The following is a 72,089-nucleotide window of genomic DNA, read 5'->3' as shown; positions in this document are numbered from 1 at the left end:
AAATCCTGCGGTTGAGCCGCTGGACCTCGAGGCGGTCGCAGTAATTGGATGGCAGGGGCCTGAAGGTAAGGGTGGGGATTGATGGACGATTGGTTTTGCCCGCTTGGTTGATTACACTCGAGTTAAGGCGTTCGACCTTTCCTCCTATCCAGCCCCGCGTGTCCCGGCGTCCACGTGATTTGATGGTATTCTTGCAGCCTCGAGCATAGGATCTGAGCCGCCAGCAACGCTATTCATCCGTCGGTAAAGTTACGAGAAGCAGTCCCAAATACTAAGGAAGCAAAAGCAAGTCATTAACAAAGAAATGTGCGATATAGTATTGTACATCAGAGTATGTGCTGAGTTCGAGGGACAATACTTGTGGGAGGGGAGAGCCTGGTTTTCTTAGACCAGCATTTGCGGCCTTTCAGCATTTTCAGCATTGCCACCGGTGGCAATCGTGGCCCAGGTTGATTGCCTCGACGAAGGGGGCAAATTTCACGGCTCAGTTGTGTGCTTGGAACTATTGTCATTCGCTGTACAGCGAAGAAGATACTCAAGCTCTCAAGGCAGGAGTGTGGACATCTCTACTCCGCTTACAAATCTTGCCGCGAAGTGGTGGTGTAGAAACCAGACATGATAAGCAAGATAAGTTGATGTGACTTAAGAATTAGGAGATTACCTCGTTTATATATAACCTCCGAACACCCACAGTCGCGCTAAACACGCGAAAAGTGAAAGCTTCCTTCGTGGTATTGGCGCCACGGCTGTTGAAATTCACTATCATCGCTCACTTCGGGTTTGCGTTTGTGCTTTGTTTTGTTTTACTCGAAACGAGGAAACACTTGCCAAGCACGTTCTGAGAAAGGCGGTTTACGTGTGTCTTAAGCAGCGGCCGGATTTTTCTGCTGCCCATATCACTGTATTGAGTTGGTTTCGTACGCAAACTTAGACAACTGAGGCCGAATTCACAAAGCTCTTAATTTGCAAGTGCTCTTTGCCGTTGGCTGGCGGCCTTCGATAATAATATGTCCAGTATCAGATTGGGTGGAATTTGTCTAACAAAAATTATAGCGTAAAACTTTTTGAATACGGACCCTGCTATTTTAGTAATCTTTAAATGAAGTTAGGCAATGCGTGTCTTTCTATGCTTTATTTTATTTCGGACGTTCTTCTTGTTTTTTGTTTTTCAGCGGCATTCGTCTTTTGGATTATCCCAAGGTAGCCGAAAGGCTGTCGATAGCGGCAAAAATTAAATGGATGATGCGATTGGATTGCTCATGCAACCTCTTGACGAGGCCGTTTGATGCAGGATTGCTACGCATTGGAGCCAATGCGCAAGCAACCTGAAAATATATTGGAGGTTGGAAAGGGCAGACTCGAACTGCCTGCAGCAATGGTAGTAAATGTCGATGGAACTCCAAAACAGCTGACTCACGTAGATAGGAAAGCGTAAGTCTTCGCCGTAATGCCAGGCTTAGGTGATGCTGAAGGCCATCGGCTGTAACGGCCTACAAATGTTAGCAAGTACTTGAAACGCGGTAATGGTGGCAAAGGGTCGATAAACGTCGTGATTAACACTGTCAAAGCGGGCATCTGTAAACGGGAAACGTCAAGTGGTGGCAAGGCGTGTCGATGCACCTTGAAATGTTGCAGGCCGTGCAAATACAGAGGTAGGCGCGCACATCGGTGCCTACTCGAAAACGTAATGTTCGGTGGCAACGGCTTGCGTCACATGTACGTGTATGTATGTATGTATGTATGTATGTATGTATGATGAGTATGTATGTATGTATGTATGCATGAATATGTATGTATGTATGTATGTATGTAGTTGTATGTATGTATGTATGTGTATGTATGTATGTATGTATGTATGTATGTATGCATGATGTATGTAGTTATGTATGTATGTATGTATGTATGTATGTATGTATGTATGTATGTATGATGTATGTATGTATGTATGTGCAGTCCATTCTCGGTGAAGTCGGGGAAGGTGATTTGCACAACTTCCACTTTGGCGTCATCTCGACCATAGAGAATGGACTACATGATCTACAAGGGAAAAGTGCCCAGCCCTTTGACACTTGTATACCTTCCTTACAAGCTTCAAGCACACTCAGAGATGTTGGACGGTAAAAGAGACGCTCCTCTCTATGTGGGAGTTCGTGGGTTGGGCAGGAGTGGACCACAGGATGTGTGTGTGTGTGTTGTGTTGGTGTGTTTTATTTTCCCTTATCCCCTTGTCAGACTAAATCAAAAGTGTAATCGCTCTAGTCAAGGGCATCAATCAAAATAATAATGAAGAATTGGAAACAAGACAGTCGTTGTATGAATTGTGTCATTTAAGCAGCGATATAAAGATGTGTTGAAAAAATCTTTCTTGGGTTCTTTCTTGGGTACAACTGATTGACTGTTTTTAAGAGGAAGTTTTAGCTCGGGCCCAAATCCGATGCTGCCTGTTCAAATATATGTAAAACGCAGAAATGTTTTTATGAGGCAGCGCCTGGGCATATTTTGAAGAAATTTGTCGCCTTTGAGAGAGCAAGTTAAATTAAAATAACCTTTGTAAGTGTAATGTTGATTTAGAGACGGAAATGTTTTACACAAATTGCCTAAAATAGCAGCACCGAGTTTACAAATACAGAGCTCTGCACCAAAACAGAAATCACACTTCTGTCACGTGCATCCGTTAGAACGTCCAAATCGGACAAATTTATACATTAATAGATCTTGCCTGAATTTGTAACAATGTTTATAAGGGCTTTACATAATTCTAGCTCACATATTAGTTCTGCACTTAAGATCCATGTATAATACGCCAATTTTGCCCGCTTTAGAAGTAATAATGGATGCAACCTACAGACTTGTGAAATTTATGTTCATTGCTCAGTTCCAGAGTTGTAAACTTGATAGCATTGTTTTCTGAAAATTTTCAATTTTCAACAGTCTTTATAAAAAAATGCACGACATAAACAACAATTTGCTTCCAGAGGTCATTAGATTTTAACTTTTTCTGTTAAATGCAACTAACCTCATCAAACTTTGGCCCAGTGGTTGCCTAGAAAAACGATGTTTCCTTTCCCATCTATTTAGATGGGAGCCCCAAGCTAAAGTTTCCTCTGAACGTATCAAACAGGAGCTACGAAGAAACGAAAATGACCACTGCCTGCAAATCACTCACGACACAGCTGCTTTATTGCAGGCCTTTGAAAAATGGTTTACCTTTGGACCTCTGTGTGCCGGTGACACGCAGTAGCAATCCTATTAGATAACCGAAGCACTGATAATACTTGAACAATGGCTTTTGAAAGATGTGAAATTCTGGCAATCGCATTTCGAATGTTTCTTATTTAGACGCTTCTTTTTTGCACGTAAATTAACAAGACAACAAATACGACAAAATTGAGTCAGCAACCTAACAAACTTTGTAAACTACACAAAATAACAGTAACTGAAATCATATAAACTGTATACAAGAATTCGAAGTGAAAAAAAATTTGCATGCTAGTATACCGCATACATGAAGTCGCGGTGTCTCTAACGTAGCGAAATAACACAGATGTCATGACGGAATGTTTAACCTTTGTAAAGCTGTGTTGCCTACAGGCAATACGCAAACGATAAAAAACTTTTTATTCTGAGCTTTTGGCAATAGTAACGAGCCAGTATTTCTGCCTAAATTATTCGGCAAACACTGACTGATAGGCCGCAAGTGTCAATTGCTGGATTAGAGCTGGAACAGTGGACGAGAAAGATAAAGCTTTCGCACGCGACTCACGTTCTTTTGAAATCACGGTCACAGGAGAAAGATCGATACAATATCTCCGGTTGTGGTTGTATCACGCAGGTAATGTATTGGAAATGCAACGTGCACCTTTGTTTTCACCATCCAACGAGAACTATCTTGACAAGTTTCAAGCGAAGCCATAGGAGACTTAATACTTATAGTGAAGCTCGCTTCCAGCGTTCTGCGATGGAAAAGACGAGAAAACATGCAACGAAACGGCCAAATGCTCTCACGTCTTGTATACCTCAAGAAGTATAAATTAACTAGTTCAGCAACAAGTAGTCATTCAGTAGGCTGCCTGATGCTGACCACAAATACCCTATTGCTGAAGACATTCCTGCAAAAATTTTTCGTTTAATATCCTTATTTTCGGTGCGTTTTGGGCATATTGCATAACGATAAACGTTTGCTTCAGGTATGTTTATGGTTTGTGATCACATTGGTGGTCGTGATTAAAGGGTTAATTTTGACTACCTGGGATTGCTTCGAGGAGATCGACCTTTTAGTTCCCCTCCAGTTTTTTTTTTCTTCTTTTTTTTTTGGGGGGGGGGGGGGGGGGCTAATAAAGTTCGGCGAGGATGAAGACAAGAGGAACGGACGCGTGTTGACCACGTGCTTAGAACAGGGAGACGAAGAAGGAGAAGAAGAGATGCCACGGAAGAGAACTGCTCTGGTTCGGGACGGCTCACCTGTGCATGAGTCCACGGTAAGCAGTCGTATTTATTTCAAGTCTTCGACAAGCGAGATCATGGTTTTTCCATCAGAACGCACGAACAGTATTTTTCCGCTTTGTCGGCCGGTGCAGCCCGAGTTAATCAGATGCGCTTGCGCGAAGTTGTTGTTGAAGACATCACACCGAATCGGAAAGTAGATCTCTAATTTATAGTTTCAACGAACGAGCAATAGAAAGTTTTATTAAAGCGTATAGCAGGAAAAACAAGGACTAGCGTTAGCGTTGCGTCATACTGTGTATGTAAAGTACATAGACGCTGCGGCACTCGCGAGCTTGCGCTTCTTTTGGTATTTCGGTACTAAGTCTAGCTGTTAGTAGCCTCCGAGATTTGGCACCGTTTCCCGATCTCAGAGGCCGTAGGCTACAACTTTTTGCTTATACTTTGCATTTCCCATAGACGGTACCACAAGCTAAATTTTATGGTTATCATTATCTGCGAAAAAGCTAAGTATGGTCGACCCCAGCGAAGTCGGTGCTTTGGAGATAAACGGATAGAGCATTCATTTAGCTTCACGTTTTGGCGTGCCTTTGCATTACATTTACTTTGAGAACCTTTACTGCTAATTGGTATCGAAGCCATAGTCGTCTGCATTAGCGTTCCGCTCGGTTCCGCAATTCTATATTAGTTTGCGCGCTAGCCCCTCTGTATCGTACACTGCAGCTGTCTTTTCGTCACTAGTCAGTACAAGCGTGGCACATCATTATATGAAATTGATATTCCTGCTGCGAGTATTTTCACCTGCATTTGAATATTCGATATTCTATTCGATTTCGGTGCTTACTATTTGTATCCAATTCGTATTCGAAAAAGTTATTATTCGCCCATCTGTACTATTTGCCATTAGCCGACCGCTATCGCTAACTACGATTGCCTAACAGGAGCTCCTCTGAACACGTCTATTATCGCAATACCCTTTTCGTGAACGCGAGACCAGAGCTGTGCCTTACACGTCCATGTATCGTGTTTCCTCATAGAACCCTTTGGCTTCGAAAGTATGAACAACTATTCTGTGCTACGAAGTCACCCATCTCCGTTTTTGTACCATCGAATTTTCCTTCATCATTACGTGCTGGCGAGTGCTATACATAGGGCTCGTCTGTGGCTTGACTTGATTAACCTTCAACGAGCGTTTCCGTTATGGTATCACATGGTCGCCTCCATCCTTCGAATCAGTATCGGACTGATCAGGCGTTCCTCGAACTCGGAGGATGAGGACAAGCACGCAAGCCAAACGTGTCACTCGCTATCAGAGGAGTAAATTGCAGATTCGAAACCACATGACTACATCAAACGTCCGATTTGGCCTAGCAAAAGCTTCCGGCGCTGAAGGGGAAAACGGCGGACGCACTGGTGGGACAGCGTTGGTTGAGACGGGGCTGGTTGTTCGACTCTGATTCGGAGGATGGAGGCGTCCATAAGCTACCATAAGAAACACGCTCGTTGAAGGTCAACCAAGCCAAACGACAGACGAGCCCTATGTGTAGCGCTCGCCAGCATGCAGTAGACTAAGTTGCCTAGATTACGGTGGACAATCGCCAACAGCGGCGACGCTGTGCTGTGATGACGTCGAGGGAAATGCTCATCTCGAGAACTGCTCCGATGACAGGGCTCGGAGCGCCTGAGAGCGATCGACGCGGCCGGAGAGCGACCGAAAAGAACCAACCGAACGCAAAGAGCTCACACTCGTTGGACGCTGGTCGCGAGAGTGGTCTAGAGAGCTCTGAAACGAGCTACCGAATTAGAGCGTTGACCACATTTGTTCTCTGCAAGCAGACAAGCGCGGTGCATCGATCGCGTGCTGAGTGTCGGCTACGTTTACACCGATGTACACTGAGAAAAAAGCTATAAATTCTTTTTAAGCTTCGCTAGTTCACAGGGGTGCAAATGCGGGATATTGAGAAAGTCTTATGCACTTACAGAAGTCATAAATGTTACCTCTTTAAGATAAACATCAGGGGTAGTCGCTAAAGGTAAAGAAATTGCAACAGTGCCATTCGAGGAGCTCCAGAGTGCTGCTAAAGCATTTCTATACAATAGTGGTTGGCGTGCGGTAACGATTAGCGGATTGTAACCTTGAGCGAAGGTGGGATTGCCTTTGTAGATTAAGTGGTGCGATGCGTGAGGCGCTGGAGCGCAACCTCTTTACTAGCGAGCGCACTGCAGATTGCTGGAGACTGCTGAGAGTAAGGGGCAGATTACGAGGAGTTGAGTAGAGTGTTATTTAACATAAGAGGATGTCCTTCGAGTGCCCTCACTAAATGTTCTATGCAGGGGCGTAGCCCGTAGGTATAGGGCACACCGGGCACGTGCACCCCCCCCCCCCCCACCCCAATTGTTGTGCACCAGCATGCCGCCTGTACAACGCCCTCTCCCCTCTCCCCCCCCCCCTTCCTCGGCCAAATGGCTGCCCCTCCCTCCTTCCCGGCAGGAAATTCCTGGCTATGTCAGTGGTTCTATAGTTCTTTTGGGTTTCTGGAGTTGCGTGGGCATCCTATGTTTTGCTCTGTAACTGCCTTAGTGAGTCGAGGGGATTGTGTATCCGTCGTCCGTCACTTTCCCCGTTTATGGTGCACCCGTTTTGTGCCGTTACAGCAGTACCACGTGGCCACCGAAATCCGGACATCGTGCGCGTGGAACGCCACCTGCGTGTTGTGTTTCCTGATGGCGGCCGTGTCGGGTTCGTGCGCCGCTTTTTACTTCGGCGAGGACGTGTCTCGATGGCTGCAAGCCAAGCGGGGCGTCTGCTTCACCTCCAGCTGCCTTCGGCTGGCTGATCAGATTGTCGCCACCGTGGACATGGGCACCGACCCGTGCGACGACTTTTACCTCTTCTCGTGCGGCGCTTATAACCTCACGGGTACCTCTCCGCCAACCGGCCACCCGCCCGACCAAGTGCTCCGCAGGGTCCACACGCTCTTGAAGCACTGGGCGCTGGAGTACAGGACACCCACTCAGCTGCAGGTCTCCGCGTCTCTCTACCAGGGCTGCGTCGCCGTCGCCAGGGACCAGATCAAGGGCGTCAGACACCTTCTTCACTTCATGCGCAAGCACCGCATCGACGTCTTCAAACACGAACCGAGCGCCGATCCCCTGGACGTCACCTTGAAGCTGGCCGTTCGCTACGACATCAAGACGCTGTTCGAACTAGCCGTGGAAAATCGCCTGCTCGTCGTACGCCGCCGGCGGGACCTCGCCGACTGGGCGGCGCGGCGTCTGGTGCTGATCAAGAACCACACGTACGACGAGTATCTCGGAAGCACGTTCGCCCTGCTGGGCATCACGACCCGCGTGGTGATCACGTTCATGGTCGGATCTATCTGGCACACGGAAGACGTCGTCCTGCGCCTCTTCTCTAGGATGAAGAAGGACGACGGCACGTTGGTGTTCTTCAATCTCACCGAGCGCGGAGTCCTCGACCGTCCCGAGTGGAGGACCAACCTCGGTCACGTCTGGAACCGGGTCGCCGTGAAGGGCGCGCCCGTGGCGGCGTTTCTGAACCGCATCTTCCGAGACATGACGTCGCTGGCCATCGCCCAGTACGTGTCCTGGGAGGTGGTCCGGCAGCTGGGTCCGTTCGCCGATTTCCGCCTGCGGATGCCCTACGAGTCGGACGCGTACACCGAAGACCGCTGCTTTCGCGCCGTGTACGAAGTCGCTGGCCTCGCGCCTCTCGCGGTCGTCATGGCCCAGGACGTCAGCACCGACACCGTCCTCTCGGCTGCCACCTTTCTGGAGAGGCTTCTGAAGGACGTGGGTGCCACTGACGTCGCCTTGCGACTGCTCGACCCGAAACATCTTCTCGGCGAGGCGCCGCCTTCCAATGTACCGACCACCCGTGGCGTGGAAGATGGCGACAGCGATTCCTTTCTGGCGTCCTACGTCCGAGCTCTCATGGCATCCAGGCAACGAGAGCTTGAGGGCTTGGACTCTTCTGATCCCGCTCTTAGCACCGAAGATGTTCTGTCCCAGCGGGCAGTGGTGGAAGGCGACCGGCTCACCGTACCGACCTCTCTGCTAACACGGCCGTGGTTTTCGCACGAATTTCCGCGAAGCTTCAACTACGCCGGCCTTGGATTCGTGGTTCTCGAGGCACTGGCTCGATCCGGGTTCAAGTTTGAGATTGATCACGGGCCCACGGTCGGCATTCCAGCGGCAAAACCAGTTTCGACGCCAACCAAGGGTTGCATCGACACGTCCGGTCCCAGTAGTCGAGCACTGGAAGCTCTCCTGCAAGTGCTGAGTCTGAAGGGTCACGAGCGGAACCCGTTGAGATTGCCAGGAGAACTTGAGGCGCTCAACGAGAACCAGCTGCTGTTCCTCGCCTTCTGCTTTCGTGGCTGCGCGAGGAACGACACCAGCAGCGGCAAGTGCAACGGCGTTCTGCGACGCATGTGGTACTTTGGCAACACCTTCCAGTGCATGCCGGGTGATTACATGCATCCCAAGGAACTGTCGGGTTGTGCAGTGACGCCCAAAATTGGCGCGCGCTCTCTGTTCACTGGAGAAATAGCAAGAAACACGGTCCGTAAGATTTCGATGATGATGTTAGTAACGATACGCTGGACCGCTTAAGACTCTTGTTTCAATATACTAAACGTCGTGGCTGATACACGAAATCAAAGCGAAATTAGTGATTAAGAAAGTGCTCTTTTCTTTAATGATAACTTAACTGTTGCTTTTTTTGTGTAATCTCCGTCGGCGGTCTAGCACCTGCATATCGCGCACTGTCGCGTTGAACTTTCGTTGCGTAGGTTGATAGTGCCTCGTCAACTGGACGGAATATCCACTTGAGTTTGAACTTATGATTCACTCTAGTCGCTAACGGTTCACAGTGTTCATTAAATAAGCGCATTCTTTTCGCGAGAACAACCTTTCCTTTTTTTATTTTTGACGTGTACTTTTGTCTCTGATTATTTAACAGCCTAGCCATCTGATTTTCCAAGGACGTTAGCTGCTTTTGTTGTTCGCAAAATTTAGCGCAAACCTTCGCCAGCCTCTCAGCTTAGCAGTTGCCACCTAACTGTACCGGAGGCTTCTGAAGGAACGCCCGTCCCAGCTCAATTACATTACTTTTACCTCATCTATATAGCAGCTCTAAATTGGTGTAACTTCCACAAGTGATGGACGGCTGACCTAATTTCGCTTAGGGAATAAAGAATTTCTTTTATAAAATGTTGCGACTTATGGAAGCCTCTGCAGCGTTGGATGATTTCTTAAGTGTGACACCCTCAAAATAATTTCTATCAGTGTGGGTATTCACATTCAATATTTATTGTGCATTTCATATCCGTTTTGTTAACTGTTGCATCCGGATAATAGAACACCCCAAATTGTTATATTGAACCGAGTACATTGCACCATCGCGCCGCAGGAGCAAAGGACGTGCCGAGCACCTGAACATTAATTTCCATCGAAGCTGCTTGCTGTCACGTTTACCGGACTTAATCTTTCAGTGCATTCACATTCGTCAGAACACTGAAAGGTAAATATTTTGCCATCAGTGACACTGTGGCTTAGAAGCACATCGCAGCTGTTCTCTCTCTCTCTCTCTCTCTCTCTATATATATATATATATATATATATATATATATATATATGGTCCATATATATATATAGTGGTCCATATAATATATATATATATATATATTATATATATATATATATGGACCACTTTATCGAGGGCGCTGCCATTTAGTGACCACAGCGCTGTCTATCGTTCGGCGCCGTGGTGGTATGTGGGAGCGCGCTGGAAGGTGCACGGCGAACGTACTGTTGACGACGAGTGGCAAGTTTTCGCGTTTTCCTGAGAGGTCTCAATAGTTTTTTTTGCAATTGAGAAACTTCTTAGCGTGTCGTTACTAAGCTTTTGAGCTTCAATACAGCCGCAATATCGAACGGCGACGAGCCTAGAGGCGCTGGCACAGCTCTCTCTGCTCGCGACCGAAGTAGAAGGCCAGTCAAGTCTAAAAATAGTCGATACTTAACACGCGTGCAACGTGTTATTATTCTATGCCTAACATTGAACTCTGTTACGGTATCACTCAGGTGACTACAATAGCACGTGTCTACGTGTACCATGCGGTGTGCCACACCAGCGTACATCTCAATCCGGGTAGCTAGCGAAGCTCCGAGAAAAGACGTTTTGCTAGATTTCGTGCTCCTAAACGTTTTGCAGTGCGATTTTTGAGCATTCTTTACCTGGTACCGGGGGTGCTATAGCGTAAAGCTATTCCAAGCTTTTCTATTCCGATTCTGCAATCAGCCCTCCACGATTTGTCAAAAAGTTTGCGGGCCAACCCCGCTTCGCCTGTCTGTCACGTGACGTCACGAAAGCCACGACAGTTCTGCATCGGATATGACGATACACACTGATTATGCATGAAGAGACCCAACAAAAGAAAAATAATTATTTCTGATTCAACGCCTTCTCGCCATTAGCCATCTGCTGTTGGTCAAAGTTTCCAGGCTAGTTTCCCTATAGTTCATATGGACTCTCCCATACTTCCGAGTCTCGCTTTGCATAAGACGTATTTTGCATTTGCCTGTTTGTCACGCGACGTCGCAAAACCGCGAAGACTCATCGCGTCAAAGCGACGTGTGCGCGTTAAAGATGCATTAATATGCCGAGCAAGACTGAATTTTTTTCTGAATAGACGGAGACTGCCCATTCCGAAAGGAATAGAAGATGGCTGCCCATCGTTCGGTCAGTCACTGCCTACTCGTACCTGCCGGAGAGCATAGATTTATTTCCGTATAACAAACCTTTTTGCGTGGCAGTATAACGTTATCGAGCCCTTTCGACACGTATACGATGTCACTCTGCCAACTGTTGTGTGCTGAGGATCCGTGTTAGCGGAGTTCTTAACCTGCCGTTGCACGCCGCCCCGATTTTCGACGAGCCACCGCAAGCTAAGGGGGAGCGGATCGACCAGTCACATACGCCGTCACCACCCTTCTCATCCCGTTATCCATTTTCACAGCGCTGGCTCGGCCCCATCGAAACAATCTCCACTTGAGCGTGCTCCTCGCCTCTTAACAGTAAATAACAGAAGAAAAACCGCTCAATGTAGGAAATGTTAGTCGTTTTCAAAGCAAACAAAAGTGACCTCCTATTAACGAGTAGAGCGTTGGTTGGGTTGTTGTGACAACACTTCGGGTCACCGCCCGATGCTTGCGTCGGTGGTTGTCTAAACTAGGCGTCAGGAGATTGAAATAAAAACAGATTAGAAAAGTCTTGCGTTAGAGGGCCCCAGGTGCATCACGCTTTACCAAATCAATATCTGTAAGATAACTCGATTGGAAGGGCCGGTAACATGCTATACTCGATAAAAACACCTGTTGACAGGTATCGAGTGGTGCCTCTTTTGCAAGGGCACCTCGGCAACTCGAGAGAGATGAAACAAAAATCACGCGCTGTTCCACGGCTGTGAAGCTGGATTACCAGCGAAGAAGTTTAGCACACGACGTAGAGGCGAGACAGAATTTAGATAAAAGGTATAAGCAAATGTTTTTCTCTTGAGCGGCGACGGCGGTCATCCCGAAGAAAGACAAGCACACACACTTTTATTTTGATCGGCGGTCTTTATCGCAGGCATACATTCGCGTGGAAGACTACCGCCACCTCGGGGAGACGGAGAAAAATAGGCACGCGCGATGGGATCGCCACTCGGTGGAAAGTAGACACGCAAGCGCTTCGAACGATGACAAAGAGAGGGTGGTGCCAGCGAACACATGGCCGACGCGGATCGCCCAGCGGCAAATCGTTGATAAACCCTTATTAGCTACCCGCTAGTATACTGATGTTGAAAATGGTGCCTATTGATAACTAATCTACTGAAAATGCATATCCAAGTGATGAGTCGTATAAGCTTTTGCATAGAATGAAGTGATTTTGCATCAAATTAGGGAGCTGAGTTTTTGCACATGCAGATCTGTTGACGGACATGAAAAATGCATAGAACCCTAGCCATAGAGAGCTTCACTGTAAAAATGTGCGAACTCATACCACGGGGGAAGTCTGTTTGGTCTTTCGGCGACCCTGAGAGCCTCGCTTTGGAAATTCTATTTTTAGCACATACCTTCGAATCGAAGAATAAGTGATCTCATGCTGTGTGATTTGTTTGTATACATATATAGTGTAATATGTTTGGCGTGTAACAGGAGTGTGACATATATGGTTAGGTAGAGCTGTGATTCTGAGGAGATGTCCATGAGTGACGTGACTGCTTGCGACTGCCTCACCACCAAGCAATCGTCCTTATCAAGCCGTGATCTCGCTCGCTCCATGCTTGCCCGATCGTGAGGGGCCAGCACTCACGTCACCCATGGATTGGCCTCTAGTTCGCGTTTCGGCTGTTAATTAGTCGGAATTCATTACACTGTAAAAATAAGCAGCGTCTAGTTTTTGCAATTTCCAAAACCCATATAAGCTACTCGAATGGCGCGCTTCAAGCCTTCCATTGAGCCCAGTCGCATGGCTCCCGTTTGATTAAAAAGCTGGTCTGATTTGCATAATTACTTGATCAGTTACTCGCCGAGTCATTTTCAAGTATATGCTTCTGTGATAAACGCAATCCGGAGGAAATCACTGAAGCATCTAACACGTTTCTTATTTTTAAGAAATTTCAAGTGAATTTTGTGGAACACCACGTATACACCGTTCTTGCATTGTCATATATCCATACTCCCGCTCTCCGTTTTGAACTGAGGACTTTAATGCAACATGAATATATACACTCTCCATACGAATCTGCATGCAGAACGAGATTTAGCCACGAGAAGTGAAGTGCAGCGCACACTTTCAGACTTCCCTGTATACCCTCTTTCTTGTGAGCGTTATATTCATTTTCTTTTGTTTTCTTTTAATCGCCGAGGTCCATCTTCACGCTGTTCCGGTAAGGACAGAGGCGGCCGTGGTGCAGCTGTCACAAGTGTAGCCCCTCTCCTTGTCCAGCCGCACGATGCTGTCGGGACTGCACAGATTCTTGAACTGCTTCGGGACGCCTGCACAAACACAAAAGGAACAACAAAACGAAGTCACGTCCACAGATTCGGCACTAGGTTTTACCCCAGTTTGACGCTACGAGTGATTTAAATCAAGCAACAAACCGTTCACTTATACTAATGACTATTTTTTTACTGCCCCTGTATTGTAATTCCTCCATTATCTTTCCTAATCCTTTCACTGAATCTTCTTTTGATACCTTAGCATTAGAATTGTCAAAGTGGATTAAGGTGTATGTGGGTGAAGGGCGCAAAACCGGTCACGTGGTAGAGAGGAGATGGGAGAGCTTAGTTAAGAGTCGCAATATATATATATATATATATATATATATATATATATATATATATATATATATAATTCGCACCTCGAAAAGGCAGGTCTGTTGAGTGAGCCCATTACCAACATTTGTAATGTGCTGAACGTGCTTTAAATCATGAATCCGGGACCTCAAAGAGGTACCACGTAATGCTAACACCTTTATCTCGCATTTACCGCTAAGTCAAGAGCGGACTTTGTTATTTCTGTCAATGTAATCGAGACTTCCTCTGGTGCTAACTATCAAACAAACTGTATTTTTGTTCGCACTTTCACATTCTGTATTTGTTCGAGTCCTTCGTTCGTTTGTTATATATGTGCGTATACAAACTCTGTTCTTGGCCCATCGCAGCGTATACCGTGATTCATGGGATCGTAATTATTGTCATCACCAGCACTAGTGTCCGTGTGAACGCCTGTCTCAGCTGCTTAGCTGTATCTTAGCTTTTTATTAGTTGGTTTGAATTAGGATTAAGGAAATCCGCAATCGCTCGCATTTTTTTTAATCTTCTGCGTTTCATTTCTCAAGGCCTTATGGTGCGCCGCCTCTGTTGTGCAAAGATGCTTTCCGCTGCACCACTGAGGTTCGAAGCTATACTTTTGGATGGTTTCCTGCATTGATGCATAGAGCACGAAACTTGCGTGAGCACTGGTGGCTTAACAGCCATGTCGGCGCGACCCAGCACCGCAATCTAACTCCTGCTGGGCAACAAAAAGTACGCCCGGGGCAACCACAGGGCGTGTTTCAAGTTAGTAGTGCTGCCGGTGGCATTGTAGGAGTCGCCCCTCGGTATTGCACGAGTTGAGATCAACGGAAAAAAACCGTCGTCGGCCTTTGTCAGCACCAAGTGAAACCATCAGATGACTCACAAAGGCTGTTCAGCAGGAAATCTGTGGGAGTGTTCTGTAAGTGTCCACCTAGTGGACATGTCCATTTCGTCTGATGTTAAAGTGCTCACTGGCTGCGGGCACCTGTCTCCTTCTGACGCGTACCCAAGCCCAGCCAATCAGAACTTCAGGAGCAAACGAAATGTACATGTCCCCTAGGTGGACACTTACAGAATACCCCCCTGGTGCCGGTGCGCAACACCCTCGGTCCGCTGCCGAGCTGATTGTGCGGAGTGCGCCCACTTCGTTTCGTCGTTTTCGCATAACTTACCCCGGTATTCATAAATACGCCTTAACATGAAGCCCATGTTAGACTTGGTCTAGATTACGCCTGGCGTGAACGTGCCCAAGACGCTCGTTGCGTTGCCTTCGGCACTTTCGCGTCTGGCGTCATCTATATATAGAACAAGTCAAGCATGAACTTCATGTTAAGGCGCATTTATGAGTACAGGCGTTATTCGACGTTTTTTGGAGATCCTCGAGTAAGCGCTCATTCACACCAGTGACTCGAAGACGTCGCGCGACCCATTTTAGTCGCAGAAATAATCGCAAGACATCGCTTTGGTGGCAAGGCGCCTCTTTTGGGTGAGTCGCTCCCCGCTTGATTCTTTAGTCGCATGACTGCAGTCGCAAACCTACTAAACCAATTCGATGCGCAAGAGTAGTGCGTCTATATACGCTGACGTTTATTTTACGGGGCGATGGCTGTGCGAGAAGACGCGAATGGCACCAATCGCCAGACATTTCATACTGGGGATGGGCAGGTAGCGCTCGCCGGTGTGAACATCGGTCACCGCTATAGTCGCCAGTCGCTGTCGGTCGCGCGACCTCTCTTAGCAGCTGGTGCGAATAATGAGCCCTAGCACAAAAAAAGAGAAAAGACTGGTACTTTAGGATGCGACTCAAGCATTGTTTGTTTGTTTGACGAAGACAACCTGAGGGCATGTAAAATGATCGTGTCTCAGTTTAGTTGTGTACGCAGTGCTGCCCCCTCTCTCTATCTTTCTCTTAATTATTTGGGAAGAAGCACTCACAGGTTGCCTGATGCGATCCATAGCAGGGGCACTGTTTGCACTTCGAGCCGATGAATCCGTAGGCGCAGTACTCGTTGATCGCACACTTGGGGCCCTGCGATTAGTGTGCCACCTTATTGCTCCACGACTTGTGCGATCGAACACTCCAAGCGGATATCACTCAACCAACCAGTCAATTAATCAATCAGTATTTACATTATCAAGCATTTTCATCGGCTAAAAAAGATGAAAACGTGTTAATGTTTGCCCACTGCATCCTTCTGTTTCACACGTTGACGAATGAGGAGGAGGAATGAATGTTTATTGCAAGAAAGAGCGAGAAAGTGTTCTTTCTTCGCCCTAGGTGGGCGGCTCCCTTAGTCCAGAAAGCCATTGGCTAATGCCACAGCACGGGCTTGGTCTACCAGACTTCGCTGATCCGCCAGACTCTGTGCCGTTAACATTGCCTCCCACGTTTCTTCGATGGCTTGTAGCGGTTCTGAGGCATCGTCTTGACTGTTTTTCTCGCGGTGTGGGCACACCAACACCATGTGTTCGAGGGTGTCTGGTACATCACAATATCGGCATAGGTACGAGAATTGAGTGCGCTGCATCCGGGTGCATGATAATTCCATGGACATATGTATTCGTTTGTAGTCTGCGGAGGGCGGTGGCTTCTTCCTTGCTTAATTTTGGATGTGGTAGAGGATATTGTCTTCTTCCCAGTCGGTAATGTTGTAATATTACGCAGTAGTTCGTGGGAATGTCTTCCAACCTCGTCGCTTTGAAGAGAAAGAAAGATACTAGCAGTCGATTTTCACAAGTCCTCCCACTTGCGAGTAACCTTATCCGTTTACGTAAACACTTTACTCGTGACGCCATAGACGCCACATTGGGTTATGGTAAATTCAGCTGGTCCTTACCGCGCTCTGACTGGGGATGAAGCGATGCGGAGCCCTCTCTTCATCGGAGACAGGGACCACCAGTGGAGGCGTAGTGGCTTTACTGTTACGCTGCTGAGGCCGAGGTCACGGGGTCAAATCCCGCGGTCACGGCGGCCGCATTTCGACGGCGGCGAAATGCAAGAATACCCGTGTACTGCCTCTCGTACAATAGTCTTTTCTGTAGATGTTCATTTTATGCAGTCTGTACGCCAGAAAAATATTTTACAGCATTCTACACTCTCGGTGCGGAAGTACTCGTAACAATAATTTACCTAGCTAAAAAAAACGTTCCTTTTTTTCTTTCACCGAGATCTACAGACTTGGTTCATCTACGAATGATATCTGTTCGGTGCTTGAAAAATCAAGACGCCCAACACGAACATCGTCATGAGACTTACGTCGAGTGCAACACAAAGGACTTTCCCAGCAATCTGTTATTCCTGTTCAGCTTCGGTCCACTTAATTACGTGCCTAAAAATTTCCTCGGATATTTGTTGCGTGCTTGGAACTGCCCAGGGTACAATACCGGCATTGCTGAATACAGCAAACTCCTGTTAATACGAACCCTGGTAAACCACATTTACGCATATGAGGAACCATATGTGAACATTCGGTTAGTCTATAATAGACCCAATGTAAACAATAAACCAAGAAAAGGGAAGCGCAGTCGAGGACGGCGAATAAAAGTTGAGCCACTTAAGTACCCTTACGTGATTTGAATGCGAATGCATGAGGACTTTTTTAAGTTACCACCTTAAATTAAAATCCCCCTTAATCCGCATTGCTGTAATTTGTACCAACCTTAATCGACTTAATCCACCTTAATCCATTTTAATCCATCTTAATCCACATGAATCCACCCTAATGTAATTTTTCTAACGGGCCAGGTTGGTTTTTTGGGTGTCGGCCATGGTTTCCGGCCGACGTCGTGGCTGTTCACCGTGGGATTTCGCAGTGAGAGCCGCAGCAGGTCCAGCTCCGGGAACGTGACGTCATCACTTGGTCACGTGAGTTTTCTTGCCATCCGATGATAACGCCAGATATTTTGCTTAATGGGGCATATAATGCTTTGGCCTTAAAATATTCGTTTAACACGAACTGCTGCGTTAGTTAATTGTTAAATTTCCGCAGCCACCACTAACACCTGCTAGATGGCTCCACGAGAGGCCTGGAATCGGCACAGTTCAAGGAGGCGACTCTGCTAGCTATACGAGAAGCAAATGGAGTTTCTGTGGACAATAGCTATGCTAGCGTCGACGATGACGTGGAAAACAGCAGGTCTGATACCATACAGACATAAATTTAGAACGTCTTCGATGTATGTTTGAATTGGCTTGCAGCTAGGTTAGGACACTGTCCAGGAACCACAAGAACAAGTTTCACAGATAGCGCAACTCAAATAGCCCTCGCTTCTTCGGCGCACTTTTTTTCATGGCCACAACAGCACCGAAGAGTTTTTGAGCAAGCTAGACGAAATGTCAACCTTTGTGGCAGCTCAGTTTTGCGCACCGCCACAAATACACAGTTACTCAACAGCTTACGCGAGAGTCTACGAGACAAAATGTTGTATCATGCAAATACAATCAATCTATCTTTTTACGTCTGCATTTTGGTTTTAATGCCTCTTCTTTTACTTTATGCTGCGTATATTTCGACGCACCACGGATAGCATATTTTGAGCGCTGTCCGTGGATTACGTCAACTATGGGGAAAACAAGGGGAATGCGGGAGATGGCGATTCAAGGCGATGAGTAGCACGAGAACAAGGTGAGAGCAGGAGCCAACGTTTCGACAAGTGGACTTGTCTTCTTCAAGGCCTTGAAGAAGACAAGTCCACTTGTCGAAACGTTGGCTCCTGCTCTCACCTTGTTCTCGTGTTACTCATCGTCAACTATAGGAAGAACTTCTAATAAGACACACATATTTTCACAGTTCCTTCCAGTTCAAGTTATCGGGAACCTACTGTATGAACGCATTCAAGTTCAGCTGTATCAGCTGTCGGGGCAATAAACAACACTGGGTATGTGCAGCCATCAATTACTGCACCCTGCTGCTCATGCTTCTGCAGGGCGCTTAGCATGCACGCGTGACACATTGTATCTATATCATATGGCTTTCTGTCTCCTTGCTGGAATGCGTAACAAAAGCAGTCTGATGGTAATGGTATGGACTAAACGTTCCACGAAAGCCACAGCTCCTCTATATGCCTTACCTTCGCCCCGCCGCATCTCGTCTCCTGGTTCTCGAGGATCAAGCCTGCGTCAAAGCAAAAGCGATCGCGAAAGTTTAGGGACACATCGTATTATAAGAGGGTTGTTGGAAGCACTGCATTTGCAAGCGCAATTGCAAGCAGGCTTAAAGACGTCGACTGTGCTTGTCGAGGCTCTAGAAATGCTTGAGACTTTGACATGTTACACCCTTGCTCAGCAGAGAGAGAGAGAGAGAGAGAAATCCATAGAAACACTCTATAACATGGCGTGCCATTACGTCGTTCTTTTGAAAACACTTAAGACCAGGGTCAGTATTCTTGGTCGATCACTTTCGGCGATAGCTTTATCTGGTTTCTTCAACACCTGGTTTTACTTGTGCAGGATTTGGTGAACCTCGGCACTGGACGTGTCGAAGTACTACTGCCGACCAGAGTGGCAAGATGGGCTTGTTGGTTCATCATGAAGGCTGTATTTCAGCGCTTAGTAAGGACGAGGACAAAGAAGGAGACGTACGGACACACATGCGCTACTCACAACAATGAAGTTTATTGCCTTGACCACGCTGAACAATGTAGTGCCATAGAAGTACGTCACCGACCACGTGAGCCACATTGCTCGCGGGGAGCAGGGTGACAAAAACAGGGCGTGCAAACAGCAATGAAAATTTACTTGTACATGCGCAAAAAAGCAAGTTCCTTGTCACTCAACGCTAGGGAAGTCTTACTAATACAAGAGTCACCATGATAGTTTATCTGCTCACTCTCGATTATTAGACGGGTTAATTCACACTTGCTACTTCCAACTATCTGAGTTTTGTCAAAGAGAGGGATACACCCACAGTTATGGCAATGAATAGCTAGAAAACCATCTGAAGGCGTTTTGTTAACTTTGAAGTTATGCTCCTTGAGCCGTTCATTTACGCAGCGTCCCGTCTGCCCAACGTAACATCGGCCGCACTTCAACGGAATGCGATAAACTACGCCCGATCTGCACTCGGTGAACACATTCTTGTGTTGCTTTTTGCAGCTTTTCTTTACTTTCTCAGTCGGGTCAATAGTCCTACATAACGTACCCAGCTTGCTAGGTGCTGAGAAAACAACTTGTACATTGTCCCGAGCAGCTAGTTTCTTCAGATTGTGCGACACTTGATGGATATAAGGGATAACTGCTACATTACGCTTCTGAAAAGGAGGCCTAGCATCCGCGTTCGAAGAACCAATACTGGTTTTCTTGCGTCGAAGGACACCCTCTGCGACTGACACCAACACATCAGTTGGGTAACCGGACTTTAAAAGCCTTGAAACTTGTTCGTTGAAGCTGGATGGCACTAAATGGCAGCAGGACTTATCAAGTGCGTTATTGAGGCACATCTTAGTAATACTACGTTTTATCAGTTTAGAATGGTTAGAATGAAATGCTAAAAGCGCTTTGTTAGCTCTGGGTGCATAACACCAACATGTGCGGTGATCAGTGAACACTAATTTCACGTCTAGGAACCTAATGGTACCGTTAGCAGGCATTTCGACAGTCAATACAAGGGGAGAAAGACAATTACGTATAGCTGATACGATGTCATCACTCTCTTTTTGTAGCTGCTCAAAGGGGCAATCCAGGAACACAATAAAATCATCTACATATCTTGGCGTCTCCTTGGCGTCTCCTTCCGCATCGTCCTGTATCTATATTTACGATGTATATTCTTGGAATAAAATTGAATTTAAAATTAAACTTGAATAGGACATGGATTTGGCCATGACTGGCTTCCACTCCGCAGTTCGTACCATACACAACCGAATTTCAATAATTACAACACAATTCACTTGACTATATTTAAATGGGTAATTAGTGCGAACACCCCAGTTCATAAGAACTTCGGCAGCGAATATTACGTCGACGAACAATTTCGGTAGTGCCTGCTGCGTCGTCTTCACGAATTTGTTCCACATCTGCGGAAGCAACTTGTAAAGGCATTTTCATGCGCATTTACCCACATGTTAAAAAGTGTTTCGTAGCCGAGTGAGTGTGCTCATCGGGAAATGTTTTATTGGAGGCCATAATTTCTTAAAACTTACACTCGTATGGAGTTTCCTGGCAGTCCATCGTTCGGCACTTGTACTGGCCATGACACTGAAAGTGCGACATGTGTTGCAAAGCAAGTATTAGTGCTAAAAGGAAGGTGCCAATATAGTTAAAAACTTTAATTGCTGAGCCATAAGCGTGATCTTACGATGGGTGCTTTCTATTGTATAAGCAAGCGCACTCACTTATCCTAATAATGAATATCGTGAATGAGTGTAAGAGAAATCATTCAGACCTCTTTGTCACGAAGTGGAAAAGCTGCTCACAATCTCTGCAGTAATCTGCAGTAATCTGCAGAATGATTCACATCATTTAAACGTGTGCAAAAGAGCCTCCTCACGTAGAGACTCTCTCCCTTTGTTTTACGAGGATCTTCATAAAATGTCTTATGCAGCTTCACGACAAAAACAGCACCGACATCAACAGCAAATGGTAAGGCACGTCATCATGAAAGCAGTCACTCAATTAAACAGAAAAAATAGCAATTAAAATTAAGTTAGGGGTTTTGCGTGCCGAAACCGCGGTCTGAATGTGAGGCACGCCGTAGCGGGGTACTCAGGATTAATTTTGACCCCCTGGGGTTCTTTAGCTCGCATCCAATGCAGTGTACATGGTCTTTACAAGCATTTTGCCCACATGGAAATCCAGCGGCCATGGCCGGGATTTGATCCCGCGACCTCGTACTTAGCAATGAAACACCATAGCCACTAAGGTACCACGATGGGTGGTACTATTATGAATGAACATGGCGCTGAATGTCATTGCCGTTGACACAACGAGTGTTTTTAGCGTTCTCAGTTGAAGTTATGACTACGGGTATTCATACGCTATCTTTGCTTTGTACATCTGGCTGCGCCTTGAAATACTGTATTCATAAATTCACTCTGTCGAGTGGAAAGCAGTCACTACTCGACTGGAGTTAGTACCGCAGTGTATTAGGAATGCTATGCGATTACGGATTGACAATTCACTAAAAGGAAATTCCAACGTGTAACTCAAGGCTGCAGGTTAAATGGGCGTCTGTCTAGCAGCTCATCATCGCGCAGATCACCTCAAGTTATTCAAAGACCTCCGAGAACGAGCGACGGGGCGATCTCGGAAGCCATAGCTATCCAGGCCCAGCGCATGTACCATTAGAAAGCACTTGCTTGAATTAAAATTTAGTCAGGTTACTTTGTTGTCATGGCATGTTCAGTGACTCTGCAGAGATGAATATGTTTATATAAATGTTTCCATGGGCGACGTGTCACGCTCTGCTCGCCCTCGGAAGTCGGCCTGCCTTTGTATATACCAGGTGTTTCTTATTATGCGGAACATTTCATAAATAAATAAAAAATAAAGAGGAATAACCAGTCGTGTCTCGGTCCCTGTCATTCTTGCAGATAGGCTAAGTGGTTATGTAGGCGCTAATTAGCAGCGCGAGAAATTCAGACTTAAGTTGGACGAATTACCGAAAATGTGATAAATATTTCATTACTTATTTTTCGGGCAAAGGTTGTAATTGCGAAATTTAAAGCCTAGTAGTAGTAAATCATGACCTACATTGCCGAAATGCTACGAATAGCACTACTTTCTTGACCTTGCCATGCCTTAACATAACATAAATTTACTTTTGTCGGAAAATTCAGGTCCCTTAAACGAGTGCATGCAGCAGAATGCACTCTATGTCTGGATGTCTTTTTAAAATTAGGGTCTTCCCCACCAAATCGGTCATTTATTGTTTTTTTTAATTTGCGTAGCTTGCACTAGTGGCGCAAGGCTAAAGAAACAGCGGAGATGATCGGCACCTAGCTGGTCCTGTCCTTAAGGGTTATGCTTTTCCGGAATTTATTGATTATTGATCAATTATTGATTACCTATTCATTGGCTATCTATTGGCTATCGCAAGGTATTGGCCACGCATTTAGGCTACGCTAAGCTCTACCAAGTCATCCCCAGCATTTTCTGAAATTTCTGGATTATTGATCGGTTATCTATTAGCCATTGGTTGGCTATTGCAAGGTGAAGCGAGGCGCAGCTGTGCGCAGTGACGTCATCGCTAGGCGAGTTTTGCGAACGCTACGCAGGGAAATGAAAAGTTTAAACAGCTCCACTGTTAAAACACGCTCCGACATATGTATATATATATATATATATATATATATATATATATATATATATATATGGTTTCCCAGCTTGTGTTGGCTAAGCTGTTGAACGACTCAAAGTATAAAAAAACACACGGTGCAAGGTACAATTTTGCCGACCAAACACCGTAAGTCTTTTAATTGCATATTGCACCGCGTTTTTTAATCTTGTTTTTTTCTTTATGAACCGCTTGGCTAAGGTTAGTGGTGACACCTGGTTTATAATTTGTGGATTGCTTTATTGGACATACTCGTGTTTCTAGATTAACGCAATTTCTGTACTGGGAAATCTCGAATGGCATTTGCTTCACGCCTGAGTGTGTTTTCCGTGTATTCACAACTGCTTGCGCAAAACGAGCGTGCAAACGATATATTCCGCGCCTGTAAGCACACACGGAATCATTCATTCAAGGCGTTCAAGAGAAAATAAAGACTTACAGAACACGACGTGTCTGTCACACCAATGCCTGAAAACAAAAAATACAAAAATATTGTGCGATGGCATTACTCGATCATTCTGGTGCGCAACTTTCGAACGCGAAAAAAAAAACTAAGAAAAAGTAAAGGAAGAGCAAACGTTAACATAACCACTACTGTGGGAAATGAAAAATAAAGTTCGAAACCGGAACAGGTCATGGCATTACCGGCATATGCACATCAAGAATCACGATTGCTGCTTCGCGCTGTTTCGTGTTCCTGCCCCATAGCTTGCGTCAATATTGCTCCCTCATACTGCCTCAGATAGCATTATATTTATATTGCTACTCGATAATGTATCTTTACAAGTATTCCAACTAACAAGCCAGCGTGCGGACGGTGTAGTAGTAGCCAAGAGAAGCCGAAAAACCAAGCAGACGCCCGGAGCTTTACAAAAAAAATAAAGAATTGTTTGACTTCGTTGTGATGATGAGGATGACATTTCTTCGAAAATCACGCAATTTCCCTATGTGAGAAGGCCAACAGGTGGCTTGTATCATGATAACAGAAATAGAAATGAAACTACGAAAGCAACATATTGTAAATCAATTGGATTAATGCGTAATACATTCAAAGTAAGCCTTGCAAAAACAAGAAGGAATAAAAAGGAACTTAAAATATATATAGTAATTGATGTAAAGTAAACGATGTAGGCAGAGGGCATCTCACAGGTTCTTCAAACAATTAGTTTATTCTTCTAATTGGTCGTTTGGGTATTTTGAGTTTTATAATTTCGTGACGTAGAAATTAATCGTATAAGCAAGGCATCGAATGGTTACAATTGGGAAACATCGTAGAAGTCTGACCAAACGTTCTGATCATCTTCATCCCCATGACACCATCCCCATGAGATGGGAACCAGTTCGGTGCTTGCCAACGTGCGACGTCTTTACAGATTTCTTGCAAGATTCTGACCTCCTCAAGGCTAGCGACCTGCTCGTAATTTCATTTGTGTGCGAGGTGTGTTGCTGTCTGCATAATCTTGGTTTGATTTAACCATGCGATTATAACTGTAGTGTGCGTAGACCAATTGCGCATTATTTTTACAGGAAACAGCCAGTTGATGTGAACGTCTCGCTCAATCCAATAATGAATGCTAAAACGAAGAGCACTGCCGCCCTGATTTCACCACCTCAAACCATCCATGAAAGTGAGCCCATGTTCGAGGCGTGCACGGCTTCGGAGCGCCGAATCATGCTGTTTATCTGCAGGCGTCGGCATTTTCTGCGAGGAAATTCTGCGGCGATTTTGTCACCCTTTAGGGTGCCCTTGCAACACATTGAAATGTTGCTCCGAGTGCTCCTGAGCATTTGAAATGGTCCTAGTCGATGTACGGAATAATGACTTCACATTATTACAGAAATGTGTGCTTCAAGTTTGCATAGTGCGCTCACAGTGATGGGCAAAGCTTAATGCAAAATGTTCTAAAACGCTTGACTGAAGCATGCACAAGCTAAAACTGTAACACCAGCATTTCGTAGGTCATGTACTTTCAATGTGCCTATATCTAGTACCCCCCGGGCCCTCATGGTATTGAATTCCATTTTTTAGGCGTAGGGTGCGATCATTTTTAAGTTCGACGGAATTTTTAAATATCGCCTGTTGAAGGTAACATACATGTATTTCTAGTCCTTGAGCTGGATTATTCAGAGAAGCGGAGATTACTTGCGCGAGAAACCGCAACACATATTCAAGTAATTAACAAAAATGCACTAATTAACCTCGTTCACCTTATGGCACATATTGCGATTTACGAGTTGTAGCTGGTGAGTTTGCAAGGCGTATTCACTTGGAATGAATTTCCAAAATGACACCAGGTGGGAGATATGCACAATGAAACTCGGCGTAAAAATGTACTGCCCATGTAGACTGCCCCAAACTTTGAGAAATAATATCTCGAAGCAGGTGCCATCCTTGAAATTCATTTCAAGTGGATACGTCTTGCAAATTCACCGGCTACAATTAGGCAATTGCATTATGTGCCGCAAAGTATTTAATTAGGAAGTTAATTAGCAAATTTTTGTTAAGCAGTTGAAGGCGAAAAAAAATCGGTAAAGTGTAAAAATGATCACCCCGTCTATGCCATCTCCTAAATATTTAGAAAGTCTCATTGCCTCTGCGAGCAACACGTTCGATGCGGTAAAGGCCTCTTAGCATATGCTTAGTGAACAGGAACCGGTAGTTTTGTTCGCGAGTCATACAAAGTGCGTCTCCATGCGTTTATCTGGACTCAAGTTTTCCTGTATGTTAGACAGTGCATAGTACCTGCTTGGTGTCCAATCGTAGCAAACTGGACATAAGATATAATGTGCAAATTAACAACCTTCGGTTTGCAGTGACATTGTCCTATTAAGCAACAAAGGGGACGTATTACAGCAAATGAGTGAGGACGTTAACCGAAAAAGTGTATGAGTGGCATTGAATAAGACAGACATAATGTTCAATAGCCTGGCAAGGGGACAAGAATTCAGGATCGCCAGTCAGCCTCTAGAGTCTGTAAAGGTGTACGTTTATCTAGTTCAATTACTCACAGGGAACCCTGATCATGAGAAGAAAATTTACAGCAGAATAAAATTGGGTTGGAGTACATATGGCAGGCATTGCCAAATCCTGACTGGGAGCTTACCGCTGTCGTTGAAATAAAAAGTGTACAATCATTGCATTCTACCTGTGCTAACATATGGGACAGAAACTTGGATGTTAACAGAGAAGCTCGAGAATAAGTAAAGGACCGCACAAAGAGCGATGGAACGAAAAACCTTAGGGTTAACGTTAAGAGACAGGAAGAGAGCGGTGTGCATCAGAGAGCAAACGGGGATAGCCGATATTCTAATTGACATTAAGAGGAAGAAATGGAGATGCGCAGGCGATGTAATGCGTAGGATGGATAAACGGTGAACTATTAGAGTTACAGAAGGGACACCAAGAGAAGGGAAGCACAGCCGAGGACGGCATAAAACTAGGTGGGGTGATGAAGTTATGAAACTTGCAGACGCAAGTTGGAATCAGCTAGCGCAAGACAGGGGTTATTGGAGATCACATGGAGATGCATTCGTCCTGCAGTGGACATAAATATAGGCTGATGATGATGCAAACTTTACAAGTAGAAAATATCATACTACCGCAGGACAGCAAGAAAGGCGCCATCCGTTCAACCTATGGATGTCGGGCTTTCGACAATTTTTCCTCGGACTCTCTTGGCTCTCTCAGCATTTTCGAGCAATTCCTAAGCGGCCCCAAAGAGATCGACAGCAGGACCCACATGCCCCAAAATGTTCTTACGCTGGAACTCTACGTATAAGAGGATCACAGCCAATCGTCTTGCTGGATTTATTATTTACCCAAGTCGTCCTATCTATGCAAACAGCTCTTACGAATGAGAATCTTTGGGAGTTTGATCCCAGATGAGCAACCAGCAGTCGTACTTGTCACAGTTCTTGGTGAAGGCGTTTGAACCGAATAAAGACACGTCGCAGTAGGGCGACAATACTTACAGTACTTGTGGGTCTCGCAGATCGAATTTTTCGCGTAATTACGATGGGCGACACATTTGGTCTGGTTTTTGGTGCAGTCGGCGTCCTGCGAAAAACGTTTAAAGACAAACATGGCTCTCTAGAAAAAGCAAATAGAAATAGAAAGTCGTTGAATTTTTCAAGTTCACCTGCTCTTTATCGCCTCCTGCGTAAACTGGCGTAAGAATTCAGTTCATATGCGTAGCACATTTATGCAACAATTTCATTGTGTTCGTACGATTCCTTTCCGAGCATGTAATAAATGCCCAATAATGATGAGCCACGCGTGCCTAATGGCGGATTGGAAATAACTTCAGATTGGAATACCTTTACGTTATCCAGGCCCTGGTCCCTACTATACCGGGTGTTCAAAGTTAAGCTTGCCGAATTTTTTAAAAATTGCCTGTGGCAGGTAGCATAATTCTTATCGTTGAGATGGGTTATTCGATGAGCCGGGAATTAGTAGCATGAGAAAAAGAAACACATATTCGACTAATTAACATAAATTGGCTAATGAACTTCTTAGTTAATTACTTTACGACACATATTGCAGTTTACGAATTGTAGCCGCTGAGTTTGCAATACGTATCCACTTGAAATAAATTTCCAGGATGACACCAGTTTCGAGTTGCAGGGGTCTACTTTTTTTCCACTGCAAAGTCTGTTCATAAATCTTGCGCAAAAAATCGGCAGAAGAAACCTAACGATGGCTGTTGGAGGTGATACGTTACAATGCAGAGGTGCGCCGTGTCTGTCCATAAGTTTTGCGTGAAAAGAATCTCTGCAAATTGTGCATGGGGAATTTTATATGATGCTTCGCTCCAAACATAACAATCCTTTAGTATTTAGTTATGGCAGACATTCCCTTTTCAACTGGACATCAATCTTGGTATTTGGTGTAGATTTATATGAAATCAGTATGTTAAAATAGGATACTGCCTGCGAAGCTTTCCTTAAACTTCTTAGTGCTCTATAGTGAGTTGTTGTACTCAAATGTGGACACTGTAATAATGCCTAAAAGGAAGAGTTAGGCGCTCATTTCATACGAAAGAATTTGCTACTACATTTTCACCGTTTCCGAGACAGCAATCCAGAAAAAGCGTTGCTCATGACTGTTAACGTGACTCCGCCTCATGTTTAGCATAGCAATCACCTGAAAGAAAACTTTCTTGGTCAAGATGAGGAACCAAGCCATTACAAGCGATGCAGTCTAGCTTTCATAGTGGCCTGCAGGCGACTTTTTCGATATAGCCTAACCCGGATATATAGAACTCACATATAACGAATTATTGTGTATATCGAACAGCTGTAAAATCCTCTTGAAAACCCCATGCAAATGTATACGGCTGGTGCACGTGTATACAGAACGCCTGTTCCCCAGCACATTCGATATATCGAACACGGAGCCACGTCGAAAACCTCGAAGTGCACTTTTTTGTGCCCTTGAGGCCTTCTGGTGCCTGGAGGTGGAGAGAATATGCAGTCAGTTGAGCATCGTCGAGCTGTTCGGCTAGCCCGCGTGCTACCTCGAACATCAGCATTCCTTTTTTTCGATTTTCGTGACATCGTCATTTGGGTTGAGTGCCTATTCGTGAGTTCATTTTTCCGAAAGCGATGGCCGCTGCTAGTGTAAAGAAAACAATTACCTTGGACTTTGCAACGAATTTGAAAGGGATTCAGCAATTTTTTGCAGCTAAATAAAGTGTGCTTGCTTTTTTTTACCAAGTGGCGTGCAGTACCTTAGCGGCCCTCGGACGCACCAGTCGGTAAGCCACTGTTTGCCTCAGGGCCTATTATTTTGTATATCGAATTACCTATATATCGAAGTTTTCTGTGATCCCCACCAGATTCGATATATCCAGGTTCGACTGTATTCGGGAAGACACCTCCCGAAATGGAAGCAACCGACTGTCGTTCTGGCGAGGCATTACAGCACTCCGCCCACTACAACTTCGAATTGAAACCATATGAAGCGGTTCTTTATATCGCCAATTTGAATGTCTGTGGTGTACTCGAGGCACTAGAGTTCAGCTTAAGCTGCGTGGAAGAGAAAAATCCAACTACCATCTGCATCATGATGTCTCGAACCACACCTGTATTTAATTATACGAACTGACAACTATTCGCTTCGTCAGTTCATAAAGGACCGCATCGTGTACCCGGTTCATGAAGAAGACACTATATATGCAAGCCTCATACGGATTCACTTGAATTTTGGCCTTCTTTGGTAAAAGCTCATACCTTCATTGTGTCTCATACCACTAATGAAAGAAGCTTCGGCTTCTTGCTGGCCATACGTTCTAAAAGGCATATTTCGCCCACACATCTGCGCCAAGTAGCTGTGTCTATTTCGCCAAGCAGCTGCTCTGTGACAAGGGTTAGTAGAGTGTGTAACAAGTTGAGCGTGTAGCACAGAAAAGGGAATAAATAGTGGCTCATGCCTCTTAGTGTGCGTCAACCAGCTTAGAGCGTCAATTAGCTTAACTTCAAACTACCATCACTTAATATTAACCGGTGTAGAACGGCTTAATCTTGAAAAGCAGTTCAAAAAGCAAACGGCGCTGGCAGAATATAGACTGCAGTTTTGTGTAGTTCTCGTAATAGTGCGGCATGTTTCTGCGAATAAATGCAAAAAATTTATATTTTACTCTGAACTATTCGTCTCGAGCAATAAAATTTGAGCGGGTTAAAATCAGGGTAAATGTTGTAGCATTCATATACAGCCAGCATGTGTTACATGGTTGTTGCACCGCGGAAAGTATGGCCGCTTGACTGGATTGTTATAATATATATGTTTTCCCGTTTATGCTCTCATTAACCCCGTGAGCTACCGCTGCAGAGTAAAACCGCTCATGAGAAAGTCATACCGCCCTCAAATGAGCTTCGCCGGCCGACACTGTAACGTTGCCTTTGAAAAATTTGTGGTAATGTAGCGCGAGTTTCTGTCAGCTAGATCATTGTGTTGGTTCTGACGACGTCCCTACATCCAGTATACTGAGGTGATGAGTGGAGAGCCCCTCTGAAGATTGTGCAAGCCTTGGCAAACTTGTGGCGTCTTGGAAAATCTCTTGAGGTGCTTTACAGTGCTCCGTAATAGTACTTGCTGAGCGCGGCAGCCAGGGTTGGTAGAAAACTAAACAGGGGCGGCTTACACAAACATTGAATAACAAAAGTAATAACAAATTTTCCTTAGACAACTTCTAGTCCACACTAGAAGGCGTTCTCAAACTAGTTATTGTTTTTGTTATTAACGAAACTTCACCCATTCGTGCAAGCCGCCCCAGAAGTTCAGATCCTTCAATAATCTCGTAACGTTAACCACTCCTCGACACCCACTATCCCTGTGGACAAGAAACATTGATATTATCAACTACTTACAGTTGCGCACGGAACAGCCTCCTCACACCGATGAGGCACTGCCACTGCACAAAGAAGTTGTTGCAGCGCTTGGTTACAAGTGTTGCTCTCAATATCAAACGTCAAAATCCCGTTTCTATCATTCAGGACAGGTGACCAAGAACAAAGCAATTTTTATTTTGTTTCTTCAGAAGCCAGGCTTTCGACGTTTGATTGCGAAACACTCTCGCCAATGCATCTTGGGGCAAATAATAGGCAGGTGCATTTAAGTGACGCTTATTCAAGCCATATATAATCATATTTAATTTTCCGATGAGGTGAAAGAATTGGCAAAAAAATGTCAATACCCTCTTCTTGTTAATGGTCCCGCCGCAGTTGCATGACTGCCGAGCACGCATATCGCCTGTCCATGCAACTGCATCATGCTTTCGGTAGGCTAGCAGGCATTTTTGCACATTAGAACAAGGACGGGGCAATACGGGCCCTAGGCATGGTGGAAGCCGCTTTATTTGGGCGGGGACAAACGATTTCGACGCGCAAGCAAGTTTTCAATGTTTACCTCAGTGTATCGACTGCTTAAGCGACTAAGTAACTTACGCAGTACCGTGAGGCAACACACGAGGGCTGCGTAGACGAGCATTTCCGAAAGACGGCCTGGCGTTTCAGTGCTTTGCAGGTGTTATTCAGAGATTCTTGATGATGATGATGATACTCGACTATGGCACTTACCCACATAGGGGTATACGCCAAGGATCTCGTGGCACCGGGGAAACATATTTCAAAGAAGTACTTGTTTCTTGTTGCCTCAAGACATGGCTCTCACCATGATGGCGATTGGATACATAGAAAGAGATGAAAACTGCATAAAACCCGGACAACTTAATGAAACAAATAATAATAAAAGGAAACATTAGGTGACACAGAACAACAAAATTCTTATTGAGCAAACTTCACACACACACACACACACAAAAGAACCATAGATATTCTACATCTATTGCAGCGTGCCCTACCGGAAGCTTCAATAAACATGCTGCTTTGATGGACTGATGCGCACCGAATGGTAAACATTTTCAGTGTGAGTGAGTGAAATAGCTTTATTGAGACCAGCGTATTGAGACCTGGGCCTAGGCCGCGCCAGGGGCGGTAGAGAGACCCTGTCTCTCGGCCGCCTCTCGAGCTCGCTGGATGGCCCATATTTGATCTTGCAAATCTGAGCTGATCAACGCGGCTTTCCACGGCGCTCAAGCTGTTCTGGGGAGACTGCATTTTTATCTTGTACATGTGCGCAATCCCATAGACTGTGCTCTGGGGGGGGGGGGGGGGGGGGGCGTGTTCGGTCCTACATAATTTGCACAAGTCATCTGGGTATAGTTCGGGGTAGATGCGATGTAGATGCCCCGGATCAAGGAAGGTTCTATTTTGAAGTCGCCTCCAGTCAACCGCCTCAGATCTGTCTAATTTGGAGCAGGAGGGGGGAATATGCACCTCGACTTTTGGTAGAAGCTGGTGATGTCGCAGAATCTGAACATTCTGTCCCTCTCCTTCCAGGCCTCCCCTCCCGTTCCTTCGGGGGAAGCTTCTTCGCGAGCGCGGTGAATGAGACCTCGCGCGACGCGGTGGGCTTCCTCGTTGAGGTTGGGAGCGGGGGACTCACAGGAGGTGTGGTCTGGGAACCAAATGATTTATCTCTCTTCGAATTACCCTGATGATATGATCTGGGCTTTCCCGTGGAGTATGTTAGAGGCCTCGGGCGATATTCTTCCTCGCGCATAGTTTCTGATAGCCGACTGCGAGTCGCTGATGACGTATCTACATTTGGGGGAAATGCATTTCGTTGACTGTGTAGTTCATGTAGAGCGCTATGACCCTCCTGTGTGCCACGTTTATCATCTCGGAGGCTACGCGCAGACTTCTAAGCAGCGCCACCAGATGGCGTAGCATGTCCGGAAAGAAGCGCGAGAGGAGCCCCGCTGCCACTTGACGCGTTTCTCAGCGTTCGCACGAACTGTCACGCCACGCATCTCGAAGGCCACGCGCAGGTTTCGCAGCGCTGCCTTTAGATGACGCCGAGAGGTCTTAGGGAAGCGTGAAAGAGTAGTTCCGCTGCAGTCCAGATCTGATACATAACTCAACCATTTCGACGGTGCCGATGCGTCGTGTCGCTATATTGATTAAATCCTATGCAAATTAAGTAAGAGTAAACACATATCTGCGTTACACATCCCATGTGTCGCATTCATGTTCTGATATGATTGGTGAGTAGTGCCGAAGTACTGCTATGCTTCATAATGCAAAAAAAGGTAAGGCGTGCAGACAAGGACACAAGAAAAGAGAAGTGGACAACACGACCGCCGTGGCTTGGCATATCAATAATGTTGGAAGTGCGTGCGAGAGTCTGCCTTCGATTACCTTACGGAAGAGATCAAATGCCTCAACAGTGATCTCTCACGTAGACCGGCACGTGTACCCAATTGAAAAGTGGTGCTCTCATTCCAGAGCATGCGCAGATGAGTTTTGTGTCTTTCTTTTCTCGCCTCAGGGCTTCCTTCAGTTGATAGCGGCGTTCGTGTTGTCCACTTCTCTTCTGTCCGTGTCTGCACACCTTAACTTTTTTGCATTATGAATCCTTACCAACTAGCTCAGCTTTCTGTCGTTCTATACTGTTATGAGTTGTTTTGCTTAGCGATGTATGCCCCTGTACCATGCCAACGTACGTGTATTCTTCCAGATATTACCTGATGTTTTGTATTTTGACAGTGGGCCGGTCGCTCATTAATTGAACTATCATATGAACAACATGGCAATTAGAATGCACAGCGCGTCACTACCTGGCAAGAGGAATGCCACATCATCACGCGTTCAATTGCCCTCGCGACCTCAATACAGAGCGCATGCATACTTTATTTTATTACGCCACATCTGACCGACACTAAGCAAAGGTGGTTGACGATTAAATCAAATCTTTATTTCACATGACAACTGTTCCTGTATGCACCCGATCATAATCGCATTCTTTTTTACAAAACCGACATGATGGCAGAAAGTCTAAAATGGCTTAACATGGTGTGCATAACATTCAATGGCAGAATTCTACATGGCAATCATTCACAACCAGATGCTATTTCTAACAAGAACATGCATTTCCGGAAAAAATATTGTAACTTTTCCAATACAGTCGTACTAACACGTAGTTCACTGAAACACCTTTCCTTTAATATGTTGTTCTTTCATGCAATAGATTAACTATATGGTGCACGCATGTGGTAGGATTTGTGTCGTACAGTTGGCTGTACAAGGTCACTTCCACATTTGTCATAATTGTTTTATGTTCGCTTGATAGTGCCATTAATAACGAAAGTTTAGAGTTCGAGTACAGGAACTAGTTAGGGTAACCGAATACCGGCTTGTATGAACGGCATAATCAGTGCTCCATAACGATACAAAACGCTTTTCTTCTGAAGGCTGGGCAGATTTGCAAAATAATTATTGCTGCACAGTATTGTATATGACCGCCACCCAAGGAGAAGTCTTCCAGCCGTTGAGTCAGTGACCGCGTTCAGCTGTGAGCACCTCGGATTCGGAGAGGCAGTGACCGCACACGTATCCGGGAACACCAGGTGTGACGACGGCGACACTCCCATCATTACACGGCTCCTTGTCCAGTTTGCGAGTGCCTGAGTAAGCGAGAGAAACGAGTAAAGATGCGGTCTCCGTATTAGTATGGACACTTTTTTTTTTTTCGCCTGGGCATTTTGTTATTAGAACGGTGCTTTTGTTCACCTTGACGTCCTTGAGCTTCGTACTTTGTTTTTTTTTAGCCTTTGTATTGTAGTTCAATCGGCATCGCTTTTTACGTATTCAGTCACATGTTTCTTTTTCCCCTTTTGGGCGTCATAGTTCGGACCCTTGGATTGTTCTTCAAAAAGGTAAATGGCTGCTATTTTAACATTTCTTCTTTCTTATACTACTACTACTACTACTACTACTACTACTATACTACTACTACTACTACTACTACTACTACTACTACTGCTAGTACTACTACTGCTACTACTATTACTACTGCTGTTATTACTACTACTACTACTACTAACTACTAACTGAAGAAGAAAGGCGAAAAACAAGCAGTAGATATTGAGTAAGGGGCCCAACTGCCATTTTCGAACAATTCATGACTTAAAAATCATCACAGCAGAATATCGGCAATTGCTGTTTAAAATGAATGTTCTCGAATTTCAAGCACGGGGGAACAGCGTCACTATATAAAACGTTGGTCTAGAACGAGACTGACCAAAGCTGCACAGCATAAATGGCTATTAAGTTGAACGAAATCAGAGACTCGTGAGGTCAGGGGTGTCCCCAATTTCTGGATACTTGAAGCCTGGCCTTGGGTTTCCCTCTCACATTTTCGCTTCTCTGGTTTCCGGCTGCTTTGAGCTGTGGAATATCTGTCTCTTTTTTTTTTCTGCAGCCGCCTACAAGCGCGCAAAGAGCAACCGGTCATACAGTGACATCATCGTGCTTAAGCCGAGACATATGGTGTCAATCCCTATTAAGTAGGAAAAAAAGACGTTAATGCGATGACATATACGACGTGATGTTAACGGATATGAGCGATCTGAATACACGCACAGCTATTCCTCCGCGAACGCTGCGATGAGAAGAGGAAGGAGGAGAGACAGTGGGAGCATGATAAGAGCTTAGGAGAGCACAGAATGGTTGGTATGTGAATGCTGACAGGTTCTACGAAACAATTTTATGCAGAAGTACTGCTTGCTGGGCCAGTTTGTTCATACTGAAACTTGACAAAACCAGCGAAAAGAAATGAAGACGCAAACACAACGGAAAGATGAGACACCACAACGCTGGGATACCAACAGAACACCAGAAGGGATACCACCACAGCGTTGTGGTCTCTCTTCTTTCCGACGTCTTTGCGTCTGAATTTCCTCGCTAGTTTTTCTCAAACTATATATTATGTAGCGGAGAAGGCGCGCGAGCCAAGGAGGAGCAAGGTGAAGCGCGTCATGGTGCTTGTCGAAAGGTGGCGTGAGTGTTTATCTCACCACAGAGAGCCGTCATTCTAGTGCTTACTAGACATATATAGCGCTGTTTCAGATTGTTCACATGCCTCCAAATTCGGCAGGCCGCCATTTTGATTCTCCAAATGGGCTAAAAGGTACGTCACATGGCTGTTCATTTTGTTACGCAGTGATAAGTGCCGATAACGGCATGTGAATATTAAGTTGCTTTAATTATCTTTTTTGCCATGGCCACGGGAAATTCCCATACATATTCAATAGACATGTTGCCTTTGCGTCCTTCGTTTGAACGCTTCAATTATGTTTCTTTACAATCAGGTGTATTACCACAGTGAATCAATTCCTACAAATTTGCGCGCGCGCAGGCACGGTTGTCAACGAATGAAACAGGATGTTGCAGACACTGTTTATCCGTGGACGTACCCTCCAGTTGGAAAACTTGCTACGGCAAGTAACTGAAAAGCCACGCGAGTGGCATACTAATTTGAACGCCCCTTACCTTAATCCCGCCCCAATGTGAAACGATTCCTGGAAAACGAAGGCTGAGTGCGAAATCTATCCGAAGACGACCGAAAATAATGAACAAACCGTCGTATTTTGTTCGTTTACAATGGCACACGGCGACAAAGCACGCGCAAGCAAACGGACGCATGCACGCGCTCATCGCACTGACGCGGACATGCTGGACGCCATTTGCAACCTCCCTGCCAGACATGGAGGAATGAAAAAATAAATCTTTTTTCCTACCTCCATGGTGCCGGATGTTTATTTCGAGTGCTTCCCCTCCTCCCGCCTGGTATTCTGATTGACTTCGGCAAAGCGGTTAACTTGTCTACACGGCACACATCGATCCGAGACCGATTGCGCTCGCCACCTGTATTTCCGCCCATCATCCGTAAGGAGTCTCCCGCCGTCGGTCGTCACTGTCGTGCATGCGTAATCATGCGAATGGCAATTAAACTTCGCAGTTTGATATCTCAAAGCACGGATACGCTTGAAGAATTCTGCAAAGTGGAGCTCTGTGGAAACACAACTGCCTCTAACTGTTCAACACAAACGTGCCTGCTTACTGCAGCCCGTTAAAAGTTAATTATTCAATTTTTGGTAATTTCACTTCTAACAGCCATAATTATCATCTCACTTTGTGTGCCCCCTCGCCACATAAGCCTACTTACTGTAGAGGTGTGGTCTTAATCTACGCCTCAGCGCCTAATAAAAAAAACTGTCAACTTAACTTTGATGACCCTGTATAATGATCTGGGGCGCTCGCATGTATACTGCGAAGGCTCTACTAACCCAAAGATTTCTGAGCTTATCACCCATAATTTGCCTACTCTTTCATGGAATAATGACAAGGCGCTTATGAATATGGGGGAAAATATCTATTTTCAGTAATTATTGGGAACTACCTTAATTAAGCCAGAAACCTAATTTCTTTTCCTTAGCGTTGCTCCCATTTCCAATATATTTTAGCTTGGCGTCAGGTGCAATTGTGTTTGGACACTGGGAAACATGGAGAATAACTACCGTATACGATGGGCACAAAACTTCGCATGCACATTTACAACCTTCCCCCATTTTCAATAAATTTGACTTCGGCGACATTTATAGCTTATCCGGCGCAGCGGGCTAAATCGTTCGCCATTTCTAAAACACGTAAACGCGTGGGGGCGCTTGAATACGTAAATTACTGCAAAAGCAGCAATTCACCTGTACACTTCAAACTTTTCCTACAAATCACTCATAACCTGCTCCTTATTTTCGCCCAGTACAAGCCAAATTCCTCGCTTATTTCACCGAGGACATCGGGGACACCTACTGCGTGGCTCGTGAAATGCATGAAAATTGGCAGAAAGCGAGTATTCAGTAATTATTGGCAACCAACATAGTAATTATTTGCAACCAACCAACAAACGCTAGTTTTGCCTCACATTACAGCTAATAAGCATCCCATTTTCACCCAAACGTAAACTCGGGGTCACGAAAAGGACTCTCGGGACACTGGGAAAGATAGCTGATAACGGTCGTATAACGCTTCCGAGCCCTTGCTTAAGGCATACTTGGATAAGGCTGTATTTCACTGACTCATTTGAAACTTTACCCACGCATCACGCATAAGATTCCCTCATAATAGCCTTGTGGAATGTTTATTTATCAGGTACGCTTCATAAAATACACTTGTAGAGATATATAGAGAGATAAATGAGATGGGAAAGGCCAGGTAGGTTAAGCGGGAGAAAGATATCCAATTTGCTACCCGGCATTGGGGAACCGGTAATGGGATAGAGAAATATAAAACACACATAGATAAACACACTATAGCCACACATAAAAAGACAGGGAGATGAAGAAACAAATACGCTTGTGAAGCACTAAAACTCTTGTGTAAGTAACTTTCTGCTAAGGATGTAATTATTCTACACACTTTAAGCATTTCGTACATGCCAAGCATAACATGGCTACTGTTTGATTCAATTATAGAATGGCTACCGCCTTTGGTCCTCCATGGGCAGTGGGGAAACTTTACAAACGTTTAGCGCCTCTAAACAGGCTGTAAAAAGAGGGTTCATAAACTTTAATTTAGCCTTGGACTAAACCCACCCACTTGAAACTTTTCCGGCGCATCACCTCTAAAATGCCCACATTCTCGCTAAACATAAAATTTGGGACCTAATTACATATAGTTCTCTTAGCACACCTTGAAACACGCATACAATGTTTTCTAGTGTTTCTAGTCGCATCGCTGTAAAACGTGTCTCGGTCGGTTCATGAGCCAGACAACAAGTATGTTTATTAGAGTAACAGAACTGGTGTCGATGACAGCTGGCAATTAGATGCCGTGACAACTCAGCAGAACACAGCTGCGTGGCACCTAAAATGGAGATGTAGAGGATGTAAGTCCTGTCTGCTTGAGCAGCTTTTCTTTTGAAAGTTGGTATTTGCGACATTACCTGCGCATTAGCACATTGTTTATTTTGCGTAATTTTATTTTCACGGAATATAGTCAACAGTATATAGTTGCACACCTACCGCATGGTCTTTCTTTAATCCGTGCCTTTGAGCTACCCGTAATAGGCGCCATGAAGAGATTGGGAAATTGGCGGGCATATGGCGTATTCGCCCGAATAATAACAGAGCTAAGTTTAGGCATCTGCAAGGGATCTATCTTGATTTCAGTGGACTTTAAGCGGCGACAACTTTCTGTAGTAGCGCAACGAAAGCTACAAAGCCGAAGGACACAAATTTTTTATTTTTTACTGCACCCGTGCATGTAGTTTGCGAATGTAAGCAACTGGAAGCTACTTACCGTAAACAAACCATACCACTTATTAGTTTCACTTTTTACAGCATAAGCTGTTATGGGCTCATTCTAATAGCAGTTTCTGGTCGCGATGATGCTGCCGCCGCCTCCCCGTAGCCGCTATCGCCAGAAATGCGCAAAAAGTACCCGCTCTCCGCCGGGATCGAACCCAGGCCCGCTGCGTGGAGTCGGATACTTTACCACTGAGCCACGCAACCACTTGCTATCAGGCGGCAGCGCGCAGGCGCAGACGACCCGAGCCTCCGCCCGTATGGTGGCGCCATCTAGTTAACGTGCCTGCAACCGCTGCGTGCGACGAGATGCGATTCAGACGAGGCGCGAAATCAACGCTATCCCGATGTTAGATGTGCGCCACGTACGTACTCTGGGTACCTCTTCGGTACACGTTATGGCGTCTCCTAGCAAGGTACGAACCGCTGCTGAAGAAGCTAATCGTAGAGCTACGTGCGCGGCTACAACCAGGCATCATCGGGCTCAGCAGATTGCTGTGCAGAGAGCATTACAAGCCGCAGCTCGCCGTCCACGCCGGGCGGACAGTTCCGATCGTTCTCGTCAAAATCGAGGCGAAGACACTGTGCCGCGAAGACCTTGTTGTGCGTGGTGCCGAAATTGGAGCTACTCTTGCGCCGCTCAACCAGCTTACGCTGTGACTGTGATGCATCTGCCGCGCAGGCCTGTGACTTTTTTTCTTCAAGATATATTTCGTAACAAATAAGATTCCTTAGAAAAAGTATATCCTGGCTTTCTGTATCAATGTCTGATTTTCCTGGTCCTGTAAACCGCCAGCAAAACAGCCAGCACTACTTCGCCTATTAACACAAGAGCAGAAGCTCCGCGCGTGTCAGTGCGTGCGCGTAGCTTTGGCTGTGCTGCCACAACACGTTGTCGTCGGGTGTAATTAGTGGAGTGATTCTGTCAAAATATAGTGGTTATGTTGCCCACACTATTCGCAACGGAGATGATAGGGTGACAAACAGACCCTCACCGCGTACGCTTCCAGGATGGTTCAACGGGTGACCAGCGGTAGGTTTCATGCCTGATCAACCGCGGACTATGAGGCATGAGACGGGAGGTGACGGGAAACACAATCGGTATTGAGGGAATAACGCGACAAAACATTATAAACAAACCAACACAAACGCAAAAATCTTTTGCTAAAGGCGAGATAATACAAACAACACAATGAACTCTCCCGCGACACGCACAACAAAGCCCCACCATGTGAGAAATTAAGATTGATAAGAAATAACAAAAAATACGCAAACAAATTAATAATAAATGCACTCAGCAATAAACGCGACAAACGCTATATAGCACAAGGATATGCAAAAAGAACACGAGATGATTACATGAATAGAAGGTTAAACGCGATTAAGGAAAGATAGTGTGGCGGAAAGTCCTGAAAGCAGGTCGGCAAACGTGGGCTTATCTGCGGAGTGCGCGTCGAGATTTCGATCTGAAGAAGCTTCGGGCTTCTGGTCATTCGCTGCCGAAGACGATTGCAGATTCGCACCGCGTGTCGGTCTAACTGCCGAGGACTTAAGCCTGGGGAACATCGCCTGCCGATGACAGCTGCAGATGACTCCCGATGCATGTCCACGCTACAGCCGGCACTACCCCGTCACTGACTCCCTCGCCACTCCCCGGCTACCACGTCGGCAGTTTAATTAGAGGGCACCGGCTGGGCGATGCAGAACAATAGGAGTTCTTCGATGGTGATCACGTTTTATTGGCATCCCCTTTCAAACGGGGCGGTGACAAATAGTCACCTAGTCTGCTTGATTTATACAGGCATGCTATACATGTTTTTCATTCGAGCATTTTTGTGTACATCTCCCTAATCGTTTGTTTTTTTTTTTTTCTTCCTCAAAACTTCTCTATCTACCTTGTACCACTACCTAGGCCTGTAGCGGATCCCGTCGTATCAATCTCTTCCCTACTTTTTTACACCAATACTATCAACGTCTCTTGCTTATCTCGGCTGCTGACCGGTTGATGTTTCGGTCCACTTTAAATGTACAAGCGTTTCTGGAAGGTGTGCGTTACTTACGGGTCTCACTGGGTGAATCCCTGCGCATTCCTTTAGATTGTGCAAAGTGGTCTCGCTGGTATTTTGCTGCAGCATACACAAGCCTCATATTGCGAATACTTGCTCGGGTATGTTTTTGTACTTAGGTAACCAGCTCGAGCCTCCAATAGCAAGGCGCTGCCCTTTGTGTTAGCGTACAGATTTCCCCTTCTAATTTCTTTCTTCCCATCCTTGTAAATCTTCGTGAACTTTTTTGTTTCCATTCTTTGCATCGAAATGACTGTCTCTGTTTCTCTCAATTTCTTTCTGATGACTCCTGGTTGTCTATTTACCCCTTCAATTACCCTGTACTTGGTCACCAACTTTCTTGACCTCTTCCTCCATTTTGCGTCCGCCCTTTTTAGGCACAGATACTTGTGTACTTTAGCCGGCCATTTATTAGGTCTATGTTCCTGAGTCATTCTTCAAAACTAATCTTGCTCTGCACTTCTCTGACTTCAAAAGAGGTCCAACCCATGTGACCCTTCTAGAGCCTCTCAAGCGCCCCCGCGGCTGTGGCGGTAGTGGCGGTCAATTTTTTTATTTTGATGCAGAAGCACGGGAACGTCAGAGTAGGCTATCCTAAAATCCCAGATTCGTTACGCAAAGAATATAAAATAAATACAAGGAAACAATGAAATTATTGGCGGTCATGTCGAAAGGGGCACGCGAGCACGCACGTTGTGACAGATTATTATGAATAAATTTTCTTCCCGATCGAAACGCCATTTAAAAATTCCACCTCGAGAGTGATGGCACAGGCATCTGGAACAATTAATGAGCGTAATTATTACTAATATCATCTTTCTTTCCTTTTCCCAGTTTCATAATTTCCCACTTTGCTTTACTTTCATACTGCATCGGATACTGATATTCCCCTATTAGAACCAAATGACAAAAATAGTGTTCTATTTTTCAGTGTACTACAACTTTGACCGAAAAACATTTGCTGAGGCGGGGAACGTTACGGCTTCAATAATTTCTCTACTAGAGTGTAGCTAATAGAAGAAAAACTTCACTCACACACTGCCCTGTATTGGCCGTAGCAGGGGCAGTTGAGAATACACTTGAGTTGGGTCTTCTCATATGCACAGATCTCATCTTGGCTACAGTATGGACCCTGTAAAGAAGGTGATAGCAATAATAGTCACAAAGCGCTACCGAAACAGTGTCTGCGCAACAGGGTTAAAAGTAGTAGCTATTATCCCTGGTTGTGTTCAAAATGAATTGTTTACAACTGTTTTTATTGGTAGTTGCAATGAATTGGCGTTAAAATTACACATTGTTGTTATGGTAACCCTATGCGAAGCTGGAACCCAAGCGCGCAAACAGTTTTCGCTGTGAACGGTGACGCTAACGTTGTGCTTCGTCGGCCCGTTGTAGTATTTCTTTTTTACAAGTTGACGTTGAACATCCAAGCATATTTTATACTTGAAGCGTCTTTGTGATTCACTGTATGATAAGCGTATTGTTAACAAGGCGGAGACCGTTTTAGCTGAATTTTTTTTTGTCTTATTGGGCCTCTTCGCGATCACCTTTACTGCAGGGATAGCGCTAAGATATCGAATGGTCGCGTAGTTTAGTAAAGCAACATTTGATGGCAGAAGGCAGTGCATTGGTAACGGTGCGATGTTATGTTAAAGGAAATAAGCTCACGTTAAAATGTTGCTCCTTCATGGTATAGTTTTGCAGCTGTTAAGGCTGTAGACGAGACATATATAAAATTCCCACAACGTTACTCGAAGCAGTAACGACGGTCAAGTACATTAAATCTACTTTGTGGCGCGGCCTGTAGGCGATCTTCTGCTCATGTGACAGCCAATGCCATGTACCGGTTGCATTTCTTTAGCTGCATTGTGCTATCTGCACAATTCTAAACACTGATATTCGCGAGCCCCTATCGCCAGCGCTGACCACCACAGAGATAGCGGGCTCTGATGCCCGCTTTCTCGGAAACATCCATAAACTAAGTAAGCAAGACTCAGTAACACGGATAAAATTAAATGGGTGGGCAAAGTGCACAAGTGTACCTGAAAAGTGTACCTTAAAAGCGCGGACACAGAATGGAGGAAGAGGTCAAGCAAGTTGGCAACCAAGTACAGGGTAATTGAAAGTGTAAATAAACAACCAGGAGTCATCAAAAGTAAGCGAGGGAAACAGACAGTGAATTGGACGCGAGGAATGACAACCAAAAAAACCATGGAGATTTACAAAAATGGGAAGAAAGAAATCACAAGGAAAATTTGTACGATAACGCAAAGAGCAGTTCCTTCCTATTCGAGGCTCGAGCTGGTTGCCTAAAGACAAAAGCATACCGGAGCAAATATTTGAAACTAGATGAGGCAGGTGTATGCTGCAGCAAAAACCCGGAGACCATTCAGTACATTCTAATGGAATGCGAAGGGATTCGCCCAGGCAGACCCGTAGGTTACGTACGTCACCTCCCTGAAGTTCTTGGATTTTATATGTAAGGAAGCATCAACCGGTCAGCAGTTGAGATAAGGAAGATACGTTTAAGTGCTGGTGAAAAAAAAAAAGAAATAAACTCGGCGGTGGCGCAGTTCCACTCAACGTGACACCTGGGGAAGTGCGAAGCAGTGATTCGAAGGTGTTTCCCGTGTCGTTTCCTTGTGTTTATCTTCTTTTATCCTGTGTTTATCTTGTGTTTAGCAATTCATTATCCGTTTTGACACCTGTGCTAAGGCACAACTGGTGGGGAACCACCACGCACGAGGAGTTAAACCAACACGCACATGTAGCCAAAGCCTTTGCTGCGCCTGACCACTACGACATGAGATCACATTACAAGATTTTTAACAATTTTCAGCAGTTTCGGCTAATTAATGCGTTTAATGCTTGATTATTCCTATCTTTAAAATTATTCGGAATCATGTTAGTTTATTTTGAACCAGTCTTGATCAATTCTGCACTTGTTTTGACCCTGTTTTTGCGCGGGACCACGACTTGAGATCACATTACACGCCGACAGCCGGGCCCCTAAAGTGCTTCGCACTTAAAAGCAATGAAGATATTGATACGACCGGATCTGTTACAGGCATAGGTAGCGGTACAAGGTAGATAGAGAAGTTTTAAGGAAGTAAACAAAAAAAATAAGGGAATGTAAATAAAATTCTACAACTAGTTATATCTGAATAACTGAAGCTGGCTAGGGGACTATTTGTCACCGCCCCGCTTCAAAGAGTATGCCAATAAATAATCTATCGTCTTCGTCGTAGTCGGTGGTCACAGCTAAAGTAAACGAAACTTGGAAGTACCGCAACTCTTCTCTAATCGCCGTCGCGCCACCGATTGACCAGTCATGGTCACGTGATCAATAATCGTCATAAATGGTTCTCGCTGCAATGGAGCGGGCGCGTATATGAAGCAATCGGTCGCTATCGCCGCGCATGCTAGCGATCGACGTGGATGGATTTTATACTTTGTGTCGTTTGGTACATTAAAGCTTTCTTGTAATTCAGAAAAAGAAATTCCCAGGAAGCTCCTCTAATCGCGCGCCTGGGCTGCCTCGCTCGGCGCGCCTTACGCAGCGACGGCGGGTACTAAAGCAGAATTATACTGCGTGCCCTTTTGGGCTGTAAATCAGTATTTCGAAGCATTTTGGATGCCAACAACTACGTCACAAGTGATGCCAGTGAGCGCGCGCTTCCCGTAGGCGCGGCAACCGCAAGGCGCTTTGCTTTTGTTGGACCCGCGCTCTTGCTCGGGGCGGTGCCGCCGCCTACGAGCAGAAAAGAGAAGTACTGCATTATACTTTGCCAGCATTCGAAGGGATGCTGGCATCAAGAAGCACTACCAACGCCACCTAGGTGGCGTTCACCGTACTCAGCACAGCGGAGCGTTGCAATGCCAAACAGAAAGACGCGCTGTACGGCAGCAAGCGCTTGCGCGTTGTATTAGTGTGCACGTGCTTCGTCTTTTGCGTTGTGCTAGGTTGCGTAGTGCAGCTTCCATATGCACGACGGTTGCTCACCGACGTTAAGCGTGAGAAACTTACTCGACACCCTCATTTTTTTTTTAATTCTCGGGTTTTACGTGTCAAAACCAAGATCAGATTGTGAGGCTCGCCGCAGTGCAATTCGGCCACCTGGTGTTCTTTACCGTGCCCCCAATGCACGGGACACGGGCGTTTTTTGCATTTCGCCTTCACCGAAATACGGCAGCTGCGGCCGGCATCTGATCCCGCGATCTCGTTCTTAGTAACAACATAGCCGCTAAGCCACCGAGGCGGGTACCTCTCTCTGAGAGGCAAACGTTTCGATACAGACAAACGTTTGACAGAAGCATCGCAATAAGTTTTGTGTACCCCTCAAGCTAAAAACTTGCGCCATCGACTGACGCGAGCGGGCGGGACAAGGGCACAGGCCACAACAGGGGCATTGGTCAAAAAGTGGGTGCATGGTACCAACGTTCATAAATACTTTCATAGATAAAAAAAGCATCGTAGATTAAAAGTTCATAGATAATAGTTATCTATAAACGTTGGGTGGTACAAATTGCACGAACGCCAACTAACTCTTTGAGGTGATTGCCACGTGTTGATGATGATTATAATTTTCATACTATGATGCATAACCACAATGGGGGAACGGCCGATAAGTGGCCGGTACATTAAAAAAAATTAAGAACTGAAGAATTAGAAGCCGATATAGGAGTTGCCACAGCACTGGTGCGCCAAATGCGCAGGAATGAAATGCGCAAACTTGGATAATTTTATTAACCGCTTCAGGAAAGCGTCGCTTCACAAAAATTCCAGAGTGTTCTTTGAATCTGCATGATATGCTTGTGTAAGGCTTCAAGATTATCAGGTAACGCTTGATCCAGTTATACGCACCGACAACTGACCAAAACGTGTCATGCCATGGTGGAGAGAATGGAAAGAATGTGTTTTGTATGGTTAGACTCGAAGGAACTTGGTAGCGTTTGAAAGGAGAATAGGACAGAGCAAATAGCGTAAAATTGCATGCCGCGGCACTCTATACTGTGAAACTTGGGTGCCGCCGTTGGAGCCGCCCAACATTATCAGAAACATCGCTCTGAAATTTAATTTTAGGGTTGTACGCGCTTAAACTTTGATCTGATTGCAAGGCCCACCATAGGGTGTCTCCGGATTAATTTTGACCGTCTGGGATTCTTTAACGTGCACCCAACGCACGGTACACAAGTGGTTTTGCATTCCGCCCCCATCGGAATGCGGCCACTGCGTCCGGAATCGTACCGACGACTTCGAATTCATCAGCTCTTGATGAAATCGTTATTTTGGCAAATAAAAAGCTGCGGAACTTTCAAATTTTCATGCCGTATTTTAGAAACATTTATGTACTACCCATGCTTTGATTATCAATTTCGTTGAGCGACTGCAGCGCCATGTTTCTTTCTCTCTATCTGCCTTAGTATGAAACTCTGTGACTGAGGCGGGGAATGTTGCCCGTGGACGCCACAACTCACCCTGTAGGAATGGCAGCGTGTCTCCAGATTCTTCAGTTTTACGCCTGCAGTGAAGTTTCAAAAAGACAAATTTAGCTCTTTCTGACTTGGCAGATTTCCAGCCATCTTACTGAAAGTTGAAACTTCTTTATTATACTTTTGCGATTAGTGTTCAAGCTAACTCTTGGTCCTAATTACGAGGCATATTACACGTTCTTAAAACGTGCTATTTCTTAAAATATTTTGTCGTGCCTTTTTTCTTTCTGATATAGCCGCACCAGGTATGCTCAGAAATGTGATACTATACTGTCATTGGCGTCACTTTAGGGGCTTCTCACTTTAACTCGAGGTATTAACTGTCGCTGTGGCGAGGCTAGATATATTACCTCTCAATATTTCCAATTCCAGCTTCAGAAATAAATATCTGAGTCGGAAGCCACACTGTGACATTTGCACTTAGGCTAACAACTTGGAAATAATATTTAGAGCTTACTGAAGTTTTGTTTTCACTGAAATTTCGCAACACTAGTGCACTGTTTGATGCAATCAATATGTAAAACACTTGGCTTCTATCCTCCTCGAATTATTAGGGGGAAGACAGAAAAAAAGCAAGTTTATCGTAACAAGCACGTCGCTATGGGAGAAGCGAGCAGCTTCACAACCGCAGACTGGTTTTGCTGCCCGTCGTCAACGATAAGTTTGGACGCACTTAAAAAAAAAAGAAAACAATGCCCGCCCGCTACCACACTGACTCGCTGTATTAGATGACTTGCATGCTTGACAAAGTGTTAGAATTGCATGTTTGCGAGAGCTTTAACTTCCGATATTTTTTTTTCTTTATTGATGTTGATGTGTAAGTTTAAAGAAGCCACTGGAACGGAAATTACACTGTCATTGTGAATGCATTGGTGTCGTCTGGTTGTACACAAAGCAACGATAAACGTAAGGTCTTGTTTAAAAGTTAGAAGAATAACGTCCATCATTGCAGTACCTCATCCTGATATTGCAGGTTCTGGGTAGACCAGAAGTAAAAGCGCTGGTTAGGAATTATACGAGGACGGTGCGAGTCAAATATAAAAAAGGAAATGGTACCAATGGGAGTGTCGGTAAATGTTGAAATATTTAGGTCCGCTTAAAAGACACAGAAGTTAAGTATAACAAGCCAGGGACCCGTGATGATCCTCTTCTTTGAGACCAATGAATTATTGGTGTTCGGGTCGGGGCATGGTCCATCTCTACTAAATCGCGGAATCTAAGCCAGACTACATCATGTAAGAGAGGAGGAAATTGTAGAAATTCGCCACCTACTTTCTCATTCAGTGATTGCTTGTACAAGTATGAATATTGGTTAACAGATTTGAGAATACAACGGTCGACAAGCAGTGTCAGCGAGCAGCACGGATTCTTATACGAGATAACGCTCAGATTTGTACAGAGAGCGTCTGCAATTGTTACTCCTGCTCACATGCTGTCTCGTGAAACGTGGGTTTCCTGCAATTTGTCATTTTACCGATCACCTTTGCGCGACAGAAAGTCCGAATACCACATACAAGTGTGCCTGCCACTGATGCGTTCATGTTTGCTTGTCAGTGCGTGCGTACGCGTGTGTACGTATTTCTTGCAGGTGTATTTGTCTTTCAATTCTGGTAAAATAAATTAGAGCGCAAATGACAGACCCGCACACGCGCACAGACACTCGCTCCAAAAAGAAAAAGAAGAGGTTTGGAGTGACTGCATGTGTAGGTGTGTCGCACGTATGGGGGTGTATTTTACGCTCTAATTTGTTTTATTTGAATGAGTTACCGACCAGCCCAACAGAAAGCTCTGGTGTTTGTGAGAGAGCGCATGTGTATTCCTGTCTGCTTGCGTGCAAGAACGTCTGTCTGTTTGTAAACATGCGTGGCTGCTAACGTGGGCAAACACGAACGAGCGGTAGTCCTTGATTTTATATGAATTACTGTTCACGCTATTGGCAAGAACTAGCACAGCAGGCGGCTGCATCTGAACAATTGTGACCGATTACTCTTTTTTTCTTGGATCAGCATGCCCAGACATTGCGGACAAACGGACGGACGGACGGATGGATTCTATGAGCGTCCCCATTGAAACGGGGCGGTGAGTTGCACCACCAAGTTTTTTTTTCTTATTTTTCCAAATGTCTTACCTATCTTAAAGAAGATAGGCAAGACATTTGTATTTCTGTGCTAGTTTTTACTGATAGCGTGTATAATAATTCATATAAAATCAATTACTACAGCGTTCATCGATAACAAGCGCCATATTTCGGCCAACTTGGACGAGTGTTATCATAAATCAATAAAAAAACCTCTCAAGACGCTGACAGGCTTCACAGGTTTGCATCTCAACAATATTTAGTTCGTGTCGGAAAGAGATTCGAGTCTTCTAATTTCTCGCGAACTCTGCCTCCCGTTTGATCCTCGACCACTCATGTATAAATATTACGTTTCTCAATCTAAGCAGCGTAAGCACAATGACAGAGATGACCCTCCGCTGATAAAAATAACACCCGCGTTAGGGACTACACAGGTAAATACAAGTTTTATTGCAACTAAAGAGTGCTTGCAGATGAAGGGACGAAAACAACCATTAGGTAGCATAATTATATCGCATGTATGGCACAAAAAACCTGAAATTTATCTTTTAGAAGTTATTATCAATATATGGCACTGAGCTTTGCTTTGAAATGAAGTGCCAAAAAATTGTTGTTTGAATTTCCTTCACTCAATTACTACAATAACTCCTTTTTCGCCTCTGTCTGTCGGCCACGCGGTGCACATCGTACTACGGGAAGGTGGATAACCTGGTTAGTTGGTCGACATTCGTGATGAGAACATTTTTAGCGCACCCGCCTCCTTCTCCCGTTTTCTATTTTTTGGCGCTAAAAACGTTCTCACTTACTGGGAACAGTAGCGCCAAACTTAAACTATGCTATGCAATCGAAATGACCCAGCAGTACGTGATAGCCTTTCAACTCTCTCTGCTGCAAGCAGCTCACGCCATCTCTGAGAAACTCACCCGGACTAACATGCTCAAGCACTTCTCAACAAACATGCTCAATTTTGGTGGTACAGTGTCATAGCTCTCAGTTATGGCTGTCAGTCGTGGCGTCGCACAGTCTGTTGGATTTGTATGCAGTGAATTGGGCTTTTTACTAACTTTCCCACGTCAGGCTCTCCTCAAGCCTCCTATTGGTATATTCTCAAATTGGAACCAGCATGCGCTACTCATGGGCTGGGCAGGGCTTTCTTTTTTTTCTGTTTAACTTTCTTAAATTTATGCAGAAAAACGAATAAATGGGTTTTGCGCTTTTATAGAAGACCGCGCGGTTTTATTTAGCAATATCTAAAACAATTACATGAAGTGCAGCCAGCCAATAATTCTAAAGACTCGTTTTTTATGCTACCCACTGATCGACAGGCATGCCATGCGAGTTCTTGTCGGTGTCCCAAATCCCTGAGCGTGCTGATACAATTAGTGTTATATACACATAATTACATTACACATTATCACATTATACAAGCTGTATATTAGCTTGCGCTCTTTGGAATTCTTGAATAACTACTTAGAAACTCACATTCAAATTTCGTCTTGTTGCAGTTCATCTTTCGGCAGGTGAAATCGATGAGACACTGGAAACGCGCCATATATGTGCTGTTATGATGACAATTTCTTTAAAATAGTTCGCTGCGGGGTTTCGGTTGTCTTGCCAATGATCTGCGAAATGATGAGACTTCCTCGTGGTGCATCTAATATAAACACATCGATACACTCAAGGAGCCTCCAATTGAAAGATATTGGCAATGCGTGAAGTTCTAAAATACGAAAGTATGTGAAAAAGAGGTACAAGTCATACAAACGCACTTGGCCGTATGCCTACAATACACACGAATAGTAAATTAAAGCTCGTAAATGTTGACCTTCTTCATTGTTACTTCCATGGCGTGTTTAAGAGCAGTCTCAGGAAGATCCCCAACTAGGACGCTTACATATTTTAGTATTATAATTTATTCTTTTATTTTTACCGTAAATATAAAAAAATGGAAAAGCAGGGTGCTCTTTACCTCAATGTTTCCGTATCACCTATGCATAATAAAACGGAGCAAATACAGAGCGGAGTAAAACAAAGAAAAATGGAGATAAGAGCTATGTTGCTCCTTAGATTGCTACCCTTACCACTAGCAGGCGGGTATGAGAGAAGGAAAAGGAAGCTTAGAAAGCAATGCTTATGGTATCGTCCCTAAACTAAAAGCACCTGCATAGTTGACACGCATTCGTGCAGGTCTAGGAGAATCTTGAATACTTGTCCTTTTGATGCACAGGGAGCTTGGTAAAGCACTGTCTGTTGCTCACTTCGCGTCAACACCTACGTGGTGGGTGGTCATAGTTCTGAAACAAATTTCGCCTATAGCGTCACAAAGCGTGCACACGGGCGTAGACGAGCTAGCCCTAGTCAAAGAACGATACTGGTGCTCCATGAATGTAAGCAAACGTGATGTTTCAGTGCACTGAGATAGCTACCCTTCTTTCGTAGGAAACTGAGAGTAATCAAGAATCCAGTCGACTTACGTCGCAGTTGTTCTCTTCCGCTCTGACGCCTGCATGAAATGTAAACGATCACATCTTTGTATCATATTTCTTTCGTTCAGACACTTGACCCACATTTCTTTTTTTTTTGGTCACGCCAAAGCCCACTGAACGAAAAAATCCAGTCACTGAGCGAATCAACATACGCTTATTGTTCTCTTCGGAACATTTGTTCACAATGTAACCAGCTTTACGCGAGATAGCTTTCATTTGCTTCATCATGAGGAAAAATGCATTTGCACACTGGCTGTTTAATTGTTTCAGTGAACTTTTAAGAGCCTTTTTAGTGGTATGTAGACAGAAAGTGTGTTTATTTTAAGGGAAACCCAATAAACAAGGACGAGAATCATACTGCTGGCGTTAAAGCATTACCTATACGCGCCGGGTTGAGCGTCTAGTCGCTCAATTTACAGATCGCCATGAATGCGTTGTACTGCAGAAACAGCCAAGCGCCACTTTGCCGCAGGGCGAAACATCTCCACGAGGTTTCGTGTGAAGGCTTGTGCCATCGTGAACGACGGTATTGCAGGGAACACAAAGCTCCCTATATCTTATTTTGACGCGGCCAGTACCGCAAGTTTCCCATCCAATAGGTTTCTGTTAATCAGCACATGCCCAGAAACGTACAATGAGCGCCGAGCTACTTACAGAAGCTGGCGTTCCTGCAAGCAATTGTCACGTCATGGTGAGGAACACATATCCGTCCATCACTGCACTCGTGGTCCTGGAATGCGGAGTACACAAAATAGTGAACTAAGGGCTGCCCTACGACAATCGAGCATTACTATGCTCTCAAAGGTGATGCCGCTACACCGCTTCGAGCAGTCGTACAATTGTGTGGAAGATGGAGCTGGCACACTCAAACAATGCAGTAGCAAAGGAGGTGAGTGACCTCCTGTACTCGCGAGCTTGCTTCAAGCGCATGAACGCTTCTCTGGCTACCTTCGTGAGGCCCTTTGCTACGTACTACACGTATGCTCACGAGCAAAAGTCTAGAAACTGCGACATCAGCAAAAAGTATTAATTTACGCTAGCACTGCCTTGCGACCTGTAGTTGTCTCAATGCATTAAAATTGTCGAACATGCGCACGTGCCCCGTATGCTTGTTTTCGAGCTCAATGTCTAGGCTGCAAAATGAATTTGTGACCCCTGTGGTCGTCTAACTTTTGCTCTCAGCTGTACGTGCCCAGTGCTTCAGTTACCATTTGTAACCGTCGGTTTTGCCGAAAGTGTGGCAGCAGAAGAAATTGTCGAGCTTGCTTTGCTGGCAGTAGCAGTAGTCATCAGCAGGTAAATAAAGACGTAACACCTCAGCCAGACGCCTTGGCTTTTACAGATCGCCGGGGTTAATAAACTAGGGGAGGGGGGGGGGGGGTTACAGTGGAGGACAGTAAACAGCCATTGGAGCATTGGTGGCGTAAAAAGTAGGGCACATAAGAAAGCAAAGGGAACATTACAATTAGAAGAATTAAATGGTATTATTACGGTGCAGTTGGGCATGACTGTGCTGTGGGTTCGCAGAATAAAGGCAGCACAAGAATAAAAATAACGAGTTCGTGGTGTAACCAGCCACTACAGTTTTCAAGGGAATGGTCATAACGATCCCTGCAGATCCGTTTTTTTTTTCAATAAAAATTATAAAAAGATCCTAAAAAGTGTCGGAACAATATGGGTGGTTCTAAAGGTAAGGCACAAACGTTGAACAATAGTGATTGTGTGTTGTTCTGTATTAAAAATGAAACGTTCGCCATGACTTTTTTCCCATGCGTTAACTAGTATTCTTTGTGACTATTGTATAAATAATTACTAGCCTATGGATCCTGTGTTCATAGATTATTTTGTTGTGTTGCATCTAAGTAAAAAAAAAAAAAGTCAGAGGACTGCGCGGCACACGCACCAAAGTCACAGTGTAAGGTGGATGAGCGACTCCGTAGTAGCTCCATTTCTGGCAGCACGCACTAGATGGCCATTGCGGCGAAGTCTCTTTGCGTCGTTTTTCACGAGCACGAACTCTAACGTCCGCTCGGCATCAACGGTGAGCTGCGGTTTGTGCTGCCCTCTGCACAGAGGTCTGCTGAGCCAACTTTGCCTAGTTGCAGCTGTGCGCGTCGCTCTACGCTTCGCTTCTGCAGCGGCGGTTCTAACCTTGCGAGGAGGCGCCATAACGTGTACCGAAGAGTAACACGTATCCAGACATATCGTGACGCCTGGTGGACTGCAACACAACTGCAATGCAAAGTTTGTACGTATCGACGCAACGCGGCGCGCAACATATTCGTTCGTACTCTATCAACGCGTTTTGCGTGCCGTTCACTGCGACGTGCAAGCTTGTGTAACAGGAGACTCGCATTAACACTATACGCGTTTGACCCGTAGACCATATTTTCACGAACGACGTCTGTGGTCTCCGCTGTCATTGTGCTTTGTGTGTGTGTTGCTTGTTTTACGGGGCACGAATTCACCAAATAAAGAGTTAAATTTTCAACCAACACTTTTGTCAGTTCTATTCTTCCCTGTCTCTACAACGGGACAACTGTTGCAGGTTCCTCGTTGTTGTGTGTGTACCAACCATCCGTTGCAAGAAAAAGCCGTGAGCTGATCACCAACGTCACCTCGGACCAAAGAGCTAGCCGCAGGCTTCAAGGACAGCTGCCGGAGTATGGACTCCTATTTGAAAGACAAGGAAGCTGATGTTTGAAAGAGTCTCAACCTTCAGCAGTTCCTAAGAGTTTCTACAACGCGATGATATTACCACTCCGCACAAGATCGCTTGCTTCGGGTCTCCTGCCACCGAGGACGACTGGATCAACCACCTCAGGAGCCCCGACAGGGCCCTTCAACACCAGGCCGTCCAGAAGGCCCAACAGGTGGCTGGCGAGCTCCGACTCCCAGTCCCCACATGGGTGGAGCCACCAGGCCGGCCCCCGTAAGGGGTGCCCAGGCCCCTTCAGGACCATTAATAAAGTTAATTCTCTCTCTCTCTCTCAGCAGCTATTGCATTTCAAAAATTGGTAACGAAAACGGCTGCTTCCCGTCAAGGCGCCCATAGTCGATGTGCTCTTGGGCAGGGCTGTTTGCTTATTTATTTATTTATTTATTTATTTATTTATTTATTTATTTATTTATTTATTTATTTATTTATTTATTTATTTATTTATTTCACTTCATGTTATTATCCTTTGCTCATTGGACAATTTATAGTTTGTGGAGAAAACGGCTGCACAACAGTCGCCAACATTTCCAATATTGTTGGAATAAATCCCTCCCTTACATTCCGAGAGCGCGATATTCGCTTCAGAAAGACCTTGGAGAGCAGAGAGAATACGGAATCAGGAACTCAAAAGCGCAGTATATACAAAAAAATCTGTAAAACATTCACTTGAAATGTTTCGAAGCTTCAGGCAGATATTCACGAAAGATCAAAATTCTTCTTCTACATCTCACGTGCGACGACCGAGTCACACACCTGGTAAAATTACCTCAAACGAAAGAACCTCTGCTTTGCATCGTATGGCATAGGAACCTTTCCAATCTTTTGAACACACTAAGAGACATACCATTTTCTTATCTCAACAGCGACACAGGTCTTGGGTGACATAACATAACGATGCCTCAATTTGTCGAAGCTGTTGATGGTTCTCAGCAGTCTTACGCGTAGTACTTGTCTGTTGAGCACAGAGCACCCCTTATAAACGCCACATGCGAGATGGAGATGTGAAGTGACGCCAGGAGGCAATTTCGCAGCCAGAATAAGGCTAATGTTGAGAACGTTCCTCTTAAATTTCTCCTTGTGGACTACCGTGGGGTACGACATGCGACTTCATATCATCCCAACTGTCTCGCCATTTACACAGACCTGTTAAAGGAATGGATTTTACACTAGCACGTGCAACCACTGACTTACGTGAACCTCATAGCCGCCAGAATAGCTCCATGTTTTCTCGTGCGCGACACTGCTCTTTTCAAGTTAACGAACACAGCTGTGCTGATAGCAAGCATAACTACGTATGTTACGCTAAATACAGCTGGCAAGGGCAGTGATGTAAATACTGCTGCGATCATTTCTGAATTCCGACGTCTGCCGAGATTAGATGCCCGCCGTGGTTCCCCAGTGCCTGTGTCATTTCAATAAAATTTTTATCGTAGTAAAGAAAATTCCTGCCATGGTGGCCACACTTAAATGAGGTCGGAGGGTAAGAACGCTCGTCTACAGTGCAAGTAGTGCACGTTAGATAGCCACAGACCGTCAAAATTATTCCGCAGTTACCCACTGCCTCACAGTCCGATTGTGTTTCAGGCACGTCAAAGCCCAGAATTTATTTTAACTTAATTGAGGGCATATGTTTAATCTCGCATTGTCGCAGTGGAAGCACAAAGGCATAATCTTTTTGATGTACTTGCCACGCAACTTGGACGAGCACTGTGGCGACACAAGTCCAAGTCCTTCGGATACTTAACGGCTTCCAAAATGGTCATGATGCCGTGGATTCCGAGATTGCAACGCAGAGGTGCGCCGGGGCAATATCGTAGGCCGCGATGATGCAATCTCGTTTCCAACTATGGACTGAAGACGGTGTGACTGCTGCAGGGTCGTGTGAAGACATGAAGTGGCGGAGCATTTGCCTTCTCTGCTGCGGTAACGCGAAGGAGCTGATTTCATCCGGGCCCGGAGCTTTGCTGACCGACAATAATGCCGGCAGTCGGTGTGCAAAATTGCCTACGTTCGAGTTCAGGCGCTGCTTGAACACCGCCCCATCACTAGTCGCCCCAATGGCGGTGAAGGCACCTTTATGTACTGATACAGAAGGCGACATGGCTTTCGTGAACGCCTTTGACTGCGTGTCACAGTCTGTGTGCCTACACGCATCTTTCCTTCCACTCTTTCTCTCCACTCCGGCGTTTGTCTGCCTCAGCGAAGAGTACCCAACGAGACCATTTTCTGTTTAAATTCTCTGCCTTCTCCCGTTCTTTTCGCCTCCTGTTATATCCTTAATGCCGGCAGCAGTTCCTCCGCAGTGAATGGCACATCCGTGTAAGGTGTGATGCCCAACGCGATCGCAGCTGTCAACGAATTGAATCTGTCTACGTGGGGGTAAACACGTGGAATATATTTAAACAAAGCACGTGTCAGACTGTCTTCACTGGTCACGTACCGTTGAACAGCGCTGTGCTCTGAGGGCTTGCTCCTCCCTTTCTGCGAGAGAAACGGAAAAAGAAAACGAATAATCATATGGCCGATAGGTTCACCGAGCCGGCTACAGCTTTGGTGAATAGCTCTCCGGTGCTGAAAGAGGCAAGATTACTTATAGAAATCTCCAACATGTCATTTCACAGTGCTCCCAGTAGCCGTTGAACCTCTGTATGGGAGCACTAGAGCCATGGATTGCGCTAGTGGTACGCACCATCAGAACCGACACGCTAACAAGGCAGATAAAAACTCGTAGGATCCGATTCGGTTCCGTGATTTCTGTGCGTTTCTTCGCACGCTACTTTGCTAATCAAAGGAATTTTTTTTCGCGTTGGCTTCGGGGGCTGACGGTACGCACTTTTGCGCGCATTTAGTTGAGTTGCACGCACTAGCGAGTATATAAAAAAAAATACTACGAGGTGTAATCTCACGCGAAGACATGGCCTTTTTAATGTCGTCCCAATTTTCCGCTTTGTTGCATACAAGCTACTCGCGGTATACGAAAACGTCAACAGTTATAGCGCGGTGTGCTTTTACGGACGAATCAATGTAAATAATACGCAACTACGTACGGCCCAATGCAGGGCCGATGGGATATATGTAATCGTACTAGTGTCCGGCATAGTATCCGACGTTTCAACTTCGCGCTCGTCGTGCTATATACGCGCGACCATTTAGCCTTTGTCTGTTAGCTATCACGCATAATTTTTCTCGATTAATTAAGCATCTGATCTCGTGGTTTTCTTACTTCACTGCGAGACGCGAATGCTTATCAAGCCCGCAAAGCGAACGTGCAAACTATATATCGTAATAAATTTTGCACAGAATCATAATTAACGCTTTCACTAGGAATAAACAGCATCGTCAATTTGTTTCCGAAGTGTCAATGCACGATAAAGATGACTTGAGCAGTCTCATATCTTTTTTTTTTCTGATGTATCATTGCTTTCCTGCACGGAAACCAATAAACATTCAATATGTTGCAGTCCTTTGTATCCTCACCGCACCTGCACTAGCCATCAATTGTAAAGGAAAAAGCAGATTACACTTCAGTGCATAAAATTCCTTTTGTTTATGCTAGTCCTACCATACAACAATATTCTAAAGAAACTACCTCGCCATAAACATCCTCGCCTTCCTTGCTTCTCGCTCTCTACCACCTGTAAACCACATGCTAACAATGGGAAAAGCAGGCAAGCACGTTATTTTTTATAAGCAGTATAGATAACACATTAAACAAAAGCAAACCAATATCGTGCGGTGAAGTCAGCCAGTTGCATCCCCTCTTGTGAATTATAGCATCCTTTCAAGTGCGGATGGTTTTTGCATGTCCACAGCTAATCAAGCGTACAGACGTATCACGAGGCATAAGTCATGCCCAATAACAGGGAAGCAAAGTTGGTCATGAGTTATCAATTACATGTATTACTGCATAAACTCATATAACCATATACTGTCATTACTGCATCTATAATTAAAGTAGCATGCAACTTGCAAGATATACAAAGCCAGCATGACATTTGTGTATCTTAAGCTTCTTTTTGTTAGATTGTGATATGCAGCTGCTTACTTATTTATTCCATGGTGTGACTTAAGGCATATGTGTGCAGAATACCCAAAACTCTACTCAGCCTAGCTCACGCGGACTGAGAATCAGCCAAATTTCTACTTAGCCAGGCTCACACAAACTCAGCCTGACGAGTTGGTCCAAGTCTTAGTGAGCTGACGTTCGCGTTAGTTCATCCAGTTATGCATACATTACATAACATTAAAGTTGTGACCTGTGCGGTGCATAAGTAAACATTGCATAGGAGTCCGTGTCATATCAGATGAAAATAAGCTCATTTGTACGCATAGCAGTTACTATTAGAGAGTTAAATTGACCGTTGCGTGAAAGTTCGCCTAAAGGCGATTCCAACAAGTGCATTGGATCTGAATCAAATTTTCTGCCAATACTGCTGGCTATATTGGCCCTTACTGTGGCCCCAATTTTGTACATTTTAACACAACGATGAATAAATTACTGTGGTGCAATATATTATTTAAAAAACGCTTACATCACTACAAGTACAACAGTCATAACATGGCACAAGCATAGGTGCATAATAAAATGCACACGAAAGCTAAATACGTGTGTACAGAGGAAATCGCACTTCGGCCGAGTTGGCCGCTTTTTTTCGCAAAAGGAACACAGCCCGACACTGCAATGAGACCAGGCATGGTCATGTCGCTTGCCAAGTCCAGGGGCTATAGGAGAAACATACGTGGAACCTGGCTGTTGCCGCGAAGTAGCAGCTACGGGCGCTGGCGAAGGCCACAGCAGGCCACTCAACGACGCTAGACAAGTGTGTTCAGTCTGTACTTGTATTTAGGCACACCTTTAGTGTCTATATTTTAATGTTTTAATGCATTCTCCTCAAACATTTCATAGTATTTGCATTGTGAAACTTGCAATGGTAAACAGTTTTATTCCATTGTTGTTCATGAAGAAAGCTCATATAAAAGATTAGAGATAGTGACAATGCTTAACACTTTCCCTCGGAACGATAAGTAGTATGATATTGACATTCAAGCAGCTTTTCAACACCAAGCAAAGGAATCAGTCTCCCCTGTTTTGAGCATTGGGTTAATGCAGGGAATTTAAGCATGCATAATATGTTGCTAAGCACAATCCGTTCCTGACTACCAGATTAGATTGCACCTTGAGGCTTTCCTTGCACTTTGTTAGTTTGACCAATTATTCTAGTTTGAAATGGCTCCTATTAGCACTGCTCTAACATCGATACAATACAAGTACCTGACTAGCTTGATAGATTGGATGGTTGCTTTAATTTCCAGTGAGAAAACCATAACTTCTGCTCCAGTTGCATAGGCATTTGGTAATCTGGGGTTTTCAGCCCCACTTTAAGACAATGTTCCGAAGCAGGTAGAAGCACACACATGTCAACGATATTGGCCGATAGTTCCGATAGCTTCGTACGTTACGCTTGCCACTATGAAAACCGAATTCTATCGCTCTATTTTGTTATTAAACAAACAAGTGCACTCCTAAAAACGTATTTCATGTATGCCGTGTGGTTACGCCGTTGTACTACGTACTGCAGCCTATTGATTTAAACTTATTGGTACAGATTCACAGTATATTAACAGCTCGAGACGTCACTTAGAATGCCATGATGCTACGTACATAAGTGACTGCAGCTCCTAAAAACATTGATGTCGGCTTTTTATGAATTTCGAAATATTCAGAAAGGACTTTTTATACGTAACTACAGCCCACGCGCCGTGATGGACGAACCAAGCTGGCGCTAAGATTGAAGTTCGCAACAGTCAAGTTTGCAAATGGAAGTCAAGTTTGCAAATGGAATATACCTACTAGCCCCTACCCAAACCCTGCATCGTTAGAATCACAATCGTGCGAAATGAGCCCAGTAAAGATCGCACTGCGATGCGTGTGACTGCACCGATATCTTTCGCTCCACTCGCAGCAAGTGAAACGGCCCTAACGTTTAGCGTACAACGTAAAGAATTCACGGATGCCTCAAAAATATGTGTTCGCAAGTTTTTTCGTCAAATATTCGCGTTTTCAGATTTTTTTACCCACTTTGGTGGCTCAAAGGATATATGGCGCCGGGTATACTGACCACGAAATTATGGTTTCGATTCTCGGCGACAGTGGATTCATTCCGATGAAAGTAGGATGCAAAAACGCTCATCTTGCACTCACAGTGTTTCCGTGCCAAGCCAGTAGTAGTTGTCGAATGAATGGCATAAATGAAATACTGATATCGGAAATGTTCCAGTCATGTCATGAAGTTTCACTCAGGATTCAGCCAAAGATCTCGTGCAGTCTCTTGAAACCACGACACACTCTCGGCTATTGCTCATCAGGAAGTAAAGAATATCGGCCTTTTCGTTATCTCATTTGTTCCCTTTCTTTAGAAGGAGAAATAATGAACAAAAATTCAGTGGCGATTTAGCGATAAATGCGAGAGAAAGGCTTAAGCATTACGTCGTACCTCTTTCAGGCACGGGATCCATGATTGAAACCACGTTCACCCCTTTGCAAGGTGTTGTTTAGGAGATCCCTCGATACACGGCCGGCCTCTTCGAGGAGCGAATGCCGTAAGTTGCACTATATATATATATATATATATATATATATATATATATATATATATATATATATATACAGTGAAGTAGACGCGCGTATGAAGCGGTTTATTGACGTTTCGGCCGGGGTCCGGCTTTCATCAAACATATATATATATATATAGGCCCATGTCGATGGAAGCCCAATTCGAGAAACGGCGGACTCGAGCAAAAAAATAATGGAAACAACCCACTACAGCGTAATTCCTAACCAAGTCATCGCTTTGAAGGGTAAAACCATTCATATATCGCCGTTTTCGTTACAGGCAGTAAACACCAACTCGACCAAGAAGAAGTCATCCCTCTCTACAAAAGGTCTCTTTACGTTAGGCCTAACATTTCTTGTTCAAACGCTTTTTGTGCGATGCTTAACTTGTTCTCGAGCTTCTTTGTCAACATCCAAGTTAGAGGTTAACAAGTTGGAGGTTGAAAAGAAATGGAGCTGGGCAGTCCATGTGAGGCGAAGGATAGATAACCGGTGGACCAAAAGAGTTACAGAATGGATACCAAGAGAAGGGAAGCGCAGTTGAGGACGGCAGAAAATTAGGTGGGGTGATGTAGTTAAGAAACCTGCAGGTGCAAGTTCGAATCAGTTGGCACAAGACAGGGGTAATTGGAGATCGCAGGGAGAGGCCTTCATTCTGCAGTCACATAAATATAGCCTGATGATGATGATAGGCCCCGTGACATCGCTGATCTTGAGAGAAGTCTTACCTCCATATTCATAAATGCGCCTTAATTTGAAGCGAATACTTCGTCGAGATGACGCCTGACGTGAACGAGTCCAAGGAAAGGCATTGGCACATTCACGCCAAGCGTCATTTAGATCAAACTAGTCATGGGCTTTAGTAAAGGTGCATTTCAGAATACGGGGGTTACACGTGCTATTTTCTAATATAGACAATGATATTGTTACGGGGAAAACAAGTAAGAAGTATATTTACACTGTATTTACAAGAATGGCAGCGGCTGACAAAATCATAGCTCGCGAAGTCCAGAGCGTCGTCTTCTTCAAGTCATCTCAAAACGTCTTCTTCATCGGTCTGTCACATGACCCCCGGCGGCTGAAGCACCGACCAGGTGCTGGTTAGGAGGCGGTCGAATGATACGGCTTAAGACGCGCGACGTGGACTATGTCAGAATGAGGCTGAGCCACGGTGGGGTCAAGAGGGGCGATTTCGTAGGTGACGTCGGTTACTTGATGCAAGACGCGGTAAGGGCCAGAGTAGCGTGAAAGCAACTTCTCAGAGAGGCCAATGCGTCGCGACAGTGACCAAAGGAGAACCAGGGTGCCCGATGTGTAGTGGGTGTCACGATGGCGGGTGACATATAAGAGCCGCTGATTTTTCTGCGAGTCCACAAGTAGACGTCGGGCAATATTACGTGCCTCTTGTGCATTGAGTATGGCTTCCCGGGCGTACTCCGATGGGAAATTCAGGCTATCAGGCAGAAGGGTGTCGAAAGGTAGCGTAGGGTCGCGGCCAAACAAGAGGAAGAATGGAGAGAAGCCTGCGGTATCTTGACAAGAAGAATTATAGGCAAAGGTAACGAACGGTAATGCAACGTCCCAGTCGCTATGGTCAGCGCATACATACATGGACAGCATGTCAGTGAGGGTTTGGTTTAAACACTCGGTTAGACCATTCGTTTGTGGATGGTAAGCAGTAGCAAGTTTATGTTTAGTCGCGCACCCGAGTGTAGAATGTTATTACCAACTTTAGAAAGAATGTAGTGGCCCCGGTCGGTGAGGAGCTGTCGAAGGGCCCCATGGTGAAGGGTGACGTTTTCAAGTAGGAAATCGGCGACATCGGTTGCACAGCTTGTCAAAAGAGCCCGTGTGATTGCGTATCGGGTGGCGTAGTCTGTTGCTACAGCAATCCAATTATTTCCTGAAACAGACGTAGGAAAAGGCCTAAAAAATCAATGCCTGCACGAAAGAATGGTTCTGATGGTACGTGAAGTGGTTGAAGGCGGCCAGCAGGGAGTGTGGTCGGCTTTTTTCGTCGTTGACAAAGGTCACACGCAGCGATATAACGGCAGACGTCACGGTAAGGACCAGGCCAAAAGAAGCGCCGACGAACGCGGTCGTAAGTCCGTGACACGCCAAGGTAACCGGCAGTCGGCACATCATGAAGCTGGGCGAGAACAGTCCGGCGCAGATGCGAAGCGACAACTAAGAGTCGGTAAGGGCCGTCAGGGCGCATGTTACAGCGGTAAAATATATCTTCGTAGAGTTCAAGCATTCGAAGGGAAGGGTCGGCCGCCGTTGAAGTCAGCCGGTGAATAAGGTCTGTTAAGAAGTCATCACAGCGTTGTTCCGCTCCCATATCGTGAAAAGCACTCAAAGAGAGAACTGGTGACAGGAATGTCGGCCATGGAAACGTCAGGTGGGCCGACAGGATGGCGCGACAAGCAGTCCGCATCTTGGTGTAACCGACCGGTCTTGTATACAACCGAGTAGTTGTATTCTTGAAGGCGCAGAGGCCAGCGGCCAAGGCGCCCAGAAATATCTTTCAGGGAAGAAAGCCAACACAGAGCGTGGTGATCAGTAATGACTGTGAATTGCCGGCCGTACAAGTAGGGCCGTAATTTATCCACTGCCCAAACGAGAGCCAGACACTCGCGCTCAGTGATAGAATATTTGCGCTCAGCAGGGGAAAGAAGGCGGCTGGCGTAAGCAATAACACGTTGTTGCCCTTGTTGTTTCCGGGCAAGGATAGCTCCAATACCGTGGCCGCTGGCATCGGTATGGACGTCTGTTGGAACTGATGCATCAAAGCAGCCGGATCAGCTCAGTGAAAGCACGAGCTTGCTCACGGCCCCAAATGAAGGCAGCGTCTTTCTTGAGGAGCTGAGTAAGAGGGCTTGCAACGTCCACAAAATTGCGGACAAACCGACGAAAGTAGGAGCAGAGCCCAAAGAAGCTGCGGACGGCCTTGGCGCACGTTGGCACGGGAAAGTCCTTCACTGCCCGGATTTTATCTTGATCAGGGCGTACACCAGAAGAATCGACGAGATGTCCGAGCATGGAAATTTCCTGACGGCCGAAGTGGCATTTGGATGAATTGAGTTGTAGCCCCGCCTGCCAAAAAACAGATAGGGCCGTCGATAGGCGTTCGAGGTGCGTCGCAAAAGTCGGACAAAAAACTATCACATCGTCCAAGTTACAGAGGCAGATGGACCACTTGAAACCGTGTAGGAGGGCGTCTATCATTCGTTAAAATGTGGTCGGGGCATTACATTACCCGAAAGGCATGACCTTGACCTGATAAAGACCGTCGGGCGTAATAACAGCTGTTTTCTCACGGTCCATGTCATCGACGGCCATTTGCCAGTACCCGGAGCGAAGGTCTATGGACGAAAAATATTGTGCTCCATGAAGGCAATCCAGGTAATCGTCAATGCGTGGTAGCGAATAGACGTCCTTCTTGGTTACCTTGTTTAGGTGCCGATAATCTACGCAAAATAGCCAACTTTTGTCCTTTTCTTAACTAGTACAACAGCGGATGCCCATGGACTGCAAGAAGGCTCAATGATGTTACGAGAAAGCATCTTATCAACTTTGTGTTGGATGATGCCTCGCTCAGTAGGAGAGACGCGGTAGGGTCGCCGATGGATTGGGCTCACACCCCCGGTGTTAATGCGATGTTTGACAATAGATGTTTGTCCGAGAGGACGGTCTCCAAGGTCAAATATGTTCCAGTACGAGGCAAGGAGGCAACGCAGTTCATGGGCACACTTGGGCGGGAGGTCGGGCGCCATCATTTTTATTAAGGCATTCAAGTCTGAAGGGGCAGGAGACACAGCAAGAGTTGCACACGAGGAGTCGTCAGCAGTTAAACCCGAAATGTGGTAGTCTCGAACCGGCGTGATTTGCGCAAGTGATATGCCGCGCGGGAGAACTTGTGCACAAAGTCCAAAGCTCACTAGCGGAAGACAGGACGTGTTATCCGTAATGATAATGACGGTGTGAGGAAACACGACGTTATGCGAGAGCAGGACATCCGGATTAGCGGATACGATGTAGTCACCGTCCTTGTATGGGCGGAACTGGATGAAACACCTATGTAGGTAAGGGCAAGGTGAGGAAGGCGCATATGCTCTGTGGAACATAGCCGGATCGGAGCACTATCGGAGGGATCAACAGCAACAATATTGTCAAGCTTATATTTTAATTTTCTTCTCTAACGTCATCATCACCCGCCGTGGTTTCTCAGTGGCTATGATGTAGCGCTGCTAAGCACGACGTCGCGGGTTCGAATCCCGGCCACGGTGGTCGCATTTCGACGAGTGCAAAATGTGAAATCACCCGTGTACTTAGATTCAGGTGCACGTTAAAGAACCTGAGGTGGTCCAAATTATTCCGGAGTCCTCCACTACGGTGTGCCTCATAATCAGATCGTGGTTTCGGCACGTAAAACCCATAATTTAAACGTTAACTTCATAATTGCTCTGCGCTACTACCGCCTACACTATCAACAGGATCGGCTGGTCGTATGCGGCAGGTGATAATATCAAGGAATAATAACCGAGTGAACGGGACCTTGCATTGTACACCTAATAGATGTCCTACAGTCATCAGTTAAATTTACCCTAATTCTATTTGAGGATCATATAATGCTTCCGGCGGAAAGAAGGTGAAACAACAGCGACAACTTGCCTGAAAGATAAGGGTACTCTGCCGGCTTCAAGGCTTTTGTGACTGAAAAAGAACCATCATTATATTTATTAACAATCATTATTGTCGAATGTGGACCGGTTTATCATGCCGGGTATGTGAACGCTTTCGTGGGCCGATTCCGATGACAGTGCTGTCTAGCACAGCGTCTTAAACAGTTACTTAGCACTGCATTTGGAGTGCACATGTGTTATGAAACGCCCAGATAGCGCCAAATGTGGCTTTCAGACCCCGTAGAGCGCCGATGACACTTCAGCCGGTGAATCAAACCGCGGAACCACCCGTTATACCGCCCTTCAAGACAGTCAAAACCACATTGAGCAAATATTTCGAGTGATGTACATATGTAATATTCTACATACTCTAACAATGTAAAATTGTGAAATTGCACATAACGATCGTTTTTCACAATGAAACGTCGTATAAACATTTCATCCTCCCAACTTGCGCTGTACCTCTTCCTTCGGAAAATTAACACTGTTCGTGTGTGAAATTCTACAACCAAACAACAATGCTTCGCATATTCACGTTACGTAACGCTCAACTGGAGTTGTCACTGCCAAACTTCTTTCTGAAGCTGCACTATTGGTACTGTCCAATTCTACTCACAGGTGATCTGCTCGCTTTAGTTCACAAATCTATTTTAGTGCTACGTGATAAATACTGCGTAGAAACAAGACGATCGCGTTTCATAAAATATGATAGGTAAGTCTCAAACAGCACAAAAACAATAAATTGAAATTGTTTGGACACACTGGTGTCACGGTGCTACAGAACAGCTGGTTACATAGCGTCAGGGTATTCTGATGTGTTGTTGGGTGTCTCCAATGCCATTTCCTATTAGCATTACCGGAAAACCTAGCATATCTAACGCTTAATTCCCAAATTCACGAAGCCAGCGAAGTTATCACTTGCGACTTGCTGATATATGCTCTTCCGGAACGCTTGATAATGCATGGTTAAAAACAGAACCGACTGCAGCAAGAGAGGTGAAGAGCAGATGAAACCATAAAAAGGAGCACTGCAAGATACAGCGCAGCAAGACCTTACCAGCGGCACAAAACAACAGAAGGGCGAAGTAGACAGCCATATTTCTGGCAAAGTACACGTTTTTCTATGCGCACGAGACGTGCAAAAAGCACATCTTAGAACTTTCAATCTGCGTGAAGAGTAACGAAAATAGCATAAAAACTGGAACTTTCGTAATAGGGGCGCATGAATAGCCTTAAATAAAGCGTTTGATTGCCGAAGTTGAATACGAGTTTCTAAATGAGGAAATAATTGTTTTATATTTATATACCCACCTGCTGGGGCCGCCGACACAAGCGAGGGCTTTTTAACTGCTCGACTTTCACTACTCGGTTTCTTAAGCGCTAAGATGAAAACACCGTAGAGATTCATATAATTACTAGAGGGAACTGTGACACCAGGGTCTACGAGAGCTGTTGGGTGGTACATGATGGGTAGTACGAGGATTTGCCTAAAGTTCGTCCTTCTGGCTTTAAATAACTTCGTTACTTTGTAAAGTGATCATTTTTAAGAAAGTACATCGTTAAAATAAATTTGAAAAACGTTATTATAATTGTCCAAAAGCACAATTCAAATATATGACCTCCAGCACAGAAGCCCGATATTGAAACTATTGAGGACGCATGGACAAGCGGAACCACTGAAACTTGCAGCGATTATGCATGCTTGCAGAGTATTCTTACCTTCTGCATTAAAAAAAGTATAAATTGCTTTGAAATTTAGGCCAATTTAGGTCCTGATAAAGCGTAATAAACGAAGCCACAAGGACGTCTGAAGCCCCGAGCACAAAGATCAGACTGGTCCACGCACTACCATGTACTACCCATCATTCCCATGGCGGCTGCACGATCGGAGCGCCTGAGTTCCCTCAAGTAATTGTAGGAAACTCTGTGGGAAACACAAACATCACTACTGCTACCTTAAGTTCTTTGCCTTTCACTGAGCTCATAACACATGTTGCGTGTCTGGGAGATGTCATCAATCACAGCGGCGATATTTCCTCGAGAGCTTCGTGCTGTCCCTTCTAAGTTATGTGCAAAACATGATTTTTTTGTAGTGCAACAAATTCAGAAAAGGACGAAACTGGTGAAATGAAAGAGCAGACATAAAGACAGGTGGTACTCTTGCATTAGCGCCTCTCCTTCTGTCTGCTCTTTCATTTAGCTATTTTTTCCCCGTTTCTAAATTGTTGCACAAGAAAAATCATGTCTTACAGCAAACACCAACTCGCCCAAGAAGAAGTTATCCCTCTCTACCGAAAGTCTCCCCAAATTTGCAAAAACTTTTCTTGGAGCACAGAATACTTCCAGGTGTCATACAGCGTCGTACTTTACGGGGAAGAGACAAATGTGCACAAGTCACTATCGACGCAATCGGCTAAATAGCAGAAAAACGTTTAGCGCAGGCTAGTCAATGTATTCAGTTGTGCTACGCCTCTGTGGAGCAACCAACTTCGTCCAAGAAGTTATCCCTCTCTACAAAATGTCTCCCCTAATTTGCAAGAACCTTTCTTGAAGCACATAATACTCCCACGCGTCATACAACGTCTTGATGATGATAACGATGATAAATGTAGGGTTTTGTGGCGCAAGGGCCTAGTATGGCTAAAGAGCGCCCGGCCAGTGTTGAATAGTTCGAATTGCAGCGATGAATTACGAGTGGTGGATATGACGTGACTGCAAGGGGGTCTATAAATAGTCGCTGTAAAGTGCTTAAAAAGATTATGGCAATGACTAATGACGTGTGCTGTGAACATTAAATATGCATTGCGAATAAATGTTCCAATATACAAAATATGGCGGATGCTAAAATTGGCACGAAGCATTACAGCCTAAGCAGAGCCCTTGAAACACAAGGGCCTGGAAGCATGTGCTATACTAAACACAATCGCAGCAGCATCCTCTGGCGAAAGGATGTGCTATGAATTTCTCGGGCTAATTGCATGTAATACGACGTCATTCCAGAATTCCAGAACTGCGCTAGTGTTAAAAAACGGTTCTTCACCAAGGAACATGATGGGACGGAGAGGGACGTGATAGCTGCATGCTAGAGTGAAGTGTTTCTTTCTTTCTGTTTCGGCTTCTCGACACTCCAGGAGGACGTGGAGGATGGTCAGCCTCTCGCCACATCTACCACAGGTTGATGGTCTGTTGCCAGTCAGCAAAAAACTGTGGGTGCCATGTGTGTCCTCTTCTGAGACGACAGAATAGGACATCAGTTCGTCGTGTTTTCATTGCAGAGAGCCAGAAACGTAACTGTGGCTTGATCAAGTCGAGCTTATAATTTGTTTCGGCGTCCCACAAGCATTGCCAGTAGTTTCGAAGTTCCTTTCGCAAGAATAGTTTCAAATCTGTTGCAGGAACAGCAGCTGTAGGAATAGCAGAAAAATGTTTAACGCACGTTAGTCCATGTGTTCAGTTGAGCTCGGCCTCTGTGGAGCAATCAACTTCGTCCGATGGCAGCCACTCATCTCTCTGCGTTCAGTAGCCTGCCATTCATTGCATGTGTGGCATGGCCGCACAAGTTCACTCGGCCATATAGCTACTTCGTTTTGCCGAAGTACACCAGAATCACTAATATATTTCATTGCTCAAATTACTAAAATTATTAGATAATGATGTGAGCCGAACGTCACTCAACTACAGCAGGAATCACGGGTCGCTTATGCGGATCCTAATGCATTTTGGCATTGATTCTTTAATGGGGCACACTTCGGCCTTTTTTACAGCGAAGCTTTTAAGGACTAGCTAGGTTCCATGAGATCGCGTCCGTGTACACCGGAAGTAGGCAACAATCTTTTGGCGTCTCGTTTTGTTGCGTCTCGTTCACTTGTTGTATACCAAAATTGGCATGAAAGGGCACGAATGTATGACTAACATGAATGATACGTCATGACATCAATAACATGACATGCTCCTCAGTTACGTCATAATTAACGACAATAAAATCACGTGCGGCCCATACCCGCATTAATTATGCGGGTATGAGCCAGGGACAAGAAAGAAGGCAAGAGAAAGAAAGAAGAAATGAAGGAAGGAAAGAAATAAAGAAAGAAACAAAGAGAAAGAAAGAAGGAAGGTAAGAAAATAATCACGTATGGCTCATACCCGCGTTGTATATGTGGGTATGAGCCGCCGGGAGCAGGAGCGGGAGAGATCTCGTCGGTGTCGCGGGCGGACTTGGCGCAGCAAACACACTATAATTTTTACTTGGCCATCGCACCGGGCGAAAACAAGGCGCCGGTGTCCTTGCTCCTTGACGAACATGACGAGACGCTCAATATAATAAATAACGATGATATATAAATTCACTATAGCAATGTTCACTACAGCAGACCCACCATAGTCACAACTTCGCTGGCTTCCATCATCACAGTAGGGGAAGGGTTCTGAATTTTTATCCTCACTTCTGGATTAGCTGTGCAGCCCACTAGTTACATGTTCCTTTAGTTCCTGCGTGCTTCACGTTGCCGACTAACTTATTCTATTAGGTCATTTTAAGTTCACAAATAAATCTGCAGACTACCGAGTATGCGCGTCGCAGATCTGAATGACACTTGGGGCAAGTAACCACTCTCCATGTGCAAGCGTATAGTATCATTATTTTAAACAGTTGTATTTCTTGTGTTGTTTGGAAAACAGTACGAGGCCTCTAGCCAGTTATGCCCGCCTTCTAGAGGGGTGAGCTCTTCGATACACCATCCAATCTAGCCATATTGTCCAAGTTCCTCGATGTCCGTTGACGCTCGAGAAATCGCTGGCATCAGCGTTGTACGCACGCACACTAGCGTTTCTGCTGACCAGCTGTGTGTGTGTGCTCCGGTCTGAGTCGAACAGACAGCAAAAGGTCAGGCGAACGTTGTATAATCCTTTAACAAACGCCGACGGTTTTCCGTCGGTTTCATCTTGAACACCATCAGTGTACTACGCCTTCCACGTCGCTGGCACGATTTCACCAAGGCAGCGTTGCGAGACGCATGGTAGCTTCCAAGGTGCTGTTTCTGCCGCCCAGCAGCAGTTTTCTTGCGTGCTGTGTCACCGCCAACTTGTCGCCCTTGAGTATTCTTAGAGCACCGGCCGTCCGGCCGAGGAATTCGAGTGAAGTGCTTCTCCTCTGTAGTTCTTCGCTTCTTGTCCCTCTTGCGGTACGCGAAGTTATAGCGGCCGCCCAAGAATGTTTCGTAGGAATGGTCTGTACTTTCCAGTTTGAAGAGAAGTTAAGATAAACCCGAGCGCTAACTAAATTAAAGCAAGCGTTTGTCATCACCATTTATGGCTTCAAATTAGCAATCCGCGGACTTCCTTTTAGCTTAAACGTTCCACTTTTTCCATGAAATGCACGTGTAATTGTAAATTAAGAAACGTAATCGAATGTCAGCGTCATGTATTCTTTAAAGAAGACAATGCTGGGCAAAAACCTTGTCAATTTACTTTTGCAAAATACAATCGCGCAAAAGCTTGTGCGTGGAACCACATAGCTCGAAACCTCCGCACTCTTTCAAAGTATTGTTGAAGTGCCGGAAGTGCCCCACAAGGTAGAGCATTGTATTGGAGCTTTAGCTCGAAGAAAACTCCGATGTCCGAATTCAAACTGAACAGACACGCATTTAATGCTTGCATTAAATAATCGACAACTTAGTTTATTTGCCTGGCGCTTCTTGAGTTAAACAGAGAGCTCAATATTAGTGACAGCTGAAATGATATTGATCTTGCTGAGGTCCTGAACATTCTTGGAAAAAATGTACGAAAATCGGTACATTAATGAAGAAACAACATTGAAATATCAAGTTTACGAAACCCCAACCACAAAGAAATGTTGCGATTCTGCGAAACCCACCAAGCACGGCTAACGCACCGAGCACCATATGGAAGTACTCCATGGCTTTGCGTATGTTCTCGATACTCCGTAGAATTGTCCCATAGTCGTGTCTATCACGTGTCAAACAGAACGACTGCGAAATGTCAGCGGAGAACGGTTATGTACGGCCGCTGGATAGGGCGATGCGTATTGTACCAACAGTTGGCCTCGTCCTGTCACTGTGGAGAGTTACCGCGTGATCGTGGCAGGGCTTCCGCAGGCCCGTTCAGTGAACGAGCAGTCGCCGTTTTTGCATCTCGCTGCGTAGTACGCGCAACAGCTGCTTATCGGAGGGTTTCAAGCTGGCGAGGTCAGCGTTTTATTTATTTTTTTTTTTGTGCTCGTTTACCGTGCAGAGGGTCAGCCGACGGCACGTGTCAGGAAATCACTTGCGTCGACAGAAGCGTACAGTGTCAGTGAAGACCGGGAACAAATTCGACCGGTTCGCACACGTCGGACACAAGATGTACAAAAGCAGATTCACAGCTTCCGTCATTTATTACGATAGAGCAGTTAAAAGAATGCCAAAAAACTTGGAGGACGCTTAAGCTTCACCTTTAAGAGTGGAACGGGATAGCGTTATTGGACGCCGTTGACGCCGACAACGACACCGGATTGTCTGCGACACGGGGCTTGATAGAAAACAATGGTGGGCCGATCCCGGTGGCAGTGCAGGGCAGAGCAATGGCTCATACCCCCGTAAGGCAGAGGGCTACAAGCAGTGACTCGTAAATGGTTCATACCCCGGAAAGCAAGGAAAAAGGGGTTCGTGTTTGAATTTGCGCGTAATATAATTATCGTTTCTCTTATATTAGTTATTTTCTCGCATATTCAAATTACAATCCGACGATATCATGTATGTAGGTTGTAAGTCGGATTTTACGAATTTTCTTACACATTTTACTTTGAGAAATTCAATTAGTTCAGTAACGCCTCTGCGCCACGTGGTGGGCCCTGCGTAGTTGTGGTTCGGGATGCTTTTTTCTGACGGACAACACGTGGACAACGCCCATGTTATCTGCGGCACGTGCCCTTAACCCTGTCGCGTTAAGAAATTCGACACAGGCACTCGCTCGTTTTGCACCCCGGAAGTCCGGGTGTGATTACCACCCAGACCGACATGCGCCAAATGTTCTTTTCAAAGCCGCTAATTTCCTTCGTGTACAGGAACCTCCCTGAGAAATGTGACGGCAATCCGAGCACTTCTTAAAATGGTTTTTCAAGCAAAAGCTTCATTACGCTACCTCGGGCAGCCGTCGGCGACTCAAC

The 72,089-nt window shown here is 45.3% G+C and overlaps 1 protein-coding gene across 1 annotated transcript; it reads right to left on the bottom strand.

The window, feature by feature from the left end:
* Nucleotides 1-33,396: 33,396 nt before the first annotated feature.
* LOC125946798 (uncharacterized) lies at nucleotides 33,397-66,085 on the bottom strand. Its single transcript, XM_049670826.1, has 9 exons — nucleotides 65,985-66,085; nucleotides 64,913-64,958; nucleotides 56,070-56,106; nucleotides 51,565-51,640; nucleotides 50,899-50,927; nucleotides 49,907-49,961; nucleotides 46,333-46,376; nucleotides 41,890-41,986; nucleotides 33,397-34,108 (listed from the first exon to the last, which is right to left on the bottom strand). Exons 1-9 carry the CDS (start codon nucleotides 66,022-66,024, stop codon nucleotides 33,978-33,980), a joined length of 555 nt encoding a protein of 184 aa, XP_049526783.1. The 5' UTR covers nucleotides 66,025-66,085; the 3' UTR covers nucleotides 33,397-33,977.
* Between the last annotated feature and the right edge of the window lie 6,004 nt (nucleotides 66,086-72,089).

This window comes from Dermacentor silvarum, chromosome 7, assembly GCF_013339745.2.
Source record: "Dermacentor silvarum isolate Dsil-2018 chromosome 7, BIME_Dsil_1.4, whole genome shotgun sequence".
Classification (NCBI taxonomy): Eukaryota; Metazoa; Arthropoda; class Arachnida; order Ixodida; family Ixodidae; genus Dermacentor; species Dermacentor silvarum.
The sequence above is the reverse complement of the archived record's forward strand: the minus strand, read 5'-3'. Positions and strand labels throughout refer to the sequence as shown.

Excerpts from the sequence above, each read along its gene's own strand:
- LOC125946798 (XM_049670826.1), bottom strand. The coding sequence starts at position 66,024 with ATGGCTGTCTACTTCGCCCTTCTGTTGTTTTGTGCCGCTG. Across the intron at positions 50,928-51,564 it reads TTGCAGGAACGCCAGCTTCT|GCGTCAGAGCGGAAGAGAAC; the intron begins GTAAGTAGCTCG and ends CATTTCATGCAG. Across the intron at positions 41,987-46,332 it reads CACGCTGCCATTCCTACAGG|GGTCCATACTGTAGCCAAGA; the intron begins GTGAGTTGTGGC and ends CCTTCTTTACAG.